Consider the following 72,089-nt stretch of genomic DNA (forward strand, 5'->3'; position numbering starts at 1 on the left):
ATCTGGATTAGAGCAATGGAAAGGATTTTCGACTTTCTTCACTGTACTGATCAAGAGAGACTCTCTTGTGTTGCATTCCAACTAACTGGGTCGGCAGATTTTTGGTGGGAAACCAAGAAGAGGGCAATGACCCTCGAACAATTGGAAAACCTGACTTGGGAAGACTTCAAGACGGAGATCTACGATAAATACATTCCCAAGAGCTACAGAAAGAAGAAAGAGACGGAGTTTTTCAATCTGAAACAAAACAAGATGTCCGTGACGGAATACGATCGCGCTTTCTGCGACATGTCTCGCTATGCCCCTCATCTGATCGACACTGATGAAAAGATGGCCGAGAAGTTTCGTTCAGGCCTTAGGCATGAGATCAAGATGGCGCTTGCTAGTCATGGTGATCTCACCCACTCTGAAGCACTTAGCAGAGCCCTGGATGTTGAAGCAGCAATGCCTGAAGACCGCCCAACCCAGACTCAAGCTCCGGGAAACAACGATCGTGGGAAGAGAAAATGGGAAGGCAACAACAACAATAATAGGGGTTACTACAACAACCAAGATAACAAGAGGCCATGGCAAGGAAACATGATGCCACAAAGGCAATGGCAAGGACGACCAGTCAATCCAGGATCAGCTGGAAACAATCAGGGCCAGCTCAGGGCACCTTTGTGTCCCAAATGCTCCAAGTCACATCACGGCATATGCTTGGCTGGCAGCAATACCTGCTTTAAGTGTGGCCAGAAGGGCCATTTTGCCAGAGACTGCCAAGGAAAACCACAAGGAGGAATGAAAGGGCCGAATCAGCCGGGCCAAGTACAACCACTCAGGGCTATCCAAGGCCAACAGTTACTCTACCCACCACCACAGCAACAGTATCGACCTGCGGCACGTCCACCGCAAATTCCACAGGCAAGAGCCTATGCATTGCACAAGAATAAGCAAGGAAATAACCAAGGGAATTTGGCAGGTATGGGCACATTACTTGACACACCTGTTATACTTCTGTTCGACACGGGTGCCTCGCATTCTTTTATTGCAAGTGTATGTGTAAAAACTTTAAAGCTCCAACCTGAAAAGACTAATCAGGACTTGAGAATTTCTTCACCAATAGGAGGAATAGCAGTAGTAACACATGCTTGCTCGAACCTAGAACTGACCATAGGATCGTTTAAGGTTATAGCAAACAACTTGCACGTCATATCGATGGAGGACGTTGATATAATCCTGGGAATGGACTGGCTAGCGGAGAACTATGCCACGATATTGTGCCAAGAGCGGAAAATCGGTTTCAACTTTCCAGGAAGGGACGCTTTGAGTTTCCACGGAATATGCAGGAGGAACAGAGTGCCGACTATTTCAGCTTTACAGGCAAGGAAGATGATGAACAAGAAAGACTGCCAAGCCTTCCTCGTATACCTGAACGGGGGAATTGAGACCGAAAAGACAATGGAAGATGTAGAGATCGTGCGGGATTTTCAAGATGTTTTCCCAGAAAATTTGCCAGGATTACCACCTGACAGACAAGTAGAATTCACCATCGATCTAGAGCCAGGAGCGGCGCCGGTATCAAAAGCACCGTACAGAATGGGCCCGAAGGAATTGGAAGAGTTGAAAATCCAGTTACAAGAGTTATTGGACCTAGGCTTCATCAGGCCTAGTGTGTCCCCATGGGGAGCGCCGGTGCTGTTTGTCAAGAAGAAAGATGGCACCTTGAGATTGTGCATCGATTATCGAGAGCTGAACAAGCTAACGCTTAAGAACAAGTATCCATTGCCCAGAATTGAAGATTTATTCGACCAACTCAAGGGCGCGAGTGTTTTCTCCAAAATCGATTTGAAGTCTGGGTATCATCAGTTAAAGGTTAGACATGAAGATATACCCAAAACGGCTTTCCGAACAAGATATGGTCACTACGAGTTCGTAGTTGTGCCGTTCGGACTAACAAATGCACCAGCTGTGTTCATGGACCTCATGAACAGAGTATTTCATTCCTATTTGGATAAGTTCGTCTTGGTGTTTATTGATGATATTCTCATCTACTCCAAGAATGAAGAAGAACATATGGAACATCTGAGAACTGTGTTACAAACGCTAAGGGATGAATGCCTTTATGCCAAATTCAGCAAATGTGAGTTTTGGCTCAAAGAAGTTACATTTCTGGGACATATTGTATCTTCAGAAGGTATTAAGGTGGACCCCGCCAAAGTGGAAGCAGTACAAGGATGGAAGTCGCCAACTACCCCAAACGAGATCAGAAGTTTCTTGGGATTGGCTGGCTACTATCGAAGATTCATTGAGGGATTTTCCAAGATAGCAAGGCCGATGACGCAATTGCTCCGAAAGGGAATTAAATACACATGGACTAACGAGTGTGAAGAAAGTTTTCAGCTGCTCAAGGAAAAGCTAACTACAGCGCCAGTGCTAACAATTCCGGAACCAGACAAGGAGTATGTGGTCTACACGGATGCATCAAAGAACGGACTAGGATGCGTTTTGATGCAGGAAGGCAAAGTGATTGCATATGCATCGCGGCAACTTAGGCCACACGAATTGAATTATCCGACCCATGATCTTGAACTAGCGGCGGTAGTGCACGCACTAAAAATTTGGAGACATCATCTATATGGTGTCAGGTGTGAGATTTACACCGATCACAAAAGTCTGAAGTACTTCTTCGAGCAAAAAGATCTCAACATGAGACAGCGAAGGTGGCTCGAATTAGTAAAAGATTATGACTGTGGTATAAATTATCACCCGGGGAAGGCCAATGTAGTAGCCGACGCATTGAGCCGCAAGGTCCCATTGAAACTGGGATACATCCTTACAAAGGAAGAAGAGCTCATACGAGATTTTGATAGGATGAAATTAGAGGTGATAAACCCACCTGCTACAATAGCGGGGGTGGTCGCGATTATACCGAATTTGAGGAAATTGGTGGTAGAAGCTCAAAGGAAGGATGATAAATTGGAGAAATTACGAGCTAAGATAAGAGAAGGAAATCTCAAGAACTATCACGAAGAAGCCGACAATGCTATTTTCTTTGAGAAGAGAATATGCATCCCTCATGACAATGAACTCAAGAACAAGATCATGAGCGAAGCCCATGACACTCCTTATGTCGCCCACCCGGGAAGCACTAAGATGTATCAAGATCTAAAAGAAAATTTCTGGTGGGAAGGAATGAAACGAGACGTGGCTTTATTCGTCGAAAAGTGTCTAGTTTGCCAGCAAGTAAAGGCTTTACACCAACGACCTTACGGCGAGCTACAACCTTTGGAGATTCCAGAATGGAAATGGGACGATATTGCAATGGACTTTGTTACAGGATTGCCAAAAACAAGACGAGGTAACACGGTAATATGGGTCATTATAGACAGACTCACAAAGAGTGCACACTTTCTGCCTATCCCTATCACGTATAGATCAGATAAGTTAGCCCAACTCTACATCAAGGAGATCGTGCGTTTACATGGGGTGCCGAAGACAATCACGTCCGACAGAGATTCGAAGTTTACCTCCAGATTCTGGATAAGCTTGCAGAAGGAATTGGGAACAAGGTTGAATTTCAGCACAGCTTTCCACCCGCAGACCGACGGTCAGTCCGAAAGGACAATTCAAACGCTAGAAGATATGTTAAGGACTGTTGTGCTAGATAGAGGAGAAGATTGGGAGCGTGTGTTGCCACTAATCGAATTTGCTTACAACAACAGCTATCAAGCAACTATCGCCATGGCACCTTATGAGGCGTTATACGGGAAGAAATGTAGATCGCCGCTTTACTGGGATGAAGTCGGCGAAAGAAGAATCTTGGGGCCAGATACAGTAGGCGAGATGATCGAAATCGTCCGTCAGATTCGACAGCGTATTAAAGAGGCCCAGGATAGACAAAAGTCTTATGCCGACAAACGTCGAACCGACTTGCAGTTTGAGTGTGGGGATAAAGTCTTTTTGAAAATTTCTCCCTCTAAAGGGATTACAAGATTTGGCGTAAAGGGTAAGCTTAGACCCCGTTTTATAGGACCCTATGAGATCCTAGAAAGGGTGGGCCCGGTAGCTTACAGGCTGGCGTTGCCGCCAAGCCTTGGGAATGTGCATAATGTGTTTCATGTGTCGCAGTTGAGAAAATATGTTTATGATCCAAAACACGTGATCCAAAGAGACGACGTTATCCTTAGCCCAGATATGAGCTATGAAGAGAGACCCGAATCTATTCTAGATCGGAAGGTTCAAGTACTAAGGAATAAGTCGATACCCTTAGTAAAAGTCCTTTGGAAGCACCATGATCAAGAAGAGGCGACGTGGGAACTCGAGTCTAGCATGAAGGAGAAATACCCAGAATTATTTCCTGAGGTACAAATTTCGGGACGAAATTTATTTTAAGGGGGATAGTATGTCATATCCCAGTTTTTAATCATTGATTAAAGACTTAATAATTAGGGTTCGGCATCCATTAATAATAAAAATGGTTTGATTTATCAGATGTCATTTAATTGTTTTATATGTGTCTTGATGTGCTTAATTCTTATTATTATTTGAATCCGTTTGAATTTTTAAAGGATCTTTATAAATATGGTGCACAAGTTTAATTAGTGGTTTGAGCATATTATATGAGCCTTATGGATTTTTTTTTTAGTGGGCATGAAGCCATGAAATTTCCTTTAAATGGGATATTAAGTTTTATAAAGTGTTTTACTTCAATAATTTTACTGCAAGGATTTCATAAAGAATCTTTTAATTGATCAGAGTCAAGAGCTCTATTTAAATTTGATACATCTTAACCGTAGCCTACTTCCCCACCATTACATTTTTTTTTCTTCTTCTTTCTTTTTCCCCACCACTACACCTAATCTTCCACTTCACTACCAACTTTCACCACCAACTCTCCTTTATGCAGACAATCAAATCCTCATAATCTTAGCAAATCTTATCATCAATCCTCTGCCATTTCAATTAGACAAAAGCCAAGTTTTAAAAGCTAAGTTTCATTCTATTAGTTCATCCGCTCTTTCCTTCTCTTTTCAACACACCCAACAAAGTTTAAAGTGCAGAGGTAAGTGTTCCAACCAATTCTCTTCTTCTTCCTTGGGGATACAACCCTCCATTTTAACTATGTTTATGTTTCCAAATTCCAGTAATCAAGCAGATTCAGATCCAAATTCATTGTTAAATTGTTGATTCGCAGATCCAACTTTGTGAGTTCAGAAAATTATCAAGGTTACCTCCTACTTTACTTTTTCCATACATTCATTTGTTAAATTACAAAACTATGATTCAAATGAAAACAGATAGAACACACGCATCCATTACCACTTCTTTTAGACTATTATTGTTTCAATTACATTAGCTTATCACCATCAGAGAACCACCAACAGAATAATACACACGCACACATTTTACTATATTTCTATCTATTACAAGTACAGATCAGTTTTTGTAAATAGAAATGAATGAAAATGAACAGAATTGAAACCCTAAGTGCTCTATGTGTGTTTTGTGCGTGTGACTGGAATTTGGGGGGGGGTGAGAGCAGCCGACGGCTGCTCGCGGCCGGAGGCGGCGCGGCGGCAGCCGCCGCCTTTTTCCTTTGTCTATCTGAAACGAGAGAGAGATGGTTAGGGCTTCTGTAAAAATAAAAAAAAGAGAGAGAGATACGGGAAAAAGGGGGAGAGACTTATCTTTTCCGACGACGCGGCGGAAGCAGCGGCGCAGCGACACGAACGGCGGTTCTGTTCGGCCGGAAAAGAGGAGAAAAGGGAGGAGTTCAGATCTGTTTTTTTTTAAAATAGAAAGGAGAGGAAAGGGAGCTCAGATCTGGAGCTTACCTTTCCGGCGAGACAAAGCTCGGCCATCCACCACGATTCCGGCCATGGCGGAGACGGCGGAGAACAGGGGAAGCGGCGCGGCGACGCTCGGCTTTTCACAACGGCCGGAGAAGGCACATGCAGCGGCGGAGAGGCCTCTGCCACCCTGTTCCAAGGCCGGGGACGACCAGGCGGCGCCGTGCTTGGCCACGGCGGAGGCGGCAGTGGCACGCGAAGGAGGCAGAGGCGGCGTGTGGTTGTTTCCGAGAGATAGAGACGGACGAAAAGGGAAGAACCAAAGGGGAAAGAGAGAATAGGGGAAGGGAAGAGAAGCGGCCGGCGAAGCGGCGCTCGCTGCTGACGGCGCCGCTGTCGTCCGGCGAGGGAGAGGGAGGCAGACCGAGAGGGAGAGAGAGGGAGAGTGAGGCGTGCTGTGTGTGTGCGTGTGTTATGTGTTTTGTGTGTGTATGTATATGTATGTATGATTAGGGTTAGGCTTGGGCTCAAAGCCCTATAATGAGGATGGGCCGAAATTTTTTTAAAAAAAAAAAAAAAAAACGAGTGGGCCGATTTTATTTCTGTTGGGCTCATTTTAATTAATTTTGGGCTGTTATTGATTAATGAAGCCTACGAATTTTGGCCTAATTTAATTTAAAAATGCTTGATTTTTTTTCACTAAATTATTTTAGTGAATTTAAATCTCTTGACTTAATTTTAATATTGAAAATTGGGACTATTTATTTTAAATGAAGTCCGTTCTTTTATCTAAATTTATTAATGGACTTTAAAGCAAATATTTTGGGATTAAGCCCCATTTATTATATGATAAAATTATTTTCAAAGCTTACGAGTATGGATTTTTTGTTTATGGTTAAAATGTTTTATTTCATATCAATGGATTTTAAAATGTTTTATTATTTATAAATGAATAATGGAATTTCTTATTTATTTTCATGATAAAAAAAAATGTGGAATTGTGTTATAGAATGATTAAGTATATGATTTACTTTAACAAATGAGCTTGGGATTTAATTGAGATATTAAATTACTAAGCATGTGTTTTTAAATGATTTATTTATTTAAGTGATGAAAATGTGCGAAGTATTGGAAAGCATGATTTATAATTTTCAGGGTGATAATATATGGCTTGTTCTTAATTGATGGAGTACTTGACTAAATGACGGGTATAGAGGGAGGTTATGGATTATGTACATGTTGATGTTCGAACAAATGGGTTCGAACCTATATGATAGTTACATGATAATTGGTTACATTTTATTGATTGAATGAAACGAGATTAATATGGATGCTAGAACCCTAAAACTTTAAAAGATACCTTAGGCACGTAGAATTAGACTTTGTCTTATGACAATTTCTTCACGAACTTATCGACTCTTCATCAATGAAGGTCCGAGCGACAGAAAGTGAAGCAGAAGAAGAAACGATTCCACGCCAACTTTAAGAACAATTGAGGTGGGCATTATTTTATTATTACGTATATAGAGATCCCCTGCGTGACGTAGGCCTCATATGCGAATATATATGCATGATATGTTTTGACTATTTATTCAGTTCTTATGAAATGTTTATATGTTTAATGCCCTTTATGAAAATGAAAATGTTATGAAAATGAAATGTTTATGAAATGATTGACTGCCAAAATGTTTATGTTTTTATATGTATCCTATCTGTGTTGGTTCGCCAACTTTAAAGGAAATCCAATTGGGATCCTATGCTAGACAAAGGTCGCTAGCTAGGGTTAACGTGTACACTCATGGAGACCGCGAGTCGCTTGCGACCGGTCTTGGCGTCCGTGGTAAGGAGGCCTCCTTCCCGGCGCGTGACAGAAAGGACAGATATGGATCATATAGACTGAAAATGGGATGCATCCACCTTTATGAAAATGAATGAAATGTTTTAGTAAGCGCAGGTCATTTATGAAAACCCCTGTGTGTTACTGTTATGGCAGTTCAATTTATATATGTATGCATGTTGTATTTTCGGCTTATGTCACTGAGTATTTTTATACTCAGCCCTGCATGTATTTCTAAATGTGCAGGTTGAGCAGGCGATGGAATGGATCGGTGTTGAGCGGATTTCCCTTTTGATGTTTATGTAATGAAACCTTGAGTATGCATCTCCATATGCATAACTCACACGTTTTTCCGCTACAAACACTCTGAATTTGTTATCGTATTGTGGAACTTATTACTCCTTCATTTTGTTTAACTCTCATTTGGGGTTTAGTCGTTATGGCTGGCTCATTTGTTAATTACCCAAGTGGTTATATATATATATATATATACCACTAGTTTGTTGTTATTAATGTTGGTTATTTAGTAAATCCCTTTTTAATTTCCATTTCTTATTGTTCACCCAAGTCATAACCCCGGTTAACCCGTCATTGGGATAGTGGGCTGTGACAAAGTCGCATAGCAATTTCTAAGCATATAGACATCATAAGATCTCCTCATCTTGTTGCATCTCCATCCTTGACGTTCTCTTGCATTTTCTATTGATGTCTTGCTTTTCCTTCTTCTTTGTTCATTACTTACAACTATAGTAAAAGATAGATGGACTTCTTTCTATGTTCGCTTCTATGTTCTGTCATAGAGGTGATCATATAGCATAGTAGCTCTAAGTTCTTGGGGATTCATATCATAGTCATAGTTAATCGTGTTTGCGTCAGTCATTCCATAGAATAACAGCGTAACTTAACCATCGACAGCTTCACGTTCTGATATTGCTTTCATATCGCGTTATTTCCCACTATTCATTCATGTCAAAAGCTATTCAAGAATTCAAACATCAATTTAAAACATGAAAGCGCTTACCATTCTGCTTCGTTGAGAGTGATGCAATGAAGTGTTGAGCTTTGTCGACTAAACTCTAAGACACCTTAGTGACTCAGTCTAGATTTGAATTAAAGAAACTCTTAGACTCAGAGCAAACGAACTGCTCTGATACCATTCTGTCACGACCGGCCTTAACTAAGAATAGCTAATCCGGGAAATCGTGACTAGGGAAGGGATTTAAGAAGCGGGGTTAGAAAGGGCACATTTGACTCATTCATAACTCGATTATAGACATTGATATCTAGCATTAATTCTTGAAATAAAATTTAAGACATTGAAGGATTGACGCATATAATTAAAAAGGATACTCGATGAACCCGAGTAAGCATTAGATATTTCTTTGAAGAGTAATTGGCATAGTTATAGACTTGACTAAAACATAATCAGTGTTTGCAGCGGAAGACATAACTGAGATACATGTATGCAGACATATATCCTTTCTGAGCCTAATTTTAGTTCGACAAAAGCTCCACTCAGCAACACTTCATCGTCCATCACAGCTCAACCTGCACATTTATAAACATATGCAGGGCTAAGTACAAAAGTACTTAGTGGGCCATTGCCAAAACTAATACATATAAGCTTAACATTTTATATACAAACCATAGCATCTGTAAGACATAACTGCCTTCTTTCAAATCCTGTACTTAAATAACATATTCATAATCATAGATAGCGTGTATGCATTTTATCATTAATAATCATGCCAGAAAGCATCGTGTTGTGACGAAGGCCTTTCTCAACAAACACAGGTATCGCGCCGTGAGGAAGGCCTCCCTCAGCGGACACGACATCGTACTGTTGAGGGAGGCCTCCCCCAACAGACGCTAGCATCGTACCGTTGAGGGAGGCCTCCCTCAACGGACGTTTGACCGGCCAACCCTCTCATTGACTCACGGTCGCGTTGTGTACATAAATTCTAGCAGAAGAGCTATCCGCTCAGGATTCAAACTCATTAGCTTCATCACATGGGCATCAATAACAAACATAAAGCATTCACGTATAACAAAGCATAAATAACTTAAGCGTATCAACTCGTAACTCATTAAAACGTAATAAAGCGTACATCACTTTAGCGTAACAAAGCGTAAATTAATAAAGCGTAAAGTATTTAGGCGCAAATAAGCATAAATAGCAAAGTGTAAATTATTTAAACGAAATAAAGTATAAATCATTTAAAAATCTAATTTGCATTTTTGAAGCATAAAAGCTTTGATAGTTCTCCCATAGCATTTTATTTTGCGCGTAAGAAATGCCCACCTGATAGCAAAGATTTGTTAAGGTGTTGCGACTCCTTGAGTAGCTCTCATTCTCACGCTTGACCTTAATTGCGAGAATATAAAGTAAGACATTGCTCAAGTAAGAATCTCTAATAATGAGAATGCGTAATTTAACTATGCATGACTCATTTTTCGCTAATAAAAATCCAAACTATTGGATTAAGGCTCGTCTTATGAAATTGGATTATTGATCTTAATTAATCCACTCATCTTAGCGTGTGCTAACCCCCTTACTAATTAATAACCTCGTTCTAAATTAATCCATAATTAGAAACAACTAAATTCAATTAATAGATTAATTTAGGCTGGTCTTTAATCGGCTAAATATAATAATAATGCAGCTAAATTATTAAATGGGAGCTGCTGAAATAGAAATTTTATTAAAAGAAAAAAAGAAAGACAAGAGTCAAAACAAAAGCAGGCGGAAACACCCGCGAGAAACCGCGGGTAAACAAAAAACAAACAGACTAAACTATGGGAAAGTATTTAGAGATTCATCCTCATCCAAGGAGTCGTCGTCGTCCAACATATCTCCCCATCTTTTGGAAACCACCGCCGACATAGCTCGAGCAGCGTCGGAAGAAGAATGAATCACAAAATTTTGCAGAATCGCACCTCCATCCTGCGCATGTTGTACTTTATTCAAGAACTCCACCGGCGGCGAAGAGACAATAACTGTTCCTGCGCCCTGCAAAACGGCCCCATCCGCACGACTCTTACTCATATCCATACCATTTTTCATTATACGCTGCCGAAGCCGGTGCTTTATAGAAGAATCGGAAACCCTCCCCTTCTTGGTAGTGCCCTTAGGACGCCCACGGCCGCGAGGTATGTGAGAATCCTCCAACATCGCTTTTCCTGGCGTCCCCAACGTCACAGAGTCAGAATAATCAACCGCCGGAGTAGAAGTCCCATCCGAGGACTCATGCTGATTTGGACCAGATCCAGGTTGAGCCTCAGGGGGGACCTGATGTAGAATCACCGCAGAAGAGTCCTGCCCACCAGAACCCATCGGAGATGATTGCCGAAGTGAAAGGGAATCCTCAAACGGCCCCTTAGGCAAAGGCTGTGTGTCAACAATATTCGGGTCCTTAACCAGTGAAGGATCAGCAATATTCAAACCATCCAAAACCGCAAAAGGATTTGAATGGGTGACGTTGGGGTCCCTCTGCAGAGAAACACGAGCATCCTTGTCATTAGGGGCGTGTGTGCCCCCTTCCTTCGGCTTACGTTGCCCAACCTGTCTCCAATCTGATTTTTCCACTGGGTCCGGCCCCGCGTTGTCTTTGTTAGACTCAGACCACGTGCAATTGTTAGTAGTATGTCCAACCACCTTGCAAGTATGACAAAAATATGGGAGATCCTCGTAACCAAATTCTAGCTCAAAAACACGATCACCACATCTCACATCCATAAAATCAGGAATGGCACCAGAAACATCCATCTCAACCAAAACTCTAGCAAAATGACCAACAGAGGCATGCGCAGATAAACCATCAACAATAATAGGAGCACCAACTTGCCTAGCAATGCCGGAGAGCACTTCCGGGTGCCAATATTCATGAGGGAGATTGAATATACGAATCCAAACCTGGGAAAGGGAGGAAGTGGCCTTATATGGATCAAAGTTAGGGACCCAAGCCTGCAAGTGTAGGATACCAGTTCGTAATTTCCACGTTGTTTTAGCAAAAGCAATCGCTAAATCCTCCGACGAAGAGAATTTGAAGGTGAAGTACCCCTTCCCGAGGGGGATGATCTGCCAAGTCAAGTTCGGCCGCCAAACAAGATTAAGCTCATCATGAAGATCAGCGGCGAATCTAGGCTGATCCCCTTTGCGAAGTATAATCCTCCCATGAAGCGCGTGGTTGAACCGCCGCACCTGCCGTTGATGGAAAGCTTCAGACAGAACAAGGCAAGGCTTGTCATTAAAGATCGTCGGTTTGAGAGCAGTAAAATCGTGTGCTGGAACATCTGCCGGGCGGCCAGCCTTATTCTTGACAGTATCAACGAATGACTGTTTTTTCGATGGGACCGGAGTCTCCGGGAAAGACACCCCGGTTTTGTTGAGTCTTGACACCATCTGGGAGGACTCGGTGAGAACCCTAGCAGACAAAACAATCGGCTGCCTGACTGCATCGGAACCAAAAATCTCGGCTTGTGCATCAAGAACCCTAGCAGCACTAGGATTGACAGAATCCGAAGATGGCGGCTGCTGTGACTCAACAGCGGAATCCTTCGAATGGGGGGCGACAGTTGGAAGGGTAGCCCCAGCCTCCTGGTGTTGGAACGTTGGGGAGATTTCTGCGGAAACCCTAGTTTCAAGCAACGGCGGCGCTGAAGTAGGAAAAGCCGTTTCCGGGAAAAGAATGTCGTCGGCTATGAGGGAGCCGGTGAAGGAGGCGGCTGCTATACTGGACGCCAACAGATGGAGGCTCGACATTGGAGAGTGACTCGTTGTCGCAGAGGTAGAATATGGCGTGAAATTTGTTGAGACGATCGGAAGGTTAAGTCGCGATTTATCGAGGGAGGGCGGCGAAACCGCCGGCAAGGAAGCCGCCGGCATAGTTCTCTCCGACTTGTTCATAGCGAAAGGTTTTTGCTAGGGTTTTCGCTAGGGTTGTTCATCGCTCATATCGGAACGACGAAGCTCATCAATAAATTATTAAATGGGAGCAACATAGGACAGCCGAATAGAATAAAATAGGCTCACTCTAACTCTGGCCCAGCTGAAATATATAGCTCTCAAATAGGTCAGCCCATCTCCATTAAATCCTGATCCATGAACGCAGCCCAACTAGAATATGTGCAGAGGCCCAACTTCATCTCTTATTCTTTTAAGTAAAACTTGGCCCAAGTATAGCAGCCCAATTGGAATTAGTGCACGCAAATTTCCTTGAACTCGCGCAGCCTTCATTCTCCACACTCTTTCTTTCAATTCCTCTCTCCCCGTTTGAGAAAGCCGCCGCATCTGGAAGACCGGCGAGGTCGCCGTCACGCCGGTCACCGGCGCTGCTTCCCCGCCACATCTGCTCTTCTTTCTCTCTTTTCTCTCAATTCCAATTCCTTTCACATATCGTGCCCTGGTTTCCCCTTTCGAAATGAGCCCTAACGCTCTCATCAAAATCATCGCTGCTGCTTTCGATTTCCGGCGAGCAGTGACCGGCTCGTGTCGTCTGCTCTCTTCTCAGAAGGATCGTCGCTCACTCTACCTCTTACTCTCTCACCGAAATGCACAGGCGAGTTTCCCTCTTTCGGAACGAGCCCTAGCTCTCTGCTGATTCAGGCGGAACCGTTGCTGCCTCTCTTAGAGTCCGTCCGCCGTGCTACCGGCTCCGGCTCCCTGAGTTGCCACCGTCACGGGGTTCCAACGGATTCTCCCTGATTCCCGATGAGTAATAGGCCCATGTGGGCTGTCGTTACCAAGCGCCGCTGCACGCCTTCGGAAGTCGATGTCGGCTCTCAAGTCTCCATGAATCGTCGCCTGCTCCTCTGTTGTGTACGCCTCTCTGGAAGCCTCACTGTCACCGACGGCCACTCCGCCTCGTCAAAACAGGGCAGCCACCGTTCCAACATTCTCTCCAACTCAGGTACTACATCTCAATTAAGCAAGCTAGGGTCTTTCTTCTAGTTTTGATACCCTAGTGTTCATAAATCTCTCAAAGCCTTGATATTCTATTATTCAATTCGATGAAGCAAGAATTTAGACTAGGTGGTGTGGTTTTGGTTCATATTGCTACTTTGTCATATGGAAATTCACATAGCGTCAGTCTCGAAATAAAAGATTGTGCATTCCTCTAATTACTCCGTATTTATACATATATACTGAAGCGTGGATTTGATGCGTGTGAAGCATGTAACGTGGGAGAGAACATACTGATATAGTAAATACCTTGAATGTTTGTTCTTTTGGCTCTCTGTTGTGCTATGTTGTTCAATAAAAAAAAATAGCTGAAATGAATAACATATTTTGTTTAGCAATTTCAGGCTGAACTCAAGAAAGAAATGGTGAAGGAGTTAGCCACTCTTAGAGCATCCACAATGGTGGTGTCTTAGAGGGGTGTCTTAGGAGTGGGCCCCACCTAAGACACACCCCTCTCTAATGCATTGTGTCTTAGGTGGGTGCTTAGATCCCCATTCCCACAAAATTCATATTTCTACACTTTTATTTTTAAAATTCATATTTTATTAAAATTAAAATTCTACATTACAATAATTTAAAGACATAATTTAAATACAATAATAATAAAAAAAATTACAATAATTTTCTAGGGCTCAATCGGACCAAAACGAGACCAAATGTGCTCCTTCAAGTCCAATTTTAAAATAAAATCCCCAATTCTACACTTTAATTTTAAAATTTCAAATTTTTATTAAAAATAAAATTCCAACATTACAATAAAAAAATATTACATAATTTAAATAATAAAAAAATACATAAAGAAAATATAGGATTTTAAAAATTGAAATATTCAATATTACATTAACTAAAATAAATAGGATTTTAAAAGGAAAAAAAAATTGAAACACTACCGACCCCACCCCACCCCACCCCACCCCACCCAGCCTTTTTTCCCTTCCTTCTTCCCCAACTTCCCCACCCAGCCGCTCTGCAAATTTCATGTCACAGCCCGCCCTAACTAGGGATAGTTAGGCCGAGTGATCCACGACTAGGGATGGGATTAAAGAAGAAGGGGAAGAAAAGGGGCGTTATTTATAGCCGTAAAACTTACTTATCTTAATAAAACTCGTCATTTTTATTCATTAATACTCAATTGAAAACAGTCTATGAAAGACAGCATAAAACTTAATTAATATCATTAATCAAGTTATACATCATATGAAACCATTCTCTTAAGACTCAAAGTATGACATAACATACTATAACATCAACAACATCTTGCAGCGGAAAGTAGCTAGACATATGTATGAAGACATATTCTAGACAGGTTAACTATTTATTAACAACCATGGAGACTCCGCTCATTGCAGCACCATCATCACATCAGCTCAACCTGCACATTTAGAAAACATATGCAGGGCTGAGTACAAAAGCACTCAGTGGGCACGTATGCCTAGGTATAAAAATACATGCTTCAAAACTGTAAATTGTCATGCCATCATAAACAGTACAGCAAGGGAGTTTTTCGCTAAAAAGGCCCAAGCTTACTAAATTCATTTGTGATTCTTAAAGTTCGTCTGCAGACTAAGTTCTCTTGTAATCTATCATATCTGGAACTTTGTGCCGGAGAGGTGGCCACCTCTCACGGTCACTTGACCGGCCAACCCGCTAGATGACTCACGGTCACTGGTGTACACTAGTCCTGGCAGGATAGCTATCAACTGCTCAGGACCCGAATTCGATTGCATCATTGGCAAAGCCAAAGCAGATAGATATCATACTAAAATTTAAACATTTTATGTCAAGACAATACTTGAAATAACTTTAACTCAAAGATTTTGTCATGAAATAACTTGCTTGAACGTAACATTTAAACTCATTTGATATATATATGAAACTGAAATTAACAGTTAAATCATCTCATGCATTCATTCGTATAAGAGGCCTACGACACGCAGGGGATCTCTATATACGTATAGTAAAAGTAATGCCCACCTCGTTGTGTCTCTGTATCAATGAGTAACGTCACTCTCTCCCTCAAGTCGTTACTTCCCAAAAGGACCTTCATCGTTATGAAGAATTGGTGAGAAGTTATAAAAGAAACCTCGATTAATAATCTAATCTCTTTTATGAAACATTAGTATCTCTAATGTTCATCTCTCTTGATTGTTAATCAATATAACAATTATTATCTCTCGTCATTACTCATTAATTATAACATCCTTATGTTATAATTAACAGCACTTCAATTAAAAGAAATATTTAACACATCGAAAAGTCCACTTTCTTAGCAGATCTATTCGCTCTCATCTCGTCTAATTAACCAATTAGAAAGTTAAACTTTCCATTAGGCATGTATTTGAGTCACGGGTCAACAAGAATTGACTATGCTCAAATCCTAATTTCACTAAAAATTTCGGCATGACCTATTCATATATAATGTCAGCCACGAGATTTCAACGCGTGAATCTCACTACGTGAACTCGTCTCTCGACTCAAAACTTAACATCTTGACATCTTTTCAACGCAACCCAAACAATTCAAAATCATCAAAACTCTTTATCAGTAAACTATCATTTATACTCGACACCAATTGTTCGAGTGTCAGATACCAACATTTATGTGCGTTAATCATAACTCTCACAACTCACACCATTTAGTCATATCGTATCATCCATCAAAACAAATATAATCAAGTTATTTTCTAGAAAGTTTTGCTGTTTTTGTGTCATCTTTAAAACTTCATAACAACCAACTCAATCATCATAAACTCTCATACCAATTGATCTCAAAAACTTCATGAAGTGTAGTTCACTCTAAAAATGGTAGTTAACCAAAAAGGTTAAAGATTTTTGGAGATATTGCTCTTTTAGTGCAGGCTGTCAATGATTGACAGTTTCTGCCAATTTTGTTTAGGCCATTAGAAACCAAGGCGAACCTTAATAAAATTCCATCAAATTTAATCAGCCAAAACTAAAGGTATCCTTGAAGATTTGGTTAAAATTTCACAAGAGAAAACGTTCATATGATCTGCCAAATAAACAATGAAACTCATACACTTTTACTGTTGGACAAATATGACAGCAGAACAGGGCATTTTTTGAAATAATAAACTGCTCTGTTTCAGAGATCATAAAAATCGAAATCTTATGTTTTTAGAAAAGTATTGAAGTCTAGTTTCGTTTAAAAAAAACGGTGATGCAAAATCCTTCATGGATTAATAGATATAAACGTTTTTGTGAAGTCTACCAACAGTTAACAGATTCTGTCAAGGATTTTTCAAAATATCTTTAAAATAGCAAACATCATCCAAAGGACATGAAATTTTGCAGAGACGAAATACACATATCATAGATAAACATACTAAAATTTCAGAGCCATCAAGCAATGAAAACTCATCGAAACATAAGCTTGAAACTGCTGTAAAATTTTGACAGAATTCCAGTTTTAATTTCGTTCAACAATTATCATCCATAAATTGTAAATCAATTAGCATGCTCATGTGATATCGTAGAACACATATACGCAATAATATTCATTATGCAACGTCCCAAACTTCACGAATTTAAATAATCATACTCTAAAAACTTATACAATTTTCGTGCTTGGAAAAATACGAATTTAATATATATCGATTCTAGCATACCCCTAAGCACAAATATCAAGTCAAAACGATCAAACAAAAATCGAAAGACAAGCTAATATGTGAAAAACGGGGCTGCCCTCATGGGTTTCATAGCTACGGTCCGTTCCGTTCTTACTCCCTTCATTAAACATGCTCAACATCTACCCAAGAACAACATACTAAAATTTCACGACGATCCGACGTCGTTTCAAAATAAAGTCGAGAATCGACGTTTTTCGACGTCGACGAAAATCGAAACGAAAACCATCAAAACGTAGGTAGAGATCTTACCTACTTAGATACGTAATCAAAAAGATGATCGGTGCTCGTCTCGGTGCTCAAATCGGAGCTTGAAACCTCCGTCCAAGCTAAAAATGGTGTTTGGCGTGATAAGTAGGTGTTTTGGGTGTTGTGTGTGTGAGAGAGCAAAGATGATTGGAGTGTGTTGGCTGAATTCAGCCGTGAGTGAGGTAGATAAAGGGGTGTTGGGTGGTTTGGGGGGTGGTTTTGGTGGGGTAGCCTTAGATATTTAAGATATTAACCCGTTAGTCGTTAAATATTCCGTTTCGTCTCGTTTTAACGACTAATTACCCACATTCTTCGTTACTCACCCTCTTAACTCCTACTCACTTTCATTACACTCGTAATTCTATATAAATATAGAAAACGCAAGCTCGTTCTCGAAATTCTGATAAACGAGCTCGGTTCGTTTATCGAGAAATCCCGATTTACTATTCACTCGTCGTCCAAAAATAAAAACTTTCATTATTGGACTCGTATCGAAAAATTAAGAATATTTCTCGACGACGTGCACGTAAGATTTTGAAAGTCGACAAAAAGACGAAATAGCAGTATTTTACTATTCATCATCAAAAAGTCAAAAATTTCAAAACGTCTTAACGGACTCAGATCTCACTTCCGAGTTCACCGTTCTCATTCAAATAATTATCTCGAATTATTCAAATACTCAAACTCAATTACGGATATAAAATCACACATCATCCTCACATCATCAAAAGAACATCTCAACATCTTTAAAATATAACAACAAAACTTCATATAACTCCTCATCTCTATACAAAGTAATCAAACAAGGGATCTTATACCCTACTTACTCAAACTTAAGCAATTAAACACGTCATCAAAAGCCCGGGTATTACATACCTTCCCCCTTAAAATAAATTTCGTCCCGAAATTTGTACCTCTTGTAAATGTTTCGGGTACTTCTCTCACATCTTATCCTCAAGCTCTCTTTCCACTTCTTTCTTAACTATCATATCTCCATTGGACCTTATCCAATGCAATCGACTTATTACTCAATTGCCGAATTTTATGATCTAACATCATCTGAGGTCTCTCTTCATAACTCAAGTCTGGTTCTAAGATCATTTCTTCTTAGTAAACCACATGGTTTGGGTCGAAAATATATATCCTCTCAATTGTGACACGTGAAACACGTTATGCACATTTCCAAAGCTAGGTGACAAAGCCAACCTATACGCTATTGGACCTATCTTTTGCAATATCTCGTAAGGACTTATAACTCTGGGTCTAAGCTGTCCTTTAACTCCAAATCTATTCATCCCCTTTGAGGGTGAAACCTTCAAGAAAACTTTGTCTCCTATCTCGAAACTTTATCTCACGTCTTATATGCAAACTCAATTAGTGGCAACACATTCTCCCGATTTACTCCTCTATCAAGGATAGTAGTTCTTATCATATCTTCTATCGTCTGCTATGCTAAAATTCATCCTTGTACCCAACTATTTCTGTAACTCATCCAAATACGTGATGTAATTTTTTTTTTTTTTTTTGAGGTGATCTACACTGGTACTCAATGCAATCTTATAATGTCACGAACATACAATTGTGCTAACTTATCTGGTCCATACGCGATTAGGATCGGTATGAAATGTGCAGATTTTGTTAGTCGATCTACAATCACCCAAATTGCTGTATTTCCTCTTTGACTTTTCGGTAAAGCTATCACAAAATCCATCGCTATGTGATCCCATTTCCACTCGGGAATCTCCAACGGTTTTAACTTCCCATAGGGTCGTTGGTGTAATGCTTTCACTTGCTGACAAGCTAAGCATCGCTCTACAAACGAAGCTATGTCTCATTTCATTCCGTCCCACAAAAATCTATTTTTCACAACCTGATACATCTTTGTGCCTCTTGGGTGGGCGGTGTAAGGCGTGTCATGAGTCCCACTCATGATCGTATTCTTAAGTTCATCATCGCGGGGAATGCATATTCTCCCCTCAAATAAAATAGCATTGTCTGATGCTTTTTGGTAACTCTTGAGATCTCATGCTCTTATCCTTTCTCGTAACTTGTTCATTGTCTCATCTTTCCTTGTGCTTCAATCACCATTTTCCTCAAACTAGGCATCGTCGCAACAATACTCGCTATCGTCCCTGGTGGTTTTATCATCTCTATCCTCATCTTGTCAAAGTCCTTTATAAGCTCATTCTCTCTCGTGAGAAGACATCCTAACTTTGACGAGACCTTCCGGCTCAATGTATCGGCTACTACATTGGCCTTGTCAGGGTGATAATTAATGTTGCAGTCAACATCATTTACTAATTCGAGCCATCTTCTTTGCCTCATGTTAATATCCTTCTGCTCGAAAAAATATTTCAAACTTTTGTGGTCCGTGAAAATCTCACATCTAACTCCGTAGAGATGATGTCTCCAAATTTTCAGGGCATGCACAACGGCTGCAAGCTCTAAATCATGCGTTGGATAATTTATCTCGTGGGGTCTAAGTTATCGTTATGCATAGACTGTAACTCTTCCTTCTTGCATCAAAACACATCCTAGCCCATTCTCTAACGCATCTGTGTAGATGGTATACTCTTTATCTATTTTCGGGACTAGCGGCACTGGTGCTGTAGTAAATTTCCTTTAAGCTCTTAAAAACTCTCTTCACACTCCTTTTTCCAATTGTTCTTAGCTTCTCAGTCTTGCTATCATGGAAAATCCTTCAATAAACCTCTGATAGTATCCTGCTAAGCCTAAAAAGTTGCGAATCTCGTTAGGCGTAGTTGGTGATCTCCACTCATGTACAGCTTGTACCTTGACGGGGTCAACTTTAATTCCTTCGGATGATACAATATGTCCTAGAAAAGTTACTTCGTTCAACCAAAACTCGCACTTGGTGAATTTGGCAAAAAGCTTCTCAACTCTTAGTGTTTCCAACATCTTTCTCAAATGTTTTGGCGCTCCTGCTCATTCTTCGAATATATGAGAATATCATCTATGAAAACTAGGACAAATTTATCCAGTTATTGATGAAAACTCGATTAATGTAATCCATGAAAACTACTGGTGCCTTCGTCAAACCGAATGGCATAACTATGAACTCATAGTGCTCATACCTCATTTCAAAAGTTGTCTTAGGTATATCATTCTGTCAAAATTTGAACTGGTGGTAATATGATCTCAAGTCAACTTTCAAGAAAAACTCGCTCCTCGTAATTGATCAAACAAGTCATCTATCCTCGGCAAAGGATATTTGTTCTTGAGTGTCAATTTATTCAGCTCTCGATAATCTATGCACATTCTCAACGTGCCATCCTTCTTTTTTTACAAAAAGGACTGGTGCTCCCCACGGGAATACACTACGTCTAATAAAACCTAACTCGAGCAATTCTTGTAGCTGAATCTTCAGCTCTTGTAGCTCCTTAGGCGCCATTCTATAGGGTGCCTTCGACACTGGTGTTGATCCAGGTTCTAGGTCGATAGTGAACTCCAACTATCTTGTTGGTGGGAATCCTGGTAAGACCTCGGGAAATACATCTCTATATTCCCTTACCACTGCTACATCCTCAAAGTTTTTTTTTTTTTACTTGATTCTCCTTCATCATTCAAGTAAACTAGGTAAGCTTGTGCTTTTTTCTTCTTTACCAATTTCGACGCCTGAAGTGCCGAAACGATTGGAACTCTCTTATTTCTATCAATGCCGTGAAAACATGTTTGTTCCTTCCCAGGTGGTTGGAAAGTTATCTGTCTCTTCTTACAATCAATCGGGGCAAAGTTCTCTGCTAACCAGTCCATCCTTAGAATAATGTCTACGTTCCACATAGGCATTAAGTGCAAGGTTCTTATTTTCATCTTTAGTGATCCTAACTCAAAGTCTAATTTAGAAATCATGTGAGAAACTGTAGTAGCTCTTCCTACAGGAGTGATTACTCTCAACTTGGGACTAGCTCGTTTTGGTTCGAGTTTGAAGGTAACATGCTTCAAACACTTAAAGAATGTGAGGCTCCTGTATTAAACAGGATTCTAACTGGTGCATCCAATAACTTGCCCATACTACCTTAAAGTCCTGCCTTAAACCGGCATTTAAAACTCAGACATCTCTTCATCAGTATCCATCTTCTGATGAGCGAACGTGATAGCTCACAGAATTCTCAATTATACTCTACAACCGATTTCTTTCCTTGCATCAAACTTCGATAATCAGCCTCTCGCTGCTTACTGTACTCCTCGGTACATACTTCTCAAGAGTAGTCTTAAATTGTTCTCAAGTATAGTTTACCAGTTGCTCAGGTGTTAAAGTCCTCTGACGTGCCTCTCACTAGTCTTATACATTAAAAGAATCTACTAGGATAACTCAAAAGTTGTAAGGGTTCAATCCTAGAACAACATCAAAACAAATTGTTCAAGAGACTCAAATGAATGACCAGAGGGTAGAATGAAGTAACTACCAGGTCGAACAAAATGACCTACAGTAAGAACCCATCTAGCTTTTCAACCGAAAGTTGAAACACATGGGTTTATAAACCCAAAACACGTCTACTGAGATTTAGATCATGCGGACTGGCCAGGTCCAACATAATCACTCCCCAGTCACACGGGATATACTATCCCGAACTTGGAAATTCTGTGTCTTCTAAACCCTCAACATACTATACATAACAAAACTTAAGTTCACACCAACAAGCTAAAAGCTTAAACTCAGGGTCCTATGTTCTAGACTCTTGTTTCGAAAGTTCAATATTTTTTTACTCTCCTCTCATGTTGCGGTGGTGGTGGCGGAGTATTATCCCGCCTATCCTTCACATCACACTCTTGATGACATCTTTGAGGCATTTTTGAAATCACAAAAGGAAAACTCAACTCGACCAACGCTCTAAGCATCCTCAAAACTCAAGTTCAATTTACTAACTCAACTTTAAGGAAACCCTCACGGTCACCTTAACATTCATCTGTAAGGCAATAAGCACTCACGAAATGCTAACAAAAAGATCACTCTGGTCAACCTAATATATCCATCAGTAGAATGCCTCTTTTTAGAGGGCTTACATAAAGGGGTTATTTAAACCCTACAAAAACCATAGTATCTATCGTAATGTCCCTTCTAAACCGACACCATTAATAGTACTATGTCTCGGTCTGGACCTCCTACGGTAATTGCTACCAGTTAACTCATCTAGTTGCTACTTTAGCACACTAGGAACATCCATCTACTTAAAATCAGTAGGGTACTATATTCGCATGTTTATCTATCATCATGTCAAAATCTCAAGTACCAGTATCTCCTAAGTAAGTTATATACATCGCAATGTAATTGCAACTAATCAAAAACGAGGGTGTACCGCGCATACTCTCAAGATCATCCTTAGCTCTAGCCTACATCGACTTCTCTTCTCATCCTCATCAACTCTAGCCCTCCTCGGCTACTTCTCATCCTCATTATCGTTTATCATTTTATCATCTTTGGTAACTGATACTCAAGGATCGACTCGATATCTACTACACTCTTCTAGAGTCCCTGGTAGAAAACAAGCATCCGGTCAGTAGATCCGCATAGAAAATCTGGGTATCTGTAACAAATCTCATCTCCTGTGGGTCCAATGCTCAAGACAACATGTCCCATCATATTGAGTGGCTTTCTTCCTTGCTCAATCCTACCACTCGATTGGTAGCACGGGGACTAGGTGCACGATGCCATCCAGTCTAGTAACAACCATAAGGCTTTCATCCTTTCATAGTCTATGAACATGTGTTTGAAAATCTGCTAGGGTATCTCTGTACCACATACTGTACGCCTCGTCCTCGTATTCGATCTTTCCTGAGTTCGATCTCACAACAGTCCACTTTCGTGCAGTGCCAACAGTCCTGGCCAACCTATAAGGAGAACTTAAAGGTGACTCTAGGAACTAACTCTACTTGGCTCCAGCAACAGAAATAAACAAAACATAACTTAGCAAAACTCCTATTAAGTAGTACTGTTATCTTAAAACTCAAGCTCAAAACATCTAAATTCTCATCTCGTCCCATCTTTACTCAGTAGGGAATCTCTCTAAACAATGATATTAGATCCCTTAATCTAAATCATCGTGACTCAGTAAGACAACTCAACAATTCTCTCTCAAAGCCATCTCCAAAGACTATGGCTCATGATACCTCCTCAAGTACCATTAAGGTTGCGTGAGCAAAACTCGCGTCACAAAACAACTCAACATATCGTACAATATCTCATTGCAGCATGCTAATAACTCATCATTAATCATGCTATTATACTCAAGCTCATAACTCAAACTCATAACTCAAACCAACAAGTACTTAAAGCAATTGCTAATTCTCTCAAGCTTTAGCTCTAAGTTCTCATTTCATCCTTCTACTTAGTAAAAAAAATCTCTCTTAACAATGATATTAGATTCCTTCATCTAAATCATCGTGACTTATCACAACTGCTCAAACAATTCTCATCACAAAACATCTCAAATACATCACATCATAACTCATAATTATGCATCCTCAATCATATAACATCATACGATACAAACGCTCTCATGATTCATCATGTAACATCAACATATGCTCTTACAACATAATAACTCTTTATTAATCATGTTGTCATCCTCAAACTCAAACTATGCACCTTTAAAGTGTAACATCATAACTCATCATATAACCTCAACATCATGCTCTTCAAAATTTAACGTCAAATAAACTTTGAAATTTTACATACCTCGTTGAGCCTGGTGTGATGGTGCGCTGAGCTCACGGTTGTTAATAACTATTAGTCTAGTGACTCATTCTATACTAAACTTAAGACTTCTAATTCAGAGCTTTCCTTCGCTCTGATACCACTCTGTCACAACCCGCCCTAACTAGGGATAGTTAGGCCGAGTGATCCACGACTAGGGATGGGATTAAAGAAGAAGGGGAAGAAAAGGGGCGTTATTTATAGCCGTAAAACTTACTCATCTTAATAAAACTCGTCATTTTTATTCATTAATACTCAATTGAAAACAGTCTATGAAAGACAGCATAAAACTTAATTAATATCATTAATCAAGTTATACATCATATGAAACCATTCTCTTAAGACTCAAAGTATGACATAACATACTATAACATCAACAACATCTTGCAGCGGAAAGTAGCTAGACATATGTATGAAGACATATTCTAGACAGGTTAACTATTTATTAACAACCATGGCGACTCCGCTCATTGCAGCACCATCATCACATCAGCTCAACCTGCACATTTAGAAAACATATGCAGGGCTGAGTACAAAAGCACTCAGTGGGCACGTATGCCTAGGTATAAAAATACATGCTTCAAAACTGTAAATTGTCATGCCATCATAAACAGTACAGCAAGGGAGTTTTTCGCTAAAAAGGCCCAAGCTTACTAAATTCATTTGTGATTCTTAAAGTTCGTCTGCAGACTAAGTTCTCTTGTAATCTATCATATCTGGAACTTTGTGCCGGAGAGGTGGCCACCTCTCACGGTCACTTGACCGGCCAACCCGCTAGATGACTCACGGTCACTGGTGTACACTAGTCCTGGCAGGATAGCTATCAACTGCTCAGGACCCGAATTCGATTGCATCATTGGCAAAGCCAAAGCAGATAGATATCATACTAAAATTTAAACATTTTATGGCAAGACAATACTTGAAATAACTTTAACTCAAAGATTTTGTCATGAAATAACTTGCTTGAACGTAACATTTAAACTCATTTGATATATATATGAAACTGAAATTAACAGTTAAATCATCTCATGCATTCATTCGTATAAGAGGCCTACGACACGCAGGGGATCTCTATATACGTATAGTAAAAGTAATGCCCACCTCGTTGTGTCTCTGTATCAATGAGTAACGTCACTCTCTCCCTCAAGTCGTTACTTCCCAAAAGGACCTTCATCGTTATGAAGAATTGGTGAGAAGTTATAAAAGAAACCTCGATTAATAATCTAATCTCTTTTATGAAACATTAGTATCTCTAATGTTCATCTCTCTTGATTGTTAATCAATATAACAATTATTATCTCTCGTCATTACTCATTAATTATAACATCCTTATGTTATAATTAACAGCACTTCAATTAAAAGAAATATTTAACACATCGAAAAGTCCACTTTCTTAGCAGATCTATTCGCTCTCATCTCGTCTAATTAACCAATTAGAAAGTTAAACTTTCCATTAGGCATGTATTTGAGTCACGGGTCAACAAGAATTGACTATGCTCAAATCCTAATTTCACTAAAAATTTCGGCATGACCTATTCATATATAATGTCAGCCACGAGATTTCAACGCGTGAATCTCACTACGTGAACTCGTCTCTCGACTCAAAACTTAACATCTTGACATCTTTTCAACGCAACCCAAACAATTCAAAATCATCAAAACTCTTTATCAGTAAACTATCATTTATACTCGACACCAATTGTTCGAGTGTCAGATACCAACATTTATGTGCGTTAATCATAACTCTCACAACTCACACCATTTAGTCATATCGTATCATCCATCAAAACAAATATAATCAAGTTATTTTCTAGAAAGTTTTGCTGTTTTTGTGTCATCTTTAAAACTTCATAACAACCAACTCAATCATCATAAACTCTCATACCAATTGATCTCAAAAACTTCATGAAGTGTAGTTCACTCTAAAAATGGTAGTTAACCAAAAAGGTTAAAGATTTTTGGAGATATTGCTCTTTTAGTGCAGGCTGTCAATGATTGACAGTTTCTGCCAATTTTGTTTAGGCCATTAGAAACCAAGGCGAACCTTAATAAAATTCCATCAAATTTAATCAGCCAAAACTAAAGGTATCCTTGAAGATTTGGTTAAAATTTCACAAGAGAAAACGTTCATATGATCTGCCAAATAAACAATGAAACTCATACACTTTTACTGTTGGACAAATATGACAGCAGAACAGGGCATTTTTTGAAATAATAAACTGCTCTGTTTCAGAGATCATAAAAATCGAAATCTTATGTTTTTAGAAAAGTATTGAAGTCTAGTTTCGTTTAAAAAAAACGGTGATGCAAAATCCTTCATGGATTAATAGATATAAACGTTTTTGTGAAGTCTACCAACAGTTAACAGATTCTGTCAAGGATTTTTCAAAATATCTTTAAAATAGCAAACATCATCCAAAGGACATGAAATTTTGCAGAGACGAAATACACATATCATAGATAAACATACTAAAATTTCAGAGCCATCAAGCAATGAAAACTCATCGAAACATAAGCTTGAAACTGCTGTAAAATTTTGACAGAATTCCAGTTTTAATTTCGTTCAACAATTATCATCCATAAATTGTAAATCAATTAGCATGCTCATGTGATATCGTAGAACACATATACGCAATAATATTCATTATGCAACGTCCCAAACTTCACGAATTTAAATAATCATACTCTAAAAACTTATACAATTTTCGTGCTTGGAAAAATACGAATTTAATATATATCGATTCTAGCATACCCCTAAGCACAAATATCAAGTCAAAACGATCAAACAAAAATCGAAAGACAAGCTAATATGTGAAAAACGGGGCTGCCCTCATGGGTTTCATAGCTACGGTCCGTTCCGTTCTTACTCCCTTCATTAAACATGCTCAACATCTACCCAAGAACAACATACTAAAATTTCACGACGATCCGACGTCGTTTCAAAATAAAGTCGAGAATCGACGTTTTTCGACGTCGACGAAAATCGAAAAGAAAACCATCAAAACGTAGGTAGAGATCTTACCTACTTAGATACGTAATCAAAAAGATGATCGGTGCTCGTCTCGGTGCTCAAATCGGAGCTTGAAACCTCCGTCCAAGCTAAAAATGGTGTTTGGCGTGATAAGTAGGTGTTTTGGGTGTTGTGTGTGTGAGAGAGCAAAGATGATTGGAGTGTGTTGGCTGAATTCAGCCGTGAGTGAGGTAGATAAAGGGGTGTTGGGTGGTTTGGGGGGTGGTTTTGGTGGGGTAGCCTTAGATATTTAAGATATTAACCCGTTAGTCGTTAAATATTCTGTTTCGTCTCGTTTTAACGACTAATTACCCACATTCTTCGTTACTCACCCTCTTAACTCCTACTCACTTTCATTACACTCGTAATTCTATATAAATATAGAAAACGCAAGCTCGTTCTCGAAATTCTGATAAACGAGCTCGGTTCGTTTATCGAGAAATCCCGATTTACTATTCACTCGTCGTCCAAAAATAAAAACTTTCATTATTGGACTCGTATCGAAAAATTAAGAATATTTCTCGACGACGTGCACGTAAGATTTTGAAAGTCGACAAAAAGACGAAATAGCAGTATTTTACTATTCATCATCAAAAAGTCAAAAATTTCAAAACGTCTTAACGGACTCAGATCTCACTTCCGAGTTCACCGTTCTCATTCAAATAATTATCTCGAATTATTCAAATACTCAAACTCAATTACGGATATAAAATCACACATCATCCTCACATCATCAAAAGAACATCTCAACATCTTTAAAATATAACAACAAAACTTCATATAACTCCTCATCTCTATACAAAGTAATCAAACAAGGGATCTTATACCCTACTTACTCAAACTTAAGCAATTAAACACGTCATCAAAAGCCTGGGTATTACATTTCACCATCGCTCTTCAATTTTTTTTTTTTTATTTCACGCGCGTGGCTTCCACGCAAATCAATTTTTCAGCCTTCGCCCCGGGTCCAGCGCTCGACCTCGCCTCGCACCTGGCCGCGTCTCCAGCGCACGCCCGTCTCTTTCGGCGCGGATCGAGGCTCCCTTCGCCCTCCGCGCTGCAGATGCTCTTACCTCTCTAAGTCTGCCGGAAGCTGAATCAAAATCCTCTCTTAGTGAAGATGCATTAAGAAAGAAAAAGATATTATTGGCTACACTTGAGTATTTTGAAGGGATGGGCAACGTAGGGTGGCTGATTGACCCGCTACATGTACCAAGAGCATGCATGGCTTGGCTGAAAGTTGGCAGCAGAAGGAGCATGGCTTGATCTGAATTCGTGGCTTTTGCACAGGAAAAAGGAGGGAGGGGCTGCTGTTGTATGCACGTTACATTGTTTTCTTTTGACAAGCTTGATGTAGCTAATAGAGTATGTGAATGTGATGTACCAAGTAATGTGATAAATTACCACAATTAAATCCTTCAGTCTACATAACTTTTGCTTCGCTATTTAATCGCTTGCTTGCAATTAAATACCAGTAATACTGGTATCTGCTAATTAAGCGTGTATCTAAATATAAATTAAATCCTTTGATTTAGTCTACTCCACAAGTCGGAATAAATTTATGTCTCCTGATAAATAGAAAATAATATTTCAATTGCATATGAATAAATAACATGACTTTGCTAAGTCAGTTATTAATCTGAAGACAATAATTATTGACTTGCTCAATAATCTGCTAGCGGTTCACACTAGTTAATAGGCATAAATTAAGTCATACTCTGGATCTCGCGTATACATATATTAATTCAGATCACTGAATTAACTTTAAATCATAATCTATATAATCCTTAAAGATTAATAAAGAGGCGGGGTATTACAGGAAATCCCAACGAAGGTCGGCGGGTTGATGGGAAATTCTCAGCAAAATCCGGTGGCTTTGGTGTAGGCCAAGTTGAAGAGGTGGAATTCAGGTTCAAGGGGTGGTTGGCGAAATAGTCTCTCTCGTTTGAGGCCGTCGTCGTCACCGTCACCAGCACCACCCAAGGCACCGCTATGGGAACACCTTCATGGGAATGCTCACCGGAGGCGATGGGTCATCGCTTCTCATGCTGCCGCCCAACGTTGGTAGCCTTAATCCCGATGCCGACATCCACCACTTCGGATTCCGGCGGCGTGGAAAATTGGCCAAATATGGTAAATGAATAAAGGACGCAAGTTACTTAGATTAGGATTACTTAGATTAGGAGTATAATTAGTTCTTTAATTAAGTGAGTGAGTTAAAAAGTGGGGTGGAGTAACTAATGTCAAAGGGTAGTGATTTTAAATAAAGATTGAGGGTAAAAGGTACAAAAAGTAAAATATGGCTTTAATTTGTGGACAAAAATTTAAGTGTAAGTAGGGCTTTAAATTGTGGACGGAGGGAAAATTATTTTTTTGTGTATGCATCTATTATAATTATATTGAATATTATTTTGATTACATTATAAAGTTTGCCAACTTTTTTAAGTTACAATGTTACTTACTTTCATTCTTCCGTTTAATGGTAGTTTGTCATTTTGCCTTTATTTAATATATCAACGAATGAAAAAATTGAAGGAAAAAATTGAAGATAAAAAATTTAATACTCCATATCGGTAGTTTGTCACTTTTCTAGTTTTTTCCATAATATTTTTTTAAGATAAAAAATTAATCCATCAATTAAAAAATTCACTCTTAATGCTCCCGCAGAGTAAAATTCATTCTTAATGTTTTCGCTGAGCTGGACATCGAAATTGCCAGTGTCGTGAAAACAGTTGCGCCACATTAGCAATTTCAATGTCTAAATTAACTTTAATTTGGAAATTATTATACCTATGGAAACATTAAGAATGAATTTTCAGTTGGAGGAAAAATTTATCAATTTTAAATGTCGTGAAAAAAATAATATAAAAATGCCGAAAGTTCGTCAATTTATATGTAATTAACTCTTTCATTAATTGTGAAAATTTTATTGCCATTTTTACAATCAATATTATTAGTGTAGTAATATATACTCCCTCCGTTCCATTGGGCTTGTCCCATTTCTTTTGGACACGGTTATTAAGGAGAGTTAAATTAGTGTAGTAAAAGTGTGTAAAGGTGTGAGACCACATTGATTTGTAGTGTAAAATTATTATCTCAAATAGACACATTCATTTGGAATATTAAAGAATATTTTTTATCCATATAATAAATTAAAATTACAATCTATAAAATAAATAAAAAATTAATTAATATCAAAATTAAAAATAAAGAACATAAAATAAAATAAAAAAGAAAGATGAAAAAATGAAGATAAAATAGAGATAAAACACCCCTCATTTATTATTATTATTATTATTACTAGTATTAGTACCCGATGCACGGTTTATGAATATATAAAATTTTGCATGTAGAAATAATTAATACATAAATGCATATTCTTTCGTTAGGGTGGTCAACCCATGTGAGGCACAATCTACGAATATGTAAAAGGAAATACTATATATTAATTAAAGCAGAAAATATATATAACAAAACAACAAAATATCTTATACATTAATTAATTGCATGAAGTTCCATATAAACAATATTATTGAGAATCGGAATTTTTGAGTTTCAACAATATCATGATTAGTAACCATTAATGTATGAACATAAAATTGACTATAAATAATAAATATATTTATTAAATACAAAGTTAAATGTGAAAGATATCTAATTATTGATTATCATGTTTGTGCGAAATAATCAATGAAACTTATGATCCTACACAACATAACAATCTACCTAAAGAGAAATCAGGTTCGTTTGATTACACAAAACTATGGAATAATTTTATTGCTAAAAGCATAATATTTGTGGGAGCAAAAAAAAACCCCCACGAATTTCTAAAAATAAAAACCCATAAACTTATATCGTATATATTAAATTTTAGGAACATATAAAATATAATTACACATATAAAAAAGAAATATCATATTAAATAATGCAGAATATATATATATATATATATATAGGGGCACACTCCAGTGAGACCCCCTATTTTTTGTGTAACATGAGTACAATGAATAAGACATATAATACTAATGAACAAAATGTATATCTAATGAACAAGATGTATATACTGATGAAAAATAAAATTTAAAAAATTCGTAATGAATAAGACATATATACTGATGAACAGTGCCGTATATACTGATGAACAATGCAGTATATACTGATGAATAACAAAATTTAAAATATTCTGCTCCCTCCAGGATTCGAACCCTACAAAAAAAAAATCACCCTCCAGATACAATATCAGCCATAGGATTGACAAAATAAACGCACCAGATCGTGCCTTAGATCTCACTAAAATCAGGGGGTCTCATTGGAGCGGCCCCCTATATATATATATATATATATAGGGTTGGGTTCATGTGGATCCCTATGCTCATAATAGATCCGTAGATCCAAATCTAGACCACACATTTATGACATGTGGCACATCAAGATGGTGACACGTGGCAAGGCATTTCAAGGCAAAATCTAGAGAGGGGTAAAATTGGAATGTAATTTTCGAAATTAAAAAAAAAATTAGATTTTCTCAAAATAGGTATATTTTAGATGCATAAAGTTTCATACGAGAATGCATGAACTTTCATATAAAAATGCATAAAGTTTCATATAAAAATGCATAAGATTTCACCCAACCCCCACACCCCTGAACCCCACCCCACCCCAGAACCCCACCCCCACCCACCCCCTACCCCCCACCCCCCCAAAAAAAATTATTTTTTTAAAAACTGATTTTCTGACCACTGACCCCACCCCCCCACCCACCCACCCCCCACTAAATTTTTTTTATTATTATGTTTTTTTCTCAAAAATTGATTTTCTGACCACTGACCCCCCCACCCCCCTCCCCCAATTTTTTTTTTGTTTTTGAAAAACTTATTTTTACATGCATAAAAAAATTACATGTTTTACATGCATATACTTTCATACAAAAATGCATATATTTTCATACAAAAATGCATTACATTTTTTGAAAAAATATATTTTTTTTGGGCTGGAGGGTTGGTGGGGGGTTAGCGGTCAGAAAATCAGTTTTTAAAAAAATATAAAATAGAAATTTTGGGGGGGTGGGTGGGTGGGGGTGCCGGGGGGTGGGTGGGTCAGCGACTCAACAATCAGAAAATCAGTTTTGAAAAAAAAAATTGGGGGGGTGGGGGGGGGGGTGTGGGGGGGGGGGTGGGTGGGGGGTCAGTGGTCAGAAAATCAGTTTAAAAAAAAAATTTGGGTGGGGGGTGGGGTGGGGCGTGGGGGTGGGGGGTGGGACAGGGGTGGGGCAGGGGTGGGGTGGCGAAAATACCAGATTTATTAAAATGAAATGCATTTTTTGTATAATTTAATGCATTTTTATGTAAAATCTTTATGCACTTTTGTTTGATTTTATATGCATGTGAAACATGACTATTTTGGGGGTGGTAATGGGGAGGGTTGGGGGGTGGTGTGGGGTGGGTTGGGGGGTGGTGCGGGGTGGGGTGGTGAAAATACCAAAACTGTAAAAATCAAATGCATTTTTCTGTTCAAAGTTATGCATTTCATGTGAAAACTTTATGCATCTTCGTGGGAAACTATATGCATCTAAAATATATCTATTTTGAGAAAATCTAAAAAAAAAAATATTTTTTTTAATTATTAAATCCGAAAATTACATTCCAATTTTACCCCTCTCCATATTTTGCCTTGAAATGCTTGGAAACTCCTTGCCACGTGTCACCATCTTGATGCGCCACGTGTCATAAATGTGTGGTCTAGATTTGGATCTACGGATATATTATAAGCATAGGGATCTACATGATCCCATTCCTATATATATATATATATATATATATATAACAAAACAACAAAATATCTTATACAAATTAATTGCACAAAGTTCCATTTACACAATATTATTGAGAATCAGAAATTTTAAGTTTCAAATATCAATGATAAGTAACCATTGATATACGATCATAAAATTAACCATAAATAAAAAGCATGTTTATTAAGTACAAAATTATTTTCATGAAATTTTATGAAAAAACTTGAATATCACCATCCTCATACTATATGAAATTATAAAGAACATTATTTTATATTATAATGTAAAGTACTAATATATTATACAAATAATTATAATACCTTCAATTTTGAATTATAAATTGCGGGATATATTCAAAATTTCTTCATTGGAGTAATAATAATCTAAGAATTTAATTAAAGTCGAAAGGATGTATTTGTTATAGTAAAAGTTTGATTATAAAATTATTTATATATTTGAACTATGGATGCCTTTTGTATTATTAAATTGTTTATGTGACTTATGCAATGTTTATTTTAGTTTTTTTTCTCATCTTTTGTAAAAAGAGGTTCACCGATCGATAATTAAATGAATAATAATTTGTATTAAAATATACTTAAAAAAAGTAAAATTAGGTGCATATACTTTCATTAGTAAAATTCAATTTATGTATTTTATTTTCATTCATAGTTCATGATTCTAACGAATATTCTCTATATATTTCGTATCATACTATTTTTTATATTTTTAAAATTTTACATACATAATTTTTCAAATTATATATTATTCTACAAAACCTTTTAATTTTAAATGTATGCCATTATATATCATTGTCACTTATCATTTTTATGCCATAGCTATAATAGATAAAATTAGATATAATAAATAAGAGATAAAATTAATAAAAGTATGTTATTAATGCATAATATTAAACATTCACATTTTTTATATGAATATAGAACCAATATTTCATATATTTGACTTTTATTGGAGGAGTTATTGGAGACATCAAGAAATTATTTCCTTGAAATAATTGGAGGTGTTAAAATGCCGAAACAAATTAAAGCTCAATTCTTACTAAATCAACGACCCTTATCTAAGAAGTTTTTTTTTTTTTTACAAAATAAGCTAATTTAATTTAACAAATAAAAGTTAATTTAAATTAATAATTCTTATTAAATAAACGGCCCTTTATAATTTTGCACTATTAAAATTACAAACTATAATTAAAAGTCCATTATTAATTAGCCCAACATCAAAAGCCTTTAAAAGTCCATTCTAATTAGCTCAACATCAAAAGTAATTAAAAGTCCATTCCAATTATCACTTATATAAAATGAAAAATTGTGCCAGCAACCCTAATTCCTACTCCAGCGCAGCGCCGCTCTTCTTCTCCAATCTCCATTCTGTTTTTGCATTTTTTCTTTCATCTTCTTCTACCGCCTCCTGCTCCGGCGAAGGACGCCGCCCTTAGCCACCGCCACCACCACCACCGGCATTCCCCCTTCTATCCTTCACCGCGCACGGCGAGGTTGCACATGCAGCGCCGCCTTAGTCTCCACACCGCCGCCGCAATCACCATCTCCACGCCGTCCACCATCACCAAAATTTCTCGTCGCTCCGACTCGCCCGGCCTCCTCCATCCTTGGCGCCTGTGTCAAAATCTGCGCCACCGATCTCGCCGACTCGCTCAGTCTATACCGTCGCTCCGATCCGCCCGGCCTCTTCCGTCCTTGACGCTGCGTCAGAATCTGGCCGCTGGTCTCACCGACCCCCGCCTTCTCCGTCCTTGGTGCCCCTGTTAGAAGCAGTAGCAGGTAGCAATAGAAAGTCAAAAATAAAAGATACTGCTTCTATTGTGATTCTTCTTCACAATAACTTCTTCTTTTCTTTTTATTTATTTCTCTTAGCTTCTTCATCAGCTCAGCCGATTCGTTGTCGTCGCCGTCGAACCGATTAGTCATATCTACCGACCACACTTTCTGTCTCTTCTCTTTCTTTGAAATTGTATCTTCTCTTCCATTTATGCAAATGATACAACTGTTGGCTGCTATTTATACTGATTCATTTCTTGGCCCCAAAGTATTGTGCCAACTGGTATTTGTACTTCTTCATTTCTTGGAGCCAAAGTATTGTGTATTAACCATGTAGATGCGTATATGTAGATTTTACCCAATGAATATAAAGAGACACATTGGTTAAAAGAGTTCATCAATTTCCCGCCAAAATGGCTTAGATTGGCTCAAGTTGAGCTTTTATATATATATAGATATAGATATAGATATAGATATATCTCCATCTCCCTCTTCAATTTCCCATCTCCCCATCTCCCTCTTCAATTTCAGGGTTTGCATTGATAGATTAAACCCTAATTCCCCTTCTCCCTCGTCTGCATCTTCAATTCCAGAGTTTGCATCTTCAATTCCAGAGTGGGGCACAACAGCAGATTCAAGAAAAAGGTATTTGTAGAAGATGATTTCACCTTACATTTCTTTTTATGGTGAAGATATTGAATGAACTTTGTTGGTGTGATTACTGAAATCCATGTTTATGCGTAAAATTGCTGAAATCACGCCTGAAAGTTTGAAAGTGTTGCCGAAATCATGTTTATTTGAATATGCCTGCATTTCCCGATTTCTGCATTCTCGCATAGACTCAGCGCCGTCTTGCTTCGTCTCAGCTCCTCCGCGCATCGAGGCGGCCGCCTTTCGCCGACGAGGCGCGTGTACAAAAAAATCGTATAGAGGCGCACATATTGGTGTGCTTCAGCGTCTCCTTTCCTTGAGGCGCGCCTAAAGGCATCTGCCTCCAGCGATTTTCACAACATTGGATAGTTCATGTTTTATTTTTAGGTGGGACTCAATTTTCTTGCAGATTAGTAATACCCTAAACATGTTTGATTATATGCCTAAAAGACTTTTGTCCTTCCCCAATTCTTGAACATTGGAAGATCTCGTTCCTGCTTTAGCATTTCAGATTCATCATTAATCTGCGATACCCCTGTTTGAATTTATGGTGTTAGCAGTTAAGTTGTGCTTCAATTGTGCATTTACAGGGAAAGATGAAAAAGGGGATTCACCCTCAAATGCAATGGATATCGTACGTGACCCAAAGTGGTCATCTGATGACTGTGATGATGACCAAGATTCATGAGACTGGTAAAGTTTATCATTTGCGAGCAAAGCGGTAGATGGCTCAGAACTTAGGGCAGATCGCTAAGTTCAAGTGTAAATATGGGGAAAAGGAAGAGGAACCTCAAATGGAAGGGGAACCTCAAAAGAAATAATTTCATTAAGGTACTTAACGTATTCTAGACAGCCTTGTTTTTTTGTTTAGGGACTTGGTCATATTGGTGTAGTATTCTGTTTTATTCAAGATTAGTACTGTGCTCAACTGATGTATGCTCATCATTTTCAATCTCTGATCATAATAAAAGCTGCTTTATGTCTTTTTTCCTCTTCATCACTCTAGAGGAAGATAATGCCTGATATATTTTATCGTGATCTCATTTTTGAATCCTTTGCATCTTGATTTTTATTGTTTTATAGCTGAATATAACTGTGTATTAAATGATACTGAATTGGTGATCTTAATGTTCCTGATATTGGGCTCTGCTAAGAAAAGATATGACCTTTAACCCTCTTCCTATTGGTGCTCAAAACGAAGAATTCCCCTAGAAGTTGATAGATTCTTCCCATTAGTTCTTGTGAATGCTTGAATGCCGAGAAAAACAGTTGTCCATCCTTTACTCTAATAGTGGCTTGACTTCTATGTTGATGCTTACCAAAATTTTGCAATTGCCATATGCTGAAATTTGTTGTTTGGTTATATTTTCAGCCATTGTGGAGAGTTTTATTGATACACATCTTCTGGTTGTGGATTTTGGAAATGTGCTACAAAAAGGATTGTATATGTGAATGAAAAACAATTTGGGAAGACATTTATTAGCTGTAGGTGTGTTGTTAATGCTGGCTTATTTTTTAACCCGTATTAAATATCATAATGATTGATATATTGAAAGAGTGAGCGCAGAAAATTGCTGACCAATATTATTATTACTATTATTATTATTAAGGATAATTGCATCAGATATAAATGAACTTTGGGCAGATTTTAATTTTGCATATGAACTTTAAAACTTTTCCTAGAACACATGAACTTTTTTTTCTTTTTGGAATTTCTCACAAATTCCAAATTAACCATGACATGATAGTTGTGTGGAAAATCAAAATTGTCGTTTGATTTGGGTTGTGACAAATAAAATTGTGTATTTTTGGGACATTCTAAGAACATCTACAGTGGAGAACATCTACGGTGGGGCTCGATCAAGGGGCTCGCCTCGCCCCGCTGTCGAGCCTGATGCTCGATAGGTAGCTCGCAAAAACGAGCCCAACTCAAAGGCTTTAACATCAAGCGCGTGCTTGTACGTGTCATATTAAAAATAAAAAATAAAATTGATTTTCGGCTATTGTAGCTTTTGAATTATTTATTTATTTTTAATTCAAGAAGACAAGCACATACAAAATTAATTAATTATGCTTCGCTTTTTATAGTGCATTGCACGATGTACATTATTAACCTACTCTTTTTGATGTGAGATTCAATGATCTTTATTTTTTCAATTTTTCCTTCGCTTAATGTCTCTTTTTCTTTTACTTTTTAATTTTTTTGGCAAATCTACACAGTATTGAGCAAAATACTCAAAATTCGAATATCGAATCCAAATAAAACCAAAATTTAAAATTTGGTTTGGATTTTTTGAATTGTTGAACCAGATCAGATTGAATTTTATGCAAATTTTGGATTTTTAGATCGTGATTGATATACTTCCTCTGTCTCACAATAAGTGTCTACATTTTCTTTTTAAGTTGTCCAATAACAAATGTCTACTTTATAAAATAGAAAATAGAGTTAAGGTACAAATCCACCTCTAAACTAGACACCCCTAGAGCGTATACCTCCCCACTCTCAACCCTAGCCTAAATACACCCCCATAGTCCATAAAAAGAGTGTATTTAAACCCAGCAAGTTAACGGTTGCTGGGTTTAAATGCACCCTTTTTATGGACTCTGGGGTGTATTTGAGCCAAAGTCGAAAATGGGGGTATACGCGCAAGTTAACTTAAATTCTTTTTTTTTTTAATTTCTAAGTGGCGTCGACGTTATTTCGATCCCAATCGGCGGCGGAGAGGGGATCTCCTCCCCTTACTACCTCAATCCCATCGCAATCGGCGCATACGGTGCCGTTTTAAGGGGAATTTTCGTCTCCTCCTCAGCTGGCAACGACAGCCCCAACGGGATCTCGGTGACCAACCTCGCGCCGTGGCTCACCACCGTCAGCTTTGGCACAATCGATCGCGATTTCGCCGCCGATGTCATCCTCAGCGACGGTAGAACATTCTCTGGCGTGCCCCTCCACTCCGGCGCACCCCTCAACGGCAAAATACATAATTTAATTTAGTTGGGAGACGGCGACGATGACACAATAGAGGGGGAAGCTGTCAGTGTCGGCATTGGGGATGAGCTCATTGGCACTAGTGCCGGTGGAGCGGTCACAACGGGAGGTGAAGCAGGAGGAGTTGAGACCGGAGCTGCAGCCAAGAGTTTTTTTTTTTTTTTTTGGCGGTGAAGGTCGGGGTTTCGGCGAAGGCTGGCCGGAAAAGTTTTAACAGGCGAAATCCATAAGTTAAATTAAAAAAAAAACTTAACGGAGAGATAACAGCTGTTAACTCGCTCGGTTTAAATGCACCCTTTTTATGGACTCTGGGGGTGTATTTGGGCCAAGGTCGAGAATGAGGAGTGATACGCTCAAGGGGTGTCCACTTTAGGGATGGATTTGTACCTTAACCCTAGAAAATAATTACAATTAGTTAAGATCTCCTTTTACTAATTAAAAATCTTAATGGACTGAATTAATTTCTTGTTTCTTCTTGAAACCTAGAGTGCACCGCTTCTTCTCAATCGGCGATTCTCTCATTCTTGATGCTTCCCTATCTCTCACAGCCCCACACCGTCGTGATGAAACAACGTAGCCTCTCTTGTCTTCAAAGGCATCTTAGGAATAGTCATTCTTCCGCATCTTAGGAATAGGCCTTCCTCAGCAAAAGCAACCATAGCTCCAATTTCACATTCCGGTGGCAACCTCCAATTTCAATCGGTTGGTCCAAGGAATGATCGGAATGGAGGTGGTAACAACCAGTTGGTGGTGGTGGTGGTGGTAGTGGTGCTTGGAACAATAGAGGGAACGGTTGGGATCGCGGGAGGGAAAGAGAGGCTAATTCTTTTTAAGATGACTTAGACACGGAGCTGGAATTTGGGTCTCAATTTTGATGCTTATGAGGATATTCCGGTTGAGACGAGTGGGAGAGATGTTTCTCCTCCCTTGAATCCATTTGCTGAAATTGATTTAAGTGATGCTCTGGATCTCAACATTAAGAGGTGCAAGTATGCAAAACCAACATTAATGGAACAATTTTAACTAATTAGGAAAGTCAAATAAGATTAATATAGTTTGGGTTAAGTATCAAATACACCCCTAACATAGAGGCCCTCACTCTATGGTCGAGGTCGGGTCAACTAAACCCCCAAAGTACATAATCTCCTCCAATTGACCCCTCCGACTTAATGCTCATTTAACACCGTTAACTATTTAATTTTTTTTTATTATTTCATAGGTGGTGGGATCCACCCTTCTTCTTCTTCTTCGCCAAGCCCGTCGGAAACTCGTCGTTTCGACGGAGCCGCCACCAGGGGAGCTTCGGAAGGGGACGGAGCATACGGCGTCGAAGCATCATAACCAATATTGCCCACGACGCCGACCCCACAAATCCCGCAACCACCAGATTCTCTCCACCGCCACTATTCTCTCCGCCTCCAAAATCTCCGCCACACACTACGACTACTACACCATCCTCAATCTCCCCTATTTCGACTCCGACGTTTCTCAAATTGGCACCAACTTCGAAAACCTAACTTCAATTTTGGATCCGAATACGAACCCCTGCTGCCCTTTCTCATCCAAGGCGTTCGATTTGGCGGTCAAAGCGTGGTCCGTGTTGTCCAATTTCGTGGAGAAGGCGAAATTCGACGCTGAGTTGCGGACATATATGGGTGGTGGTGGTGGTTGTACACCAACAATGTGCCCTTATTGCTATCACGTGTACGAGTTTGATAGGGTTTTTGATGATAGCTGTTTGAGGTGCGCGAACGAGAGGTGTAGAAGAGTGCTGCACGTGGTGGCGATTGCGTGGCCTTCGCCGGACGTGGTGGCGAAGGGCCAGTGCTGTTGTCCGGAGAGAACGGTGGAGGTGGAGAGGATTCTGGTGGCTGCGGGATTTGTGGGGTCAACGTCGTGGGCAATCTTGAGCTCTGTGGTTATGATGCTTCGACACCGTGTGTTCCGTCCCCCTCCGAAGCTCCCCCGGCGGCGGCTCCGTCGAAACAACGAGTTTCCGACATTTTTTCGGCGAGCTTGGCAAAGAAGAAAGGTGGGTCCCACCACCTATGAAAAAAAATAAAAATAAAAAATAAATAGTTAATGGTGTTAAATGACCGTTAAGTCGGAGGGGTCAATTGGAGGAGATTAAGTACTTCGGGGTTTAGTTGACCCGACCTCAACCATAGGGTGCTAGACGTGATAAGGGTCTCTATGTTATGTTAGGGGCGTATTTGATACTTAACCCATATAGTTTTAATCATGTGGACCAACATACTTTAAACACTAAACACACTCATATAAATTCTTTTGTCAAAAATAAAATACACTTATTAATTATTATGAGACGGAGTGAGTATTTAAAATTCAAAATTCTAATTATATTTATAATACTCCCTCCGTCCACGAAAGAACTTCCTATCTTTCCTTTTTGGGATATCCACAAAAAAACTTTCTACATATTTTTGGACTATATCCCACCACTTATAATTACTTACTTTTCACTTTTTCACAACTCTCAATATTAATTATAACATTTTTTCACCACTCTCAATACACTCAACAACTTTTTCTCCACTATCAATACACTCAACAATTCTTTTCTTAAAATTCATGCCACTCCTCCTAGGAAGTTCTTTCATGGACGGAGGGAGTATAATTCTAAAAGATTCTGAAACTAGCTCATTGTTCATGCATACTTGATTTTATTTTTTATGTGGATAATAGAATGCATGGTCGAGGTTAAGATTTGTAGGTCAGTCAGTATGTCTTGTTTTCAAATCAATCGACATTTATTGTATGGCCTTACTGCAACTGTACTTTCCCTATCTTGAATCATTTTCTGCGGGAGATGGATGCTCTAACAAGTGGATGTGGAAAATTCTGCATTTGGAGAATTTTATAATTCTTTGCTTTATAATGGCAAAATGTGACCCTTGTTTAAACTTTAAATGGGAAAGGGAATAGATATCTGTGTGACCAACTATTTTGAAAGCTACTTTTTTTTTTAACATAGGAAGAGGTCAAATAACTCAGACCACTAGAAGGGGCTGGGACCAAATTTATACTTGTGGTTGTATTTGAACCTTGTTGTGTCACTTTGAGCATTAGTTTCAGCTGATGACATGAGATTCTTCATTGCCGTGTAAATTACAAGCATGATAATGGCGCCATAAATTTTTTCGATATTCCATGTCCACAAAAGGTTAGAATGATCTTATCGAGTTTGATAATACCTTAACACTGTAGAGATGCATTGTTGATTATTCTTCACACACCATTAATTAGGGCGTGTTTGCTTTTTATCACTCTAAATAGAGGGATAACAAAAATTTATGTCTTTAAATATTTGTTTTCTTATTCCACATTTTACACAAATACCATTTTTCCTTCCTTATTTTCATTTCAAGGAGCGATAATATTATCACACCAAAATAGAGGGATAATATTTGTGTAAAATGAAAATAAGGAAGGAAAAATGGTATTTGTGTAAAATGTGGAATAAAAAATCAAACATTTAAAGACATAAATTTTTGTTATCCCTCCATTTAGAGGGATAAAAAGCAAACACACCCTTACAATTAGCCACGTGTGAACAAACCCAACATAATTCGGAAACTGAACCTCACCGGACCAAAAATGTCGGTTCAGATTGTAGCTATTCATTATGGTTTGGTTGAAATTTTCAAATCTGGATTATTTTATTTCGGCAAAAAATTGCAGTTTCAACTTGAACTGAAAAGAGTATTTTGATGCGTGTATTTATGTTTTTTTATTCTTAATTTTAAGAATAAGAATTGACTATGAAGTAATTGATGTTTGGAAGAAATTGAAATATCACTGAATGCCAATAATCTTGCTATCTATTTCTTAAATTGTGCCTCGACATTTTTGGTTGAGTTTTTTTGGTTTTTTTGGATTTTTTTTTTTTTTTGAGGTAACATGTTTGGTTGATTTATTCGACCTTGTTTACGCGTTTCATAAATCGTTATCTTCGCTGATCAATTTAACTTCCAAATCCATGCGTGGTTCCACTTTAATATAGCACCTCAACTAAAATGTAAGAAATTCAGTAGTATTCCATTGACATGTTATGGTATATTGCACATAAATCACAAGGCACAATATGCAAGTAATTAGCATACCAAATTAAAATACATATAACCTATAACATAGCAAAACAGAGTTTGGCACTATAATGGGAAATGCAGAAACATAATATATCCAAGCTCAAACTCAAAATATGACCAATTTCGCTACACAGCCTGCACCATAGCAGGTTGCAAGGCCTTAAGGCCATCGACATCTTCATGAGATTGAGGGCCGGCACCCGACTCATCTGGTGTGATTGGAGTGACAACTTCATCCTCAACATTGAGGCAGATGGCTTCAAATATAAGCTCCTTAACTTCTTCCAACCTCTCTTCTGAGAGGGAAACCTCTGCCAGAAGCCGCCAGGCATTCTCCTCGGATGCCTCTTCATAGTCCACCTTTCGTTTCAACACCATGTGCCCGCTTATCTCCCAAACAGCCGGATTAACTTGAGTGTCGAGAAGCTCGGAGCTCACTTCCCCTAGAGCCTGTTTCTCTGCATAACACTGTTTGTTTTCACAACCCAAGATTAGAATAGGCCAACACTATGCAAATTCATCAAATGAGAGTTTCATGAAGCAATGAAGAAAAATTCTTCACCTGTGGGAAGAGAAAGATTCGTTTCCCACAATCAGCAATGAGCACATTGTGGGGAATGTTGTTCTCTTGCAGGCAGATGCAGGAGTCCGAGACAACATTGGATAACTCTTCCATAGTCTTGCCACCCTCGAAAACAAACCCTCTGACCGGATAGTTGAGGATATTAGAGATTTCAACGCCACCATTTGTTGTGGTTATCTTCTTAGAAGACGCCTTTTCTATAGGGAAAGGCATCTCTAAGTAATAGGCCTGAAAGTGGAGGTGATTGATGGTTGCGAATGCGCCCAAGCTATTGTAACCCAAGCGGAAGTAGGGGTTTCCGACTTCAGTAGCCATGTAGAGAGCGAGCAAGAAGCTCTGGCGGTCAATCCTCTGAGGCAAGCATTCAAATATCCGAGGGATGAGCAACACGTGCCCGTATTCAATTGGGCTAACCTGTTGAATCATACACAAGCATCCATCAGTAAACTATATCAAGCCAATAGGACAATGAAATCCAAACACGAGATATGAAACATACGTTAATGGCAACAACAGTGGGGGAGTTATCAACATCAATGGGCTTGTTTGGAAAGAAGTGGACTGCATTGTCCTCACTGGCCTCAAACTGAAACAGCACCTCCTCTTGCCCGACTTTTGTGAAGTTGAACTTGCTCTCGTCAAAGGGCTGAAGGACCTTGTCTACACGAAACTCAGTCGGCCTCTTCTTGAGATGCCGGCCCTCATTCAGCTGCGCAACAAATCCATACTTCCCGGGAATCACCTATAAATCATATCATTATCATCATCAATAAACAAACAATCAACCTTGAGTTGCAGTTCCTGATCCGAAACCAGATTCGTTCGCGTATAAGGGCACGTACCTTGGTTTCACAAGCAGTGACATCATAGCGAAAGAGGCCTCTCTCCATTCGATCCTCCCACTGCCACCAAGAAAATCAAGAATATTTCGAAATTCAAGCATTACTTTTCTAGTAAAACAAACAATTGATACAAAAAATATAATTATACCTCCCCAATTAGAAGAGAATCCAGGAAGTCTGCTTGAAGCTCTTTCTTCTCATCAGTGGCAACAGAATCCTTTTCCATAACAACATTGCTCGCCTTCTTAAAAGCGTAGAGAGGTAATTTTGCCCCTAAAAAGACGAAAAAAGATCCGTAAAAAAAAACCTAACAATTGGGCTCAATCGAATTCAACTGAACAAAAGATCAAACACCTGGTAGGCAGCAGTTTCTAAGGCAATTGCGGCCGCAGCCGTCCTCCGAATCCTCCTTTTGGTAGTTGGAGACGACAGTGGGAACCCTCTTGATCCTCAACATCATTTTGAAAAATCTACTTTTTTTCCAATTTAAGACTACTTGATTTTGTTTTCAATATACACTAGAACAATATAGCAGGAACAAAAAACTAGAAGCTACGTAGCTAGCAACCGCCGCCGGCGAGGAAGAGGAGGTCGGAGGGTTTGCCGCCTTCGGCGGGAGAAGCGCCACGTCCGCCGTTCGGCGAAGGGTTGGTCTCTGTCAAACAACCCTTGCGTCGAACTGCTCGGACATGTAGGAGTGGCCGGTTTGCTTGATATATAGCCGTGATTGGTGACAATGTTTCTTCCAGGGAGTTAAGCCCCTCTCAACACCAAGAGAGGGAGAGAGAATGCTGAATTTGTTTGAGAATTATATGGTCATTCGATTGATTGGAGAAGAAGGCCAAGGGTGTTTAAGACTACCCACAGTCGTGACACTCACCCAACCCAACCTTACTCCACTTTTTAATAAAATATTCATTTCTCTCTCATCCACCTACACAACCCACAACCTAACACAATTTTTACTCCCAATGGTGACACCAACCCAACCTACATATTTTTTCTTTTCACTTTATTTTTAAATTATCTTAATATCTAAAATAAAATATAAATATAAATTAAATATTTATTTATTATATTTAATAAATAAAATAAATATTTTTTAAACAAAATTGTAATTATATTATAATTAAACATTGTCATATATTATAATTGATATTTAACTCAATCACAAAGGAAGATTACAAGAATTAAACATACAACTGAAATTAAATATAGCAAAGTACAATACGTGACTTTGAGATTACAACTGAAATTAAACATACAACTGGAAATTCTTTGAGATGTAGGGATCTGACTTAGATTTGGAGAAAATTGAGATTCATAAAATTGAGAATTTGGTTGATTTTCGAAATTTGGAAAAAAAGGAGGAGTCGGATAAGATGAAAAATTTGCAGAATCTTGAGGATTAGGATAATCTTGGGAGTTTTGATGATTTTGAGAATTTGGATAATAATAATTGGGATAATTTGGATCCATAATGAAAATATAGTGAAATGAAGAAAGAGAGAGTTTTTGTTTAGGTGTAAAAATATAGTGAAGTTAGGCTCTATTTATAGAGCAAAAAATAAGAAAAATTTTAATATATTTTTTATAAAAAAAAACATTATAAAATTTTATTTATTCAAATATTTAATCAACCACTTAAAAATTGACAAGTGGCATAAAAAGGAGAAAAGTGGGAGGCGTGACACTGGGGCGGCAGATCCCCCAGGTCACCCATTTTGGATGACTTTTGATTTAATTTAATTACCCCATCTTTTTGTCGTTTCTGGTGACCCCCTCCTCGGGGTCACCGTTGGGGGTAGTCTAAGTAGTAGAGACAAGAGGAGGGTGTGGCTGTGCTTGGGCTGTGTCTATAACTGAACGCACAAGGTTTTACTCCCTCCGTCCACAATTTAATGCCCTATTTGGTTGTGGGCACGAAGATTAAGAAAGCTGAAAAAGGTGTTGTGGTGAAATATAAGGGTAGTTGGCTAAAGTGATAAAGGTAGTTGACTAAAGTGATAAAGTGTAGTAAATATAGAATATAAAAGTGAAAAAGGTGTTTGAAGGTGGGTCCATTAGTGGCAAAGGGTAGTAAATATAGAAAAAGTAGGAGAGTAAAAGGGTACAAAAAGCAAAAACAGGGCATTAATTTGTGGACAGTTTTTTAAAGCCAAACAGGGCATTAAATTGTGGACGGAGAGAGTATTAGTTTGATCAAGTGCAAAGGATTTCTGTTATTGTTATTTTAGGCTGAATAAAAAAGTTTAATACATATTTTTTTTTTGTGGCCGCTTATTTTTGTGACATTATGAGAACTTAAAGAAAACCATAAATATGATAATTTTATAATATTTGTAATTGTAAGCACAATCAAAACAAAATACATGGATGTTATATCAACATTTTTAAAATTTTATTCTGTTCCAAAAATTGCACAAATGGATCATACTTTGTCACAGTCCGCTATTCTTAATGGTGGTTTAGCTGCATTTATGACTTGGGATGAGAGTTAAAAAGCGTGGAAAGAAAGGACATTTACTTAACATGAAAATATTTTGAGAAAACATGACATTAAAAGAAAGTAATAGGATCCTATTTGATCATTCAAATACTTACAAAACGTTCACATAAGGGTGACCTAATCGAGGGAGATTACCCAAGAAGATCAGGCGTTACCCGATAAATCGAGTAAGCCTCCATGGAAGCCACAGTGGGGGACACGATCTGTGGATGACTCGAGTGGCACCGATCGTTCAGAGCAAACCTTAAAGCAGGAAAACGAAGAGATGGCGCAGAATAATCCACAATACATGGGAGACTTCACCCGGCCCGTCATAAGGGACACTAACACCTCGGCTATTGTGCTCCCTACCGCAGTCAGAAATTACAACTTGAAGCCAAACGATTCAAGTTTGCTACCAATTTTCCACGGGATGCCGAACGAGGACGCCCTGCAGTTCATTCACGATTTTTGCACTCAAGTGCAAACCATCCCACTGCTGAATCTTACTGAGGATCAATTAAAGCTCAAGTTTTTCCCTTATGCACTTAAGGATAGGGCCAGGACGTGGATGCTATCTCTGCCACCCAACTCCATAACCACTTGGGGGGAAGTTTGTGAGAAGTTCATGCTGAAATACTACCCGAATCACCAGACACAGGAGATCAGAGCTCAAATAATGAACTTCATCTAAGGAACGGACGAGCCATTTCATGAGGCTTGGGAAAGATTTCAAGAACTCCTCCGCCAATGCCCGCAACATCAATTTACCAATGTGATGTTGATGCAATTTTCTACGACGGGCTAGTGCATACTTCCCAATTCATCATGGACAGCACTGCAGGAGAGAACATAGCTAGGAAGACTACAGACGAGCTAAAGGCAATATTCAAGACCTTAGCCGAGAGTTCCCAGCAGAAATCAGTCCGTAGAAATAAGGTTGAGGCCAGTGCTGTATCACAGACTAGCGAGCTGCAGAAACAGTTGGCTACACTTATGAGAGAATGTTAGGTCCCGGGGGGTCTCGAATAGGTGTATGGGGGGGGGGGGAGAAATACACCTATGGGCTATTTTTACAAAATCCTTAATCAGAGGGATCTCAAGATAGAGATCTAAACGAAACTTTACACGCAAACAAAGACACCTGTTGACTGAAAACAGTTTTGACCAAACAGGGTTGACGACTGATACTGAACGCACTTCAGTAAGGAGTTATCAGTTAAGTTGCTGGAACTTAACTGATGCACTTATGGGCTTCAGTCGAGTTTGCTAAAACAGAGATGATAACACTCTTCCTGACTATCAAAAGATAGATCAGTCAGACTGATATCATACGCAGTGGAAATTAAACTTAGTTTCGCAATAGCCTCGGTTGAGCACGTTGTTGGTCTTAGGTTTCTCTTTGCAGTTAATCAGTATTCAGTTTATCAATTGAAACAACACAAGTAGGAATGTAAAACTGAAAGCTGTAAACAACACAGAGACTTTTACGTGGTTCGGAAAAACCCTTTCCTACATCCACGGTCGGTTGATCAGACCAACAATCCACTCCGCAAGTGCTTAACAGGTGCACTGCAAACCAAGCCGTGTGCTTGCCGGGTGCACACAACCGTACCACTGAAGAAAACCCTTCTTCAGTACCCACGCTTTACTCGCGTCGGATTTCTCTTGCTTAGCACAACCCGCGCTAAGACTCTCAGAGACAGAAAACCCTTCTGACCTCCGAATCACTCAAAACACTCAAATCTTTCTTTTGGAAATGAGGTTTGAACGAGTGCCAACTATACTGCAAAGAACAAGTTCTTTTTAGCAAGTTTGACCTTCGCTTCTGGGTAAACAGAGGTTTGCCTAAGGTCTAAGAGAATGTATGTAATCAGCAGTGACTGATTTTGGCTTTGGAATTCTCTTCTTCGATTCAAGCTTTGGGGAGATTAAGCTTTAGGCTGAGTAGCAATTTCGGCAGAGCTTCAGCTTATGTCGTTGAATCGGTGAAGATTGAAGTTGATCCTCGAGCGCTATTTGTAGGAGAACTCTTGAATAGCTCCGTTGGCGTAGAACGTCCTCAAGATTTCTTCCGTTTGAGAGCAATTCGAATTTGGGCTGAGGCTTCAATCTTCGAGGTTCCTTGTCTGGTGGAAACGACTCTCTTGAGGGACAGGAGATGTGACGTCTCTGATAAAGTAACCATCAAATAGTACATTTAATGCGGCTGTACTTTGTGAGTACGTGGCTTCCTTTGAACGTTGGAAGATCAGTCCGAGGAAGACTGATCAACTGATACTTGACTTTAGTATCAGTCTGTGGCACGCATTAAGTAATCAGTTCCAAACTGATTCTTCAGCTGATACTTCAGTTGGTATCTTCAGTCTTCAGTCTTCAGTCCTTCGTCCTTCAGTCTTCAGTCTTCAGTCCTTCGTCCTTCAGTCTTCAGTCTTCAGTCTTAAGTCTTCCGAACCGCATACTAAACTAGAAACGAACTCTAACACTTGAGTTCAAAAACTGTTCTAGTCTATTACAATTAAGACCTATGAATTTTGGTATCATCAAAACAAGGATTAGGATATTCCACAAGGTTCCCAACAGAGAAGTACAACAGCTCAAGATGAGCAAGACGGAAGCTGCACCTGTCCCTGCGCAGAGCTTAGAACCTTGTGGAATCTGTGGTGATTTTAGCCACAGAGTTAATCAATGCAACAGAATGGGCGATTTTACTCCAGAGGGTGCAGCTGAAGTTTATGCGGCGCAAGGATTTCGGAGCAGACCACAATTTGGGCAGACTTACAATCAAGGCCAACGAAACTTCAATAGCGGATGGAGAGGTCAGCAACCTTATGCAACGCAACAACACTTTTCCCAACCATATCCACCGAGGTATCAGCTGCAAGGGAATTTTCAGCCTGCTCAACAAGTTCAGAATGCTCCACAGTATCAAAAGCAGAAACAGTCTCTGGATGAGACGATGCAATCATTTATGGAGATGAGCAAGCAAAACATGGAGTCTCAGGCAGCCACCATCAAACGCCTTGAGACTACTGTGGGGGTTTGATTGTGTTAATTTAGAGTTAAATATTCTGGAAATTGGTGCGTTTATGGGTTTGTTAATGCTTTGTAGGAGCTTTTGATAAAACAGGAGGAAGAATGCTAAGTTCGAGTTTTTAGATCATAAAGTGCTATTTTAGGCTCAAAGTGGAGCCAGAGCTAACAATCCCAAGCCAGAGCTGAATTCCAGAGTCGGCAGAGCTAAATTCCAGAGTCGACAGAATTGACCAAAACTCGACAGAGCTAAAGTTCCAGAGCTGACCAAGCGAAGTTCCAGAACTGACCAATCTTCACAGAGCGGACTTTCCAGACTTCCTTTGCCAGAGCTGGCATTCATGTGTGCAGAGCTAAATCTACAGAGCTGGCATTTATTCGTCCAGAGCTGATACAATTCCAGAGTTGGCTACTCATACAAAGATGATATTTCTACAGAGCTGACTTCCAGCTCTGCCATAACTCGCCAGATCTGCCAAGACTTGCCAGAGCTGCCAAGACTTGCTGAGCAAGTTATCCTGAAGTCCCCTGTGCGCGCACGCTGCCTTGATGTTTATCTTTTAAGCCCAGTTTTGATGAGCCGTTTTGAGGGTTTTTAGGGTTGATCGGTAGTCTATATATAAGGCTTAATGTTCTTCATGAAAAATAATCATTTAGCCTTCGCAACAAGATTAGCTTCGACCTTAGGTAATCAAAACAATCTTTAGTTTAATTCTCATTTTTCATTGATAGTTCTTTAGTTTCGAGTTTTAGTTAGTTCTTAGTTTGCTTTCAATTCAGTTTTAGTTAGTTCTTCGTTTAGAGTTGTAATCAAGTGACAGATTTGCTTCTCGAGACGATTTCGATATTTATTTTATTTATGTTAATTCCTTGCTTCTACTTTAATTATGTTTAGCTTTAGATTATGCAATTTCGTTTACGTTAGATTAGATTAGAAGCTTTTAATTAAAGATATTTAAATTCTTAGCGTAGTAACTTTTAAATTCAACTCGCCTAGTTAGTTCTTTTAGTTTATGCGTTTAATTCTGCCTAGGGTTAGTAATTTATTTATGCTTAAGTATTTATGCTTTGTTATTTTCTGCCTAGTTAATTATTCTTTTCTGCCAAGTTAATTTTAAGATTAAGTTTTTAGTTAAGTTTAAATTACAAGCATTAGTTAATGATTCTTTTCCGCCTAGATAATTCTTTAGTTTAAGTTTCTAGTTAAGTTTAATTTCCAAGCTTTAGTTAATTTTACAGTTTTCAATCTGTTCTTTACTGCTTTCGAGTGATACAATTAGAAGCTCTTTAAGATCTTCCTTGAGACACGATATTGGGTCAACTTATCATTGCTAGAGTATTTGATTTATGCTTAATTGTTCTTATTTTGGAGGTTTTCATGTGCTTATTTTGAGTTAAATATCCTGGAAATTGGTGCATTTATGGGTTTGTTTTATGCTTTGCAGGAGATTCTGATTTTATAGATGGAAGAGTGTTATGTTGGAGATTTTGGGTCAGAATTGTGTACTTAGGCGTAAACTGGTGTCCAGAGCTAAAAGTCCACGCCAGAGCAGAGCTGAGAAGCTGCGCCAGAGCAGATCTGCGCTGATAGGTCTGCATCAGAGCAGAGCTCACTTCCATAGTAAGGGCAGACCATCTCCAGAGCTGAACTTCACTATCAGAGCTGAATTCTCCAGAGCAGAACAAACTTGTCAGAGCAGAGCTAAAACTTGACAGAGTTGAAGCTCAGTCACCAGAGCTGACTTTACGCACCAGAGTTAACACAATTCCAGAGCTGGCGATTTCTCGCCAGAGCTACCGTTACTTGCAGAGCACGCGACCAGCTGGACTTTCCTTCCCTGTTACGATTCTATTTCCTTAAGATAAGTTTGCTGGGCCGATTTTGATGGTAATTAGGATTGGAATGAATTCTATAAATAGGGTCTTAATATTTATTGTAATAATCAATCCTATGCCCTAATCTTTCGTTCCACCTTGGAGAATCATCCTTCCGCAAGGCAACCAAAGACTTAGGCTTTTCAAGTTTTCATTGTTCTTCAAGTTTTCGAGTTCTTTGTTCTAGTTAGATTTCAAGTTTAGTTTTGTTTAGTTTTCCTTTCGAATTTGTAATCAAGTGACAGTGGTTGCACCTTCGAGAAGTTTATGGTATTTCGTATTTACTTTAATTCGTTTGCTTCATTATGTTTATGTTTAGCTTTCAATTATGCAATTTTGTTATGTTTATGCTTTGCTTTAAATTATGCAATTTAGTTTATGTTCATTAGATTAGAAGCTTTAATTAAAGTTATTTAAATTTTTAGTTAGAAACGTTAAAATTCTTTTCGCCTTTACTTTAATCGTTTAATCTTGCCTAGGGTTTAATAGTTTATTTCGCCTAGTTAATTCTAAGTTCAGTTTTAAATTGAGTTTTTAATTACAAGTCTTAGTTTAATAATCCAAGTTTACTGCTTTCTAGTGACATAATTAAAAGCCCTTTAAGATCTTCCTTGAGAGATGACTTTGCGTTAGCTTACACGTTATAGTAGATCTCGTCCTATTGCGAGTCGACTCGGCTCCCCTCTGGCAGGGCAGAGGACTCGGCTCCCCTCTGGCAGGGCAGAGCTCGCGTCCCGAGCAGAGCTCGCAAGCTAGAGCAAAACTCACAGACCAGTGCACAGAACTCCAAGGCCAGAGCTCGGCTTCAAACCATCGAAAGAAAAGACATTTTTAACTTCATCAATGTTCAACCATCATCTCTATACATCCATTATTTCCTCAAAGTATTTCATTCATAGTTCTTCATCGAAGAATACAATAGCTCAAACCATTGGAATATCTCATCTCATCATAAACTTATTTATATATATATCTCAGTAAAATATTTCTCATAAAATACTGATATGCAAAATAATAATAACTGTATGCTATTTCCCGATTTTAAAAATAATCTCGTTCTCCAAAATCTCGAAAATAATCTGTGTTAACACAAAACAAATCATACTCACATCATCATAACAAATAGTCATGCAGACAATCACCCAAACCATCTCAGATAAAACACGGATAAAATTCTCATTAAAGCAATCAACAATCATCTCTCAATTAGATCATCTTTCAGATCGACTCTCCCTTCTATAGGGTTTCTCACTCACTTATCTCAACTCTATTCTTAAACAGATGTTCTTATTAACAATAGGACAATTAATCTCACAGGTACCTCTGTATCCGTTATCGGGAAAAATAAATTATGCTCTTTTCTCAATTCAATCAGCATCTCTATCTCAACTCGTTTTCTCAAACTGCTCACTCTCCATCCTCATCATGATTCTATCAGACTCATATCTCCATCTAGAAGAATAATTCGTCTCATCAAAATAATGTAACTCTAATGCTCAATATCTCTATTTATCATCATTACTCCATCTCATTTTATTTATAATCTCATATCTCAGTACCGCAGTACTCTCTGTAGTGTCTCGACACTACTACTACTCATAAAAGTACGGGGTGTTACATCGCAGCTCCTTTCTTGTCCCTTATTTCTATATTGAACTCTTGTAATAGTAAGATCCACCTGATGAGTCGAGGTTTGGATTCCTTCTTGGCCATCAAATACTTCAATGCAGCATGATCCGTTTAGACCACCGCCTTCGTTCCCAAAAGGTAGGATCGAAACTTTTCTATGGCAAACACCACCGCCAAGAGTTCTTTCTCAGTAGTGGTATAGCTGCACTGTGCTGGATTCAGTGTTTTGGATGCGTAGTAGATCACGCAACTTTCTTTGCCTTTCTTCTGTCCCAGTACTGCTCCAACGGTGTGGTTGCTGGCATCACACATGATCTCGAACGGTAAATCCCACACCGGAGGTTGAATAATGGGCGCCGACACCAACTTGTTTCTCAAAATCGTGAATGCCTCCTTACAATCATCATCAAATTCAAACGGCACATCTTGTTGAAGAAGTCTGGTCAGGGGCTGGGCAATCTTGGCAAAATCTTTGATAAATCGCCGGTAGAAACCTGCATGGCCAAGGAAAGCCCGTATGTGCTTTACGGTAGTCGGGTAGGGCAATTTGGCGATGGAATCAACTTTCGCCTTGTCCACTTCAATTCCCCTTTCTGAAATCACATGCCCAAGCACTATTCCTTCCCTTACCATAAAATGGCACTTTTCATAATTAAGGACCAGGCTCTTCTCCACACATCTTTTCAATCTAGCGTAGTGTTTAGGTTGAGTCAGTGTCCTTGTCCTATTGTAAGTCAATCTAGAGGTGTTTTAGGTTGAGTCAGCAAAACAAGGACGTCATTCAAGGGAAAGACAAGATACTCCTCTGAAAGGATTTGGCCCAATCTCTCCCAGAAGTTACAATGGTAGAAAATATACCATAGTTATCGTAGATGATTATTCTCGATATACTTGGGTTATATTTATCTACAACAAAGGGGAAACACTGCTGGAATTGCCAAAGCTGTTGAAAAGACTAAGCGTTGAAAAGGAAGTCAACATCATCAGCATCAGATCAGATAGAGGGACTGAATTCCTCAATGCAGTCATTCGTGACTACTGCGAAGTGCGAGGAATCAGTCATCAAACCTCTACAACAAGAACTCCACAGCAAAATAGAGTAGCAGAAAGAAGAAACAGGTCTTTGAAGGAAGCAGCAAGGACGATGCTAGCTGAATCAAAACTCCCACTGAAGTTTTGGGCTGAAGCAGTCAACAACGCGTGCTATACATAGAACCGCTCCTTCGTCACTCAAAGACATGGAAAGACTCCATACGAGATATGGAAGAACAGGAAGCCAACAATCTCATACTTTCATGCTTTCGGTTCTCGGTGTTTCATTCATAACAATGACAAAAGAAAGTTAAACATATTTGATAGCAAGGCTGATCCAGGAATTTCCTTGGATACTCTGGACCTGAACGATCCAGCAAAGCCTATCGAGTGTTTAACTCTCAAACTTTTTGTGTGGAAGAAACACCTCATGTTATTTTTGACAAGTCTACTGATGATTTCAGGAAATAGGAAACTGAAAGAAATGCTGAGAACATTGAAGTTTACAAGACTAAAATGAAAAGCACCAAACCCACTAAAGTGTTGGTGTGGGGACCAGGAAATTAAGAGGATACTGAAAAGCTTCAGTATCAGAAGATCAAGCAAAGATCTAAAGGTCCGACTAGAGATGCTACAGAAAGCATCAGTCAAGGGAGAACTCCAACAGCTGAAGAACAAGTTGAACCTGCTGCTGCAACATCAGTTCAACACTCCCCTGCTCAAGAAATAAATGAAGGACTAGGATCCATCCTGACTGAAGAACCTCCACCCTCACCAGAAGAAATCAAGAAGTATCGAACATGGTTTGAACTCCACTCAAAAGACAACATCATTGGAGAACCATCAGATGATGTGATGACTCGAAGATCGATGTGCAACCTCGTCATCGACATCAACCAGAACTGCATCAACGAAGATAAGAATTTCAGCTATTTCTTATCGTCTACAGAGCCCAAAGACATTGAAGAAGCACTGAAGTCCACTCAATGGGTTATCGCAATGCAAGAAGAACTCAATAAATTCAACCGGAATGGATTTTCAAAAATAAGAAAGACGAAGAAGGTCACGTAGTGAGAAACAAAGAAAGGCTAGTGGTCAAAGGGTACAGTCAAGAAGAAGGAATCGACTACGATGAAACCATTGCACCTGTTGCAAGACAGGAAGCAGTCAGGCTTTTCTTAGCCTTTGCCGCTCACAAAGGATTCAAAGTACACCAAATGGATGTGAAGTGCGCATTTCTCAATGGAGTGCTCACCGATGATGTCTATGTGGAACAACCTCCGGGTTTTGAGGTTGCTGGACTAGAAAAGGTGTACAAGCTGAAAAAGGCGCTCTATGGATTGAAGCAAGCTCCAAGAGCATGGTATGATACTCTCTCTGAGTATCTAGTTGAACAACGATTCAAGAAAGGATCAGTTGACAGGACTCTGTTCACTCTAAAAGAAGGAGATGATCTCCTACTTGTTAAGATTTATGTCGATGACATAATCTTAGGATCCAAATCTGAAAGAATGTGCAAGAAGTTTGCTGACATTATGACGAATAAATTCCAGATGTCAATGATGGTGAAATGAATTTCTTTTTGGGATTACAAGTCAAGCAGACCAAAGAAGGAATACTGATCAATCAGTCAAAGTATGCCAAAGAACTTATCACCAAGTTCGGCATTCAGTACATGAAATCAGTCAAGATTCCAATGAACACCAACTGGAAGGTGGATCCAGGATCGGAAGGAAAATCTGTATCTTCAACCAAATACAGAGAAATCATTGGATCATTACTCTATTTAACTACTAGCAGACCAGATATCGCGTATGCAGTCGGAGTTTGTGCAAGATATCAGTCAGATCCAAAATAAGCTCATATGGATGCACTAAAACGGTGACGAGCCCGTTTTTCGTGCTCTTTTTGTGTCTATTTTTTAGGTTTAGATCGAGTATTTTTGCATGTTTTTGTGTGTGCTTGTGCCTGGTAGGGCATGTTTTGGGCACAGGAAGTGTGCAGGAGGCATAAGGAGAAAACCGGCTCTATTCCGCGAAAGAGGCAAGTACCTGACTGCAAGCAAGGGCACAGACCATTCTGTGCCCACATCGAGTACCGCATGGGATCGGGTCGTGTTTGGGAAGAAACTAAGGGATTGAAGGCAAAGGAAATGAGGCCAAGAGAGAAGTTGAAGTTGGGCACAACTGGAGTGAATAGGCGCAGGCGGGAGAATCTGCCCCTCGGGTCTAGAAAATGAAGGAAATTCACTTACCTTCCACAGCCGAGATTCATTGCCATACCGGAGGCTCTGCAGATCTTAGGGCACCCCATGGAAGGAAAGAATCAACCATGCAAACCCTAGCCCAGCCGCCACCTGTTCTGGGCCAAGCCTAGCCCATGTCTTCTCTATAAATATGGATGCACCTGCCCAGAGGAAAGAGTTCAGCGAGTTCAGAGTTCAACAACCCTGAGAATTGAAGTCCGGCTGTGTACTGTTCCAGGCCGACCCCTTACGCGGCCACTTTTCTTTAATAGCTTTCCCTAGTTTTTGTTCATGTGTTGAGTGACTGTGAGGCAAATACACGGCTACAGGCCACTTTACTTTTCAGTGTTATGTTTTGTTTGTCTATGACCGGAGTCGGTGCTGGCAAGTACTTTGTTTGATTTACGCCTAGACAACTTTCAATTAAAGTATGTTTTTCTTCACTTACTTTGCTTTTATTTCTATGTTTATGAGTAGCTAAGTTCCTTTGCCCAGTATGGGCTAGTTAAGGTTGATGTGGGGTAATTAAAATTCGTGAGGTCAAAACGGGCACAGGAATTGTGCAGTCACATTCCTGAAGCATTTGGCCTGATGCCAATACAACTTGGCCAAACCTGGAGTTTCAAGCGGACGGTGACGCTCTGGGCATAACCAAATTACAAGCAACAAGTGGAACCATTAATGGAGAAATTCGGTTCCACATAGTGCGGCAAATGTGGGAAAGGTGATCGTATGTCTTCGGACATGCTTATGGGTCATTTGGGTCCGTCAGCCACATGAAGGGCACAGATGATGATGGGGTAGGCTGCGCACGTGACGAGTAAAAAAAGGGGCCCAGCCTATTGACTACTATCCATAACCAAATATGAGACCGCACAATGAAAATCCTTGAACCTATGACCGAAAGAATTATCCCATATCCTACCGAGACTATGCCCACACCGGGTTCCCTTTATTACTGACTATTTTCTTGTATTTTCTATTTCAGCATTTACATATTGCCCATAGATAGATTTCAATTCTGTTTTGGCCACAGGTTGGCAAGTGACACATTTGCCCAGAGACGGGCAACCAAATATAAAGCTTGTGACACGAGTACTGTGATACACCGATTCCTTGTGGGTTCGACCCTATTACTTGCCATTAATACTAACCTTAATTGCAGGGCATAGAAAAATACAAATATCATTTGCCCGAAGTCTCACGACGGGCTTCGGCAAGCAGATTCTAAGATATCTCAAAGGCACGCCCAACTTAGGATTGTAGTATCCAGCTGACGACGACTTCAAGTTTACCGGATACTCAGACTTAGATTTTGCAGGATGCAAAATTGATCGCAAATCAATTTCAGGAGCCTGTCAGTTCCTAGGCAACAAGCTTATCTCTTGGTTTTCAAAGAAGCAGACTTCAGTCACCACATCTACAACTGAAGCTGAATGCGTTGCTGCGGGAAGTTTCTGTTCACAATTGCTATGGATAGTCCAACAACTGAAGGACTACGGGATCGAAGAAAAGGAAGTCGCAATCTATTGCGACAGCTCCAGTGCTATTGCAATCTCGCAGAATCTAGTTCATCACATTCGAGTCAAGCATATCGCAATCCGTCATCACTTCATTCGTGATCATGTGGAAAAAAAGAATGTCTCAGTTGAATGGATTCCGACCGCAGTTCAGAGAGCATACTTGTTGACCAAAGCTCTTCCAGAAGATAGGTTCAATGATCTTTGTGGAAGGATCGACCTTATCAACCCTGAAGAATGATGCTGATCTTGAAGATTTCAACTGCAGTCACGATGACTGTTGCTCAGTCAACTAGTGCTCCTCAACTGATGACGTGGCAATCAAAGAAGATGAGTCTTCATCTGAGGGGGAACTTATTCTTATAAGTCAACCAGAAAAGTGGTATCGAGTGACTAACAATGATCAGTCGATCAGTAAGTATCTTCGACTTACTTTGTGTATATCAGTTAATTCAGTTATGAGTTCTTAATAGTCTTCAAAGATTTTTCTCTAACTGATCAGTCTCTTTCAAAGACTTTAACTGATTGTTGGAAATAAAAATTGAAATATATGTGAAGGACAAGTACTTTTAATTGAATTTTAAAATGTTTTAACTTGTCATAATCCTTTACTTAGCTTCTTTCCAACTCTTTTACCTCTTAAATAAAAATCTTGAAAATCTCATTGATTTGACAAATTGCAATGATTTTTATTCTCTTTCTACCTTTTTGAAGCTTCCGTCCTCTACAGTGACAGCGGACGTGAAAAATTTCTCCAAAATGATTTTAGGCACAATATTCGAAAAACTTTTTATCTTCCTTACTTAGTATTTTAAATACTTTACACTTGCAACTTTTCCTACATCACAACTAACAACTTTCCACAAACACTTTTCAAAAGTTGCAGAAAACTTTCGTACTGACAATGGAGAGATCAATGACAAAATAGTCATGGAGTGGGAGAATGATGCTCGCACAACTGGTCTACACAGGACCCTTCCACTGGATATCGACATTTCTCTGACGTCAAGCTTGTTTCTACCCTCACTTATATCCAGCGACAAGAGTGTCTTCCATTCTAATGCCAGGCGCCAAGAAGCTTCTACGCTTCAGGAGGTTATCAAGCATATTTCACATATCTTGCTGACCTCCATGGCAGGAAACAACAACAAGCTCTCTATCTCGTTGTCTGTCGGCATCCCCAACCGTACATGGTCTTTTCAACTAAGACCTCATGCCAGCAAATCGACAATGCTAGTCCTCACGACTATCACTGAGTCGATTTTTGCCTCTCATACCCATCACCACCTATTCTTCTCTCTCTCTCTCCATCTATAAGCCCACATCCTCCCTTTAAGGTCTGTATGCATAGCCACATTACGTGAATATCACCAAAGAGCTGTGCATACCTACCTTTTCCCCACCCTCATTCTCCTCACAAACACTCCTCTTCCCCGCATCCATGCTCCTCTTCTCCTCATCAACCCTCATCTTCTCCATCTCCAAGCCTCTTCCTCTTCTCCGTCTCTCTCATCATCTTCCTTCCCACTGGCGTCTTCCTCTTCTGCATCTCTGTACTCACACTCCTCTGGAATCTTCTCACGAGCTTCTGAGACTCGGAGTTGGGTACCATCTGATCATAGTGTTGGGAACCTTGTGGAATATCCTAATCCTTGTTTTGATGATACCAAAATTCATAGGTCTTAATTGTAATAGACTAGAACAGTTTTGAACTCAAGTGTTAGAGTTCGTTTCTAGTTTAGTATGCGGTTCGGAAGACTGAAGACTGAAGACTGAAGGACTGAAGACTGAAGACTGAAGATACCAACTGAAGTATCAGTTGAAGAATTAGTTTGGAACTGATTACTTAATGCGTGCCACAGACTGATACTAAAGTCAGGTATCAGTTGATCATTCTTCCTCGGACTGATCTTCCAACGTTCAAAGGAAGCCACATACTCACTAGATTACAGCCGCATTAAATGCAGAGATCTCAGGATCTTATCTCTGCAGAGGTCATTCCTATTTGGTGGTTACTTTATTAGAGACGTCACATCTCCTGTCCCTCAAGAGATCCGTTTCCACCAGACAAAGAACCTCGAAGATTGAAGCCTCAGCCCAAATTCGAATGCTCTCCAACGGAAGAAATCTTGAGGACGTTCTACACCAACGGATCTATTCAAGAGTTCTCCTACAAATAGCGCTCGAGGATCAACTTCAATCTTCACCGATTCAACGACATAAGCTGAAGCTCTGCCGAAATTGCTACTCAGCCTAAAGCTTAACCTCCCCAAAGCTTGAATCGAAGAAGAGAATTTCAAAGCCAAAATCAGTCACTGCTGATTACATACATTCTCTTAGACCTTAGGCAAACCTCTGTTTACCCAGAAGCCAAGGTCAAACTTGCTACAAAGAACTTGTTCTTTGCAGTATAGTTGGCACTCGTTCAAACCTCCTTTCCAAAAGAAAGATTTGAGTGTTTTGAGTGATTCGGAGTTCAGAAGGGTTTTCTGACTATGAGAGTCTTAGCACGGGTTATGCTAAGCAAGAGAAATCCGACGCAAGTGAAGCATGGGTACTGAAGAAGGGTTTTCTTCAGTGGTACGGTTGTGTGCACCCGGCAAGCACACAGTTTGGTTTGCAGTGCACCTGTTAAGCACTTGCGGAGTGGATTGTTGGTCTGATCAACCGACCGTGGATGTAGGAAAGAGTTTTTCCGAACCACGTAAAAGTCTCTGTGTTGTTTACAGCTTTCAGTTTTACATTTCTACTTGGGTTATTTCAATTGATAAACTGAATACTGATTAACTGAGATCCCTCTGATTGAGGAATTTGTAAAAATAGCCCATAGGTGTATTCCCCCCCCATACACCTATTCGAGACCCCCCCGGGACCTAACAATTGGTACCAGAGTAGGTTGTTCGCAAGAACACTGTGTATCTGATTAGGTTCTAATTGAACTAGATCCTTTTTCTCAAGGGTCTCGAAAAAGTTTTCTCTTTCATCATGTGCTTGCTGTTTGTTCAACAAAAGGCTATGGTGTGCTCAACATGGGTAACGCCAGTATCAGTAATGTTAGCTTTGTTTCTGGTCTTAAACATGATCTGTTGTCTGTGAGTCAATTTTGTGACAGCGGTTTCACAGTGAAGATCAAAAAGGATGAATTCACTGTTAGAAACAATCAAAAGAAGGTGGTTCTAAAAGGTTTCAGACAAGGAAGTTTCTATGTCGTCTCATGGGATGACAGCCCACCAGAAACTTGCCTCATCAGCAAAAGCAGCTCGGAGCTCAACTGGCTGTGGCACAGGAGACTCAACCATCTCAACTTCAAGACGATCAACAAGCTTGCTAAACATCAACTGGTAGAAGGTCTGCCTTCTATTGTGTTCCAGAAGGAGCAAGAATGTGAAGCATGTCAAAGAGGAAAGCAGACGCGAATGTTATTCAAGTCAAAGTCAGGACACTCCTCTGGAAGAATTTTTCAACTACTTCACATGGATCTGTTTGGCCCAATCTCTCCAAGAAGCTACAACGGTAGGAAGTACACCTTACTTGTTGTGGATGATTATTCACGATATACTTGGGTTATCTTTCTCTTCAAGAAGAAAGAGACACTGGAAGAACTACCAAAGCTGCTGAAAAGACTGAGCGTGGAAAAGGAAGTCAACATCATCAGCATCAGATCAGATCGTGGGACTGAGTTCCTCAATACTGTCATTCGTGAGTATTGCGACAAACAAGGAATCAGTCATCAAACTTCTGCAGCAAGAACTGCTCAACAGAATGGAGTTGCAGAAAGAAGAAACAGGTCTTTAAAGGAAGCAGCAAGGACGATGCTAGCCGAATCAAAACTCCCCTTGAAGTTTTGGGCCGAAGCAGTCAACAACGCATGCTACACGCAGAATCGCTCCTTCCTCACTCAAAGACATGGAAAAACTCCATACGAGCTATGGAAGAACAGGAAGCCTTCAATTGCCTATTTCCATGCTTTTGGTTCTAAGTGTTTCATACACAACAATGAAAAGAAGAGGTTAAACACATTTGATAGTAAGGCTGATCCAGGAGTCTTCCTTGGATACTCTGGAACAGAACGTTCGAGCAAAGCCTATCGAGTGTTTAACTCTCAAACTTTTTGTGTTGAAGAAACACCTCATGTGGTCTTTGATGAGTCTACAGATGATTTCAGGGAACAGGAAACTGAAAAGTGTGTCCAAAACACTGAATGTTCCAAAGCTGAAATCCACAACACTCAGCCTGCTACTGTCTTGGTGTGGGGACCAGGAAAAGATGAAGATACTGAAAGGCTTCAGTATCAAAAGATCAGTCAAAGGTCTGAAGTTCAGACTGAAGCCAATACAGATGGCATCAGTCAAGGGGGAACTCCAGTTGCTAAAGATCGAGTTGAACGTGCCGAAGCAGCTCAACACCTCAGAACCATTCTGACCGAAGAAGCCCCACCATCTCCAGAAGAAATCAAGAAGTATCGAAGATGGTTTGAACTCCACTCAAAGGAGAACATCATTGGAGAACCATCAGATGGCGTCAAGACTCGAAGATCAATGTATAGCTGTTTCTTATCATCTACAGAGCCCAAGGATGTTGAAGAAGCTCTGAAGTCCACTCAATGGGTCATCGCAATGCAAGAAGAACTCAATGAATTTAACTGGAATTCAGTTTGGGAGCTTGTGGATCGACCGGACGATGCAAAGGTGATTGGTTTGAAATGGATTTTCAAAAACAAGAAAGACGAAGAAGGAAACGTTGTGAGAAACAAAGCAAGGCTTCTAGCAAAAGGATACAGTCAAGAAGAAGGAATCGACTACAGCGAAACGTTCGCTCCGGTTGCTAGATTGGAAGCAGTCAGACTCTTCTTAGCCTTCGCAGCTCACAAAGGTTTCAAAGTACACCAAATGGATATGAAGTGCGCATTTCTCAATGGAGTGCTCACCGATGAAGTCTATGTGGAACAACCTCCAGGCTTTGAGGTTGCTGGACCAGAAAAGGTGTACAAGCTGAAGAAAGCGCTCTATGGCTTGAAGCAAGCTACTAGAGCATGGTATGATACTCTTTCGGAGTATCTTGTTGAACAAGGTTTCAAGAAAGGATCTGTGGACAGAACTTTGTTCACTCTCAAAGAAGGAGAAGATCTCTTACTTGTTCAGATTTATGTTGATGGCATAATCTTCTGTCGCAGCCCGAACCCGACACTAGTGATAGTGGGGTACGAGTATCGATACGACTATTTTAAAAGAATAAAAAACAAAGAGAATAGGTCGAACATCAAGCGGAAGCTTACATGAAAAAAATGTTAAGGAAAATCATCATAAATTAACTCTAGGGGTATAAACGTCAACATCGTCCTAACTCCATAAATATCAGGAATTTCAAGATTAAAAACAAAGCAGGTATAGCTTATTTTTCATAAGGAAGAATAATATGCAGAGTATCGCAGCAAAAGGCGAACTGATTATATGTATGGAGACACATAACCGTGAGTATATTACTTGATTCAAGAGAAAATAAAGTATTTCAATCATCAAGACTCTATTAATCATAACGGCAATATTAAATATGAACACATCGATTGAAACGTTCCCCCACCAGCACCAGACCAATCTCTCTCCCCGCTTAGCCTGCACATTTAGAAATATATGCAGGGCGTGAGTACATAATACTCAGTGGGCAAACGCCGAAAAATAAGAAAGGTGCTCTTAGAGCTATAGGTTTGCAACTTGCCACATCTCAGCAATGCACAGGAATAAAGTTAGTGTAAATGAATCTGTGCATGCAGTTTTAATAATAAACATCATAAATATGTGTCTGCAGACAAGTAATCGACATGTATGTACCGCATCTACAACTCATCATCATAAACAAGGTACTGAGAAGTAGGCTTCCTTCTCAAGCACCGTGACCGGCCGACCCGAAGACGGCTCACGGTCACCTCTGTGTACACAACCCTGCTTGTGGCAGGATCCGAATTCGTCTCATCTCATCAGTAGAGGGTAACATACAGGCTCAACATCAAAAACTTGGCAAGTCAAACAGTTCTCAAACATCATTTATCTCAAAACATTTGTTAAACTCATAACATCATCAAATCATTTTAGAAAGCTCATATGATATACATATACTCAAAATATTGCCCACGTGAAGACCTTACTCAAAATCTCCCGTCAAAGCGGAGTTACTTACTTCCTTGTTCTGCTTGTGTCTTCAGGGATCATCATCATCATCGAAGGTTCATGTCATAAAAATGAATCTCGATTAGAAACTCATTGACTAATTCTTAAGCCTTAACTAATGCTCTATCTCATATTCTATCTCCTTACTCAACTCTATATAAACTCTCCACTCATCTCAAATCCTTAAGTTCAAGGATAGGTTTCAAGAAAATCATGGTTCTAAGTCTCGATTTATCTCTCATATAAGGCTCGTCTAATCTCATTCAAACACATAGGCAACACAATCACATAAGGCACATAAGAAACACAATCAAATATCATCAAAACATGCTCTGTTTTTACACTGACTCAACTTCAAAATTTAATCTGTTCTGACTCCGACACCTCCTAGACTCGAGACTTATACCGAAAGAAAGATCTTCGAGTCTAGTTTCCTATAAAAAAGCGTAGAGTCGAAAACTCCAAGTGGTTTGAGAGATATGACGTTTTTACCACGATCTACCATATTCAGCAGTTTTGAGCAATCGAAAACTTGGATTTTTGAAAAATAGTAAACGTTTCCGAAAAGGTCTGAAATTTGGTGAAAACTTATCCAAGACACTTATGTCTCAACAATAAAAATTTGTGCTCCAAAATATTAAGGAAAGATACTGAAAAAGGTGACTCTATGGGCTACTCACTGAACATTTCGGCAGAACGTAGCAGTTTTGGTTGTACATTTTATAAAAATAGTAACCGAAATCCAAATGACTTGAAATTTTACCGATATGCTCAAGACTCTCATATAAACGTTCCATAAAATTTTCAAGGTGTTTGGGTAACAATAACCCCTCGAAAACAGTAGGTGAGTGCGTCATGAAAAATGACTCCGAACTCAACCACACAAGTAAACATGCTCAACTCAACATTCCTTCAAAGAAAACTCATCAAAGCTCATTTTTAAACACTTATAGCACTCAAAAACATTCAAGCACAACTTAACACTCATCATAACTCAAATTGACTCTCCTCCTACATCTTAGACTCGAATCTCAAGGAAAACGTTTCAACAAACGCATCATTTCAATTCTCTTCTCACTTTCATGCTCAAAATTACTCAAATACTCAAACATGATCTCATACATCATATAACTCATTATACACACATATATCCTCTTTAATCATACAAACTAAACTAAGTCCCAATTTTATTTAGCCAACAAAAGACATAGTCAAACATAATTAGACACTACTATCATGCTCAATTACATATATCCTAAACCAAATCACTTAATAAACACATAGGCAAGAAAGTCCTAATTTTCAATAAACTAAACTCTTTGAAATTTTATAAATATACGTGAAACATTAATCTAATCACAGATCTATCAATTTTAACCATTTAAACTCACATATAATCCATCAATTTACAATTTAGGGCATAGATACACATACCCCTAATTTTATTAAACTAACTCACCTCAAATTCATCAATTAACATCATATACTCAATCTACTCCATCAATCATCATCATAAACATCTCATAGACTCATTTTCATCATCAATTCATCACTTAACACATCAACTCACAAATTCCCAAATTTTGGGTAAACTAAACTCATCCAACTTTCACATCTCAAGGCATAGCCTTTCACAACACACATCAATCATCACCGAACATGACATAGATCTCATTTTTCACCCCAAATCAAGGAAAGAAAAAGAAAAATTTTTGAAGGGTAGAGACCCTAAATTTTCGAAAATTTGGAAAAAAAGAAGGAGTGATTTTCTTGCTTCAATCTTCAATAAATACTCACATATATCATCATACAAGTTATATCTATGGATTTAAAGGTCACTTACCCAAACTTACACCAAAACTCACACTTTCTCTTTCTAGCTTTGAAACCAATCTTCAAGGATCCTCTTGAATTCAATGAGATTGAAGGTGTTTAGGCAAGATTTAGTGGTGGATTAGTGTGTTTAGTATGATTTTAGGAAGCTCTGAAGGTCTCATTAATGGTTGATAATGGTGGAAAGTGAGAGAGATGAGGGAGAGAGGAGGTGGTCGAATTTGATGGGTGAAGGAGAGAGAGAATTACTTTTCAAGATTGAATTTGATTTGGTAATCTTAGAGAGATTTACTAGATCTTAGTGAATATTGAGCATTAATTGCCTTGATCTCTCTCTCTCTAATCTCTATACTCTCTCAAGCAATCCACTTGGCAAGTGGGTAATTAAGCACATGCTCAAAGGGATAAAATAATAATGTGAGAAGGGTGATTAAATAATAACCATAATAATTATGGAAATATTACTCATTAATAAAATACCATAGCATAATTATTCATGTGACCAAATAAAATAATTATAGCACTAATATTAGTGCACTCACTCAATTATAATATTCCTTATCGTAGGAAAAATAATTTAAAAAAATTACGCTTGGAAAAATTTCCATAAATCGGCATCATTCGATTTCTCGGTAAAAATAAACCGCACTTGCTTTGGAAACTTAATTAAAATTCCAAGTGCTAAAGTCCTCAAATAAAAATCATAATAACTCGTTCACAATGACATACGTAACAAAAATCACATAATCAATCAGTCACGTAAATTCACATAACATCACATCAAAGCAGTCGGCAAACACAGACAAACTAGACGTCTCTCTCTGACCAACTCTTTTCATCAAGGGTTCTCACTCTTTCTTTTTCAACTTTATGTCAAACTCATTATTCCTATTTTCTTGATAGGACAGTCAATCTCCGATAACTCGGTATCCGGTAATTCTATTCCCGGTAGTCGGAAATAAAATAAAATCTCAACTCAATTCAATCAGCATCTCTAACTCAACTCATTCCTGAAATCTCATCACTCTAACTCCATCATTGGTTTGTCCACTCGTCACTCTATTTAAAAGACAATCTGTCTTATCTGGTCATAAAAAAAATCTCACATCTCGACATCTCAGTACTCTCATTAGTGTTAAGACACTATCTCACAACATAAGAAAAATTACGGGGTGTTACATCTTCGGATCCAAATCCGAACGCATGTGCAAAAAGTTTGTTGACATCATGACCAACAAGTTCCAAATGTCCATGATGGGAGAAATGAATTTCTTTCTCGGATTGCAAGTCAAGCAGACCAGTGAAGGAATAATGATCAGTCAGTCCAAGTATGCCAAGGAACTGATAGCCAAGTTCGGTATTCAGCACATGAAATCAGTCAAGATCCCAATGAACACAAACTGGAAGGTTGATCCAGGTTCAGAAGGAAAATCTGTCTCTTCGTCGAAGTACAGAGAAATCATTGTATCATTGCTGTATTTGACTGCGAGCAGACCAGACATCGCATTTGCAGTCGGAGTATGTGTAAGATATCAGTCAGATCCAAAGGAAGCTCATTTGGATGCAGCAAAGCGAATTCTACGATATCTCAAAGGCACACCCAATTTAGGATTGTGGTACCCAGCAGACGACGACTTCAAGCTCACCGGATATTCAGACTCAGATTTTGCTGGATGCAAAATTGATTGCAAATCAACCTCCGGAACCTGTCAATTCCTAGGCAACAAGCTCATCTCATGGTTTTCAAAGAAGCAAACTTCAGTCGCCACCTCCACTACTGAAGCTGAATATGTTGCTGCCGGAAGCTGCTGCTCACAACTCCTGTGGTTAGTCCAACAGTTGAAGGACTATGGGATAGAGGAAAAGGAAGTCCCAATCTATTGCGATAGCTCCAGTGCTATTACAATCTCCCAGAATCCAGTTCATCACACCAGAGTCTAGCATATTGCTATTCGACATCACTTCATCCGTGATCACGTCGAAAAGAAGAATATCTCTGTGGAATGGATTCCAACTGCTGTTCAGAGAGCGGACTTGCTGACCAAAGCTCTTCCAGAAGAAAGGTTCAACGATCTATGTGGAAGGATCAGCCTTATCAACCCTGAAGAGTGATGCTGTGTTTGAAGATCTTCTCAAACAGTCATGCTGACTGGTGGTCTTCCTTTTGCTGTTCAACAACCACCAACGTGGAAAGCAATAATATCAAGCACTCATCTGAAGAAAAACCATCCTGATGATTCAACCAGGATCAAGTGGTATCGATTGGCTACAATGATCAGTCGATCAGTAAGTATTTTTAAAACTTACTATTTAAAATAAATTATTTCAGTTAAGGAGCCTTGAGTTGAAATTCAAAATATTTCTCTAATTGATCAGTTTCTTTCAAAAACTTTAACTGATTGTTGGAAAATGGAATATCCGAGAAGGACAAGTGTTTTAAATGGGAAAATCTTTTTTGATTGAACTTGTCAATATCTTCTCTAAAAATCTTTCCAACAAGTTGCCTCTGTATAAAATTTCTTGAGAACCTCATTGACATGACATAATGTAATGATACCTCTCACCTTTTTGAAGCTTCAGTCCCCTGCAGTGACGGCAGACGTGAAATTTTCTTCAAAAACATTTTTAGGCACTGTCTTCGAAAAACTTTTCATCTTCTTACTTGGTACTAATTTTGTCTATTTATACCATGTTGTCTTCACTCTTTTTCTGCATCAACTAACAACTCTCCACAGCCTTCACTGTGAGAAAAATTTTCAAACCTTCCAAAGTTGCAGAAAAATTTTGTTCCGACTAAAAGAGAAATCTATGACTGCAAAGTCATGGAGTGGGATAATGACGCTCACATACTTGGTCTTCACCGGACCCTTCCACTGGATCTCAACGTCTCTCCGACGTCAAAGTTTGCTCTACCCTCACTTGTATCCAGAGAAGCGAGTGTCTTCCATCCTCATGCCCAGACCATACCGTTTGAAGTACCTGTCTCAAGAAGACGGTCTTCACCTGTTCCTCAGGCAAGCTTTGCACCTTTTGTAAAGCTCCCGTGTCGTGCAACAACAATGAGCATGAGCTCGTTGTCAACTAGCGCAACATCGACAGTGTCTATCCTCACGATAGCCGCTAACTTGATTTTCATTACCCCCATACTTCCCCTCTTATGCTTCTTTCTCTTTACCTAAAACCCTATCCTCAACCTCCTTTGGTTTGCATGTCCACTGTTCTCTTCTTCCCTGTTTCGAGAGCCATGCAAATCAACTCCTTACCCTTTCTCCGTCTCCTCTCATCTTTCACTTTCTTCTTTTTCTAAACCTCCGTATTCTCCGTCTACCTCTTACCCTCAGCATCTTTCTCTGGACCACTCTGCGATTCTGTTTCCACACAGTGGTCTTAGCTTCATCCTTCAGTCAATCCCACCTTTTTGATGTTGCCAAAAAGGGGGAAAAAGTTCTTAAGAGACTTATTCTCAAAAGACTGAAGACGATCAAGCAAAATGATCATCCGATTCATCCGATGATCATGAGGAAGATTAGCCAAAAGGATAAGACCTCAACTCAACGGAAAACAAATGAGAGTGGAACAAGCCTAGGAACACGAAGACAGAAGATGAAGATCAAGAAGTTCAAAGGCACAGCCAAGCAGACTGCTGGAGTCCATGGGTTTCCCATGATGTTTTTGTTTTTACTTTTTACTCCAATGTAAGTCTCGCTCTGTACCCCGACTGATGGCTTATCGGTCCTCTTTTAATGAAAAGAACTTCTTTTTGACCTCAACCTGAAGACAATGACTTTTTGTCCAGGCTTTGATTATGTTTTTCTGTCTTCTCCTGTTCTGTTTTAGAACTGTTTCGTTCTTAACTCTAAGTACAAGTTTTTAGGTTCTATTGTTAAGGGGGAACTGTTTTAACCCCAGTATTAGAACTTGTGCTATGAGTTCAGTCTTTTTTTGTTGTCTAGAACTGCTGTATAGTTTTGGCATCATCAAAAAGGGAGAAATTGTTGGGAACCTTGTGGAATATCCTAATCCTTGTTTTGATGATACCAAAATTCATAGGTCTTAATTGTAATAGACTAGAACAGTTTTGAACTCAAGTGTTAGAGTTCGTTTCTAGTTTAGTATGCGGTTCGGAAGACTGAAGACTGAAGATACCAACTGAAGTATCAGTTGAAGAATCAGTTTGGAACTGATTACTTAATGCGTGCCACAGACTGATACTAAAGTCAGGTATCAGTTGATCATTCTTCCTCGGACTGATCTTCCAACGTTCAAAGGAAGCCACGTACTCACTAGAGTACAGCCGCATTAAATGCAGAGATCTCAGGATCTTATCTCTGCAGATGTCATTCCTATTTGGTGGTTACGTTATCAGAGACGTCACATCTCCTGTCCCTCAAGAGAGCCGTTTCCACCAGACAAGGAACCTCGAAGATTGAAGCCTCAGCCCAAATTCCAATTGCTCTCCAACGGAAGAAATCTTGAGGACGTTCTACGCCAACGGATCTATTCAAGAGTTCTCCTACAAATAACGCTTGAGGATCAACTTCAATCTTCACAGATTCAACGACATAAGCTGAAGCTCTACCGAAATTGCTACTCAGACTAAAGCTTAACCTCCCCAAAGCTTGAATCGAAGAAGAGAATTTCAAAGCCAAAATCAGTCACTGCTGATTACATACATTCTCTTAGACCTTAGGCAAACCTCTGTTTACCCAGAAGCCAAGGTCAAACTTGCTACAAAGAACTTGTTTTTTGCAGTATAGTTGGCACTCGTTCAAACCTCCTTTTCAAAAGAAAGATTTGAGTGTTTTGAGTGATTCGGAGTTCAGAAGGGTTTTCTGACTATGAGAGTCTTAGCACGGATTGTGCTAAGCAAGAGAAATCCGACGCAAGTGAAGCGTGGGTACTGAAGAAGGGTTTTCTTCAGTGGTACGGTTGTGTGCACCCGGCAAGCACACGGTTTGGTTTGCAGTGCACCTGTTAAGCACTTGCGGAGTGGATTGTTGGTCTGATCAACCGACCGTGGATGTAGAAAAGGGTTTTTCCGAACCACGTAAAAGTCTTTGTGTTGTTTACAGCTTTCAGTTTTACATTTCTACTTGTGTTGTTTCAATTGATAAACTGAATATTGATTAACAGCAAAGAGAAACCTAAGACCAACAATGTGCTCAACCGAGGCTATTGCGAAACTTAAGTTTAATTTCCGCTGCGTATGATATCAGTCTGACTGATCTATCTTTTGATAGTCAGGAAGAGTGTTATCGTCTCTGTTCTAGCAAACTCGACTGAAGCCCATAAGTGCATCAGTTAAGTTCCAGTAACTTAACTGATAACTCCATACTGATGATCTTTCAGTATCAGTCGTCAACCCTATTTGGTCAAAACTGTTTTCAGTCGACATGTGTCTTTGTTTGCGTGTAAAGTTTCATTTTGATCTCTAACTGAGATCCCTCTGATTGAGGAATTTGTAAAAATGGCCCATAGGTGTATTCCCCCCCCCATACACCTATTCGAGACCCCCCCGGGACCTAACACATAGCTTCCATCATCAGCCATCTCGTTTGTATGTTGCCAAAAAGGGAGAAAGTAGAAGTCAGAGAAAAACCTTCTCAAAGTTGGTTCTTTGCATCTTCTAGAAAGACTGAAGTTGGTAAAGCAAAAGGATCACTAGAAGTTCAAGGATGACGAACCCGTAAGACCTCGAGTCAATGGAAAATAAGTGTAGAAGAAACAAGCTTAGGAACATGAAGATGAAAATGAAGATCAAAGACGAAGTTCAAGGTGCAAACAGGTAGATTGCTGGAGTCCATGCGTTTCTATTTGTTTTTATGTTTTTTACTCCTTTGTATGTTCTGCTCTGTACCTCAACTGATTTCTTATCAGTTATCCTTTAATGAAAAGAACTTCCTTTTGATCTCAACCTGAAGACAATATCTTTTTGTCCAGGCTTTGATTATTTACTTCAGTTATGTCTTCGTTTTGTTCATTTGAAATGTTGTGTTTTTCCTTCGAATGGAAGTTAATAGGTTATCTTGTTAAGGGGGAATAGTATTCACCTTGTTTAGTAACTTGCTATTCTTGTTCAGTCTTTTCTTGTCTTAGAACCGTTGTGTGGTTTTGGCATCATCAAAAATGGGAAAATTATTGGGAACTTAATGAAATATCCTAATCCTAGTTTTGATCATACCAAAATCATTAGGTTTCACTTGTAATAGACTAGAACTGTTCGAACTCAAGTGTTAGAGTTCTTTTCTAGTTTAGTTGTTGTTCTGAAGACTGAAGACTGAAGCCGGAGGACTGAAGACTGAAGTTGCCGACTGTTGACGATTTA

General features: G+C 39.2%; 1 protein-coding gene and 4 long non-coding RNA genes across 6 annotated transcripts; 1 reads left to right on the forward strand and 4 right to left on the reverse strand.

Moving 5' to 3' along the window:
- Positions 1 to 5,264: 5,264 nt before the first annotated feature.
- Positions 5,265 to 6,338, reverse strand: LOC131011534 (uncharacterized). The gene is made up of 2 exons (XR_009096995.1): positions 5,817 to 6,338; positions 5,265 to 5,720 (listed from the first exon to the last, which is right to left on the reverse strand). It is a non-coding gene; the product is annotated as an uncharacterized LOC131011534 (long non-coding RNA).
- Positions 6,339 to 8,945: 2,607 nt separating this feature from the next.
- Positions 8,946 to 13,951, reverse strand: LOC131011546 (uncharacterized). Its single transcript, XR_009097009.1, has 3 exons — positions 13,820 to 13,951; positions 9,911 to 9,973; positions 8,946 to 9,156 (listed from the first exon to the last, which is right to left on the reverse strand). It is a non-coding gene; the product is annotated as an uncharacterized LOC131011546 (long non-coding RNA).
- A 723-nt stretch (positions 13,952 to 14,674) lies between these two features.
- Positions 14,675 to 18,022, reverse strand: LOC131011548 (uncharacterized). Its single transcript, XR_009097011.1, has 3 exons — positions 17,466 to 18,022; positions 15,545 to 15,611; positions 14,675 to 14,942 (listed from the first exon to the last, which is right to left on the reverse strand). It is a non-coding gene; the product is annotated as an uncharacterized LOC131011548 (long non-coding RNA).
- Positions 18,023 to 34,254: 16,232 nt separating this feature from the next.
- LOC131011530 (uncharacterized) lies at positions 34,255 to 36,406 on the forward strand. 2 transcript variants are annotated; one of them, XR_009096990.1, is made up of 4 exons: positions 34,255 to 34,774; positions 35,303 to 35,416; positions 35,638 to 35,809; positions 36,013 to 36,406. It is a non-coding gene; the product is annotated as an uncharacterized LOC131011530 (long non-coding RNA). The 2 variants fall into 2 exon arrangements; XR_009096991.1 differs by lacking the exon at positions 35,638 to 35,809 and having other exon boundaries at positions 34,260 to 34,774.
- A 6,038-nt stretch (positions 36,407 to 42,444) lies between these two features.
- LOC131011520 (GDP-L-galactose phosphorylase 1-like) lies at positions 42,445 to 44,839 on the reverse strand. The gene is made up of 6 exons (XM_057939302.1): positions 44,300 to 44,839; positions 44,094 to 44,218; positions 43,946 to 44,005; positions 43,603 to 43,845; positions 43,083 to 43,517; positions 42,445 to 42,988 (listed from the first exon to the last, which is right to left on the reverse strand). Exons 1-6 carry the CDS (start codon positions 44,403 to 44,405, stop codon positions 42,647 to 42,649), a joined length of 1,311 nt encoding a protein of 436 aa, XP_057795285.1. The 5' UTR covers positions 44,406 to 44,839; the 3' UTR covers positions 42,445 to 42,646.
- Between the last annotated feature and the right edge of the window lie 27,250 nt (positions 44,840 to 72,089).

The sequence above is a fragment of the Salvia miltiorrhiza genome, chromosome 2 (genome assembly GCF_028751815.1).
Source record: "Salvia miltiorrhiza cultivar Shanhuang (shh) chromosome 2, IMPLAD_Smil_shh, whole genome shotgun sequence".
Taxonomy (NCBI): domain Eukaryota; kingdom Viridiplantae; phylum Streptophyta; class Magnoliopsida; order Lamiales; family Lamiaceae; genus Salvia; species Salvia miltiorrhiza.

Coding starts and splice junctions, on each gene's coding strand:
- LOC131011520 (XM_057939302.1), bottom strand. CDS start 44,405: ATGATGTTGAGGATCAAGAGGGTTCCCACTGTCGTCTCCAACTACCAA. Junction 43,846..43,945: donor TCACTGCTTGTGAAACCAAG/GTACGTGCCCTT, acceptor TATGATTTATAG/GTGATTCCCGGGAAGTATGG. Junction 43,518..43,602: donor CCACTGTTGTTGCCATTAAC/GTATGTTTCATA, acceptor ATGATTCAACAG/GTTAGCCCAATTGAATACGG.